Source organism: Tenrec ecaudatus, chromosome 15 (assembly GCF_050624435.1).
Source record: "Tenrec ecaudatus isolate mTenEca1 chromosome 15, mTenEca1.hap1, whole genome shotgun sequence".
Classification (NCBI taxonomy): Eukaryota; Metazoa; Chordata; class Mammalia; order Afrosoricida; family Tenrecidae; genus Tenrec; species Tenrec ecaudatus.
This window is the reverse complement of record NC_134544.1, coordinates 4,608,451-4,678,999: the sequence shown is the minus strand read 5'-3', so window position 1 is coordinate 4,678,999 and position 70,549 is coordinate 4,608,451. Positions and strand designations below refer to the sequence as shown.

The window sequence follows — 70,549 nt, the reverse complement described above, 5'->3', positions numbered from 1 at the left end:
ACCACGTGTAAGTCACTCCACAGTGGCCTGGGAGCCCTCATCACACAAACATGATGGAAGGTGCTGCCCCTGACAGAATTCGTACTTTCAACCTTTGGAGACTCACTCTTTGGATCAGGGGAAGGAAAATAGGGACCCTCCCCTCCAGAGTGGTGGCCACAGGTAAGCACTCCCTAGCAGGGGCAGTAGGCATGACTTGGAATCGGCTCCACAGCAACTGAACAACAGAAGGTGGGTAGAGGAGGAGACTCTGGGTGTATTTGCATACTCCTAAGGAACATAGTGTTGCAAGTTAGACTGCTAACCACAAGGTCAGCAGTTCAAAACCACCAGCCAGCTCTCGGGGAGAAAGACAGTTTCTGTCATGTGAATTCTGATCACGGGGACCTCAATGAGTGCACATCTAGAAACGTGCCCATACGATCTTCAATGGCTGAACTTTTAGAAGTAGGCCATTGTGCCTTTGTCCAAAGTGCCTCTGGGTGGGCCCGAACCCACCACTTTTCAGTTAGTAGCCAAACATATTGACAGTTTACAACACGCAGGGACCCCAATGTTGAACTAGGAGTCACAAGATGACTCAGGGCCAACCACAAGGCAGATGACACCACTACCTCATTAGGCACCATGCTAATGTCACTGAACACAAAGGTACGGGTTCAGAAGCCCACCCGTTTAGCCAAATTCTACTGCAGAGATGGGGACCCACAGCTCATCTGGATGAACAGCTCTGGGCTCAGGACTCCGCCAACAGTGGGGCACCTACAACTTTCCTTCTGTGGTTTCTTGGACCCCATCCGTTCAGATGTCCCACTCCTCCGGGAGACAGAAGATGAGCACCGACACGAGGAGGAGCCACATGCAGTTCTCTCCTTCCCTCCCTTCTTGGGGTGATCAGGGAAGTGAGAGGGCTGGGAGCAGAGTTGAAGAAGCTTTCCTTTGGGCTCTCAAACTTCTTCCACAGATGCTGCTGCTGTTCAGTACTCTCTGTGACCCCCCTGATTGAGCGTGAAATGATCCCCTGGGGCTCCCAGTCTGTCTTCCATGGTGGGGGCAGGGGGTGGAGATCACCGAGGTCTGCTCTCCCATGGAGCCACCAGTGCGCTCAAAGGACTGACCTGAAGTGAGTGGCTGAGCACTCTGCTGTTGTGCACCCTAAGTTATTCCTTTGACATCCCCCCCCTGCTGTGGCGCTGAGCTGACTCGCAGCAACCATGGGGGCAGAGGAGACCTGCCCCTCAGGGGCCTGAGACTGCAGCTCTTAAAGGGAGCAGTTCATCTTCCTTCCATGGACCTGCTGGTGGGCTTGAACCGCTGTGCTTGTGGTTAGCAGCCAAGTGCTTAACCATGGTGGCACCACCAGGGTCCCTTAATTCTCCATGTCATGCCTTTGAGTCTTAATCCAACCCTTGCTAAGAGCACTGGGTCCCTGCTCCCAGGATTGACTTCTCTCCCTCCCAGTTGCTACCTCGCAGACCCTGGCCACCACAACCCCCTGCTGGGGCTTCCCGCTCTCCATGCCTCATTCCTGCTCATCCGAACTGGGACAGAGTGACAAGAGGCCAGCCTCTCATTTATGAAATGTGCTTCTTTTCCCAAACACTTGGACCCTGGAAACATCCTGGTTTTATTTATTCTATCCAAGTTCTGTAAGGTCCTTTGATTCACATTGACCAAAGAATAGTAGCCTTAGGCCAAGGCAAAGGCTGAAATGAGGACATCGGATAACGGGGCTATCAACCCCATGCTTTGGGACTGTCCTTCACGATCCAAGGCACCCATTTGCTTTTCAGAGACTGAAAAGGAATTACCTCGGTGACCCTGCAGAGACACAAGAGTGTGGAGTAACTTGTCCGAGTGAGAAAACAAGCACTGATGGCGTGAGAAATAAAAGCCATTAATTATCGCGCTGGTGTGATGGCTATGCTTTGGGCTGCAATACCGGAGGGCAGTTCAAAACCGCCAGCAGCTCTGAAGGAAAAAGATGGGGCTTTCTACTCATGTAAATAGTTACAGTCTCAGAAACCCACAGGGGGTTCACTGTGCATCAGTATTGACTCAAAAGCAGTGAGTTTGGTTTTATTTTAGTTGGAATTCACGTGCTACTCAATAATTCAGATGGGCTGTTGTGGTGAACTAATAACAGATCGCGTTCACATGTTCGTGAAGTGAACTTCACTTTCATTGAGGATTTGGTGGGCCTCAGATACTACATTTTATCACCAATCCAGGAGCAAACAAGAGGCTTGGGGTAATTAGTTTATTGTGCCAACCTGGCCGATAAACACATGTGGGGTTAATTGAAGGGCAGAGAGATAAATGGCTCAGTGAGCCTCACCTTTCTAGTTCTCCGGTCTCTTGCTTTCTGATGGTCAGGTCAGAATGCAGCTGCCTTAGCCAGTTCCCTGCTTTAGCTGGCAAGGCTCACTTCCTGCAAGACATCCTTGAGGAGAAGCCACATGGACCTACCCGGATGCTGGAGTGCTGGAGTCCTGGGTGCTGGCACTGAAATGCTTACACATTCACTGACTCAGCTTTCCTCCTGCAGTCAGCATCATTGCATCTGTTTTGTGAGATGGAGGAAGACTTTGTGGATTGGTGTTGGACATATGGGTTAATGGGTTAATGTTGAACGTGTGGGCTTGGGCAGCACTGTGTTGGGATGTTTTCTTGATGCGCACTTAACCTTTATATAAAACTCTCTCTTATACATGAGTTTCTGTGGATTTGTTTCTTTAAAGTACCGAGACTAACACAAGGCTCAAATATCCAATCAGCTCTTCTCTTGAGCGACATCCTCATCCCACAGTTAGACTGACCACGCAGCTGTGCCACAAAGCAGCAGCAAACAACATTCATAGGGATGACAAAAGCCCTAGCTCCGTGTCAGCTGAGACTGTGCACGCGTTAGAACACTGGACTCACTCACGGCCATCAAGTGGATCCCGACTCTTGGTGACCCTGGTGGACTAGGGGAGTCAGTTTGAGGAGTGTTCAAACACTAACATTCATTATGAAGTTGGATGTTTTCCAACAAGCTCATCTAAATTCCCACCATTCGGCTTTAAGGTAACACAGCCTGATCATCTTGGGAGGCAGGCTGGGCCCACGGCTGAGGTCTGTGAGGCGCGAGCAAGTCTTATAATGAGAGGGGCGGGAAGTGAGAGCGTCACAACAGAGCCCATTGGTCTATCCATTACCCAAGATGGCTTCAAAAATCAGAACACAATCACAATGGGCCCCCAGGAGGCTCGCGGGCACTCACACCTCAGTGGAATTGGACAGCTCTTCCCAGTCAAGATGGGGAGTGAAGGCTGTGCTCAGGGGACCAAAACTAAGGACTGGGTCACTGGCTGCATGACTTGGCCTTCTTTTTCATCCATCACCAGAGCTGCCCAGAGTCATTCTCCTGCCACCAAGGAAAAAGTGACCACAGGCCACCAGATGCATGGGGAAGGAGGGCATGGAAGGCAGTGATGACATCTGATTGGCTGGCTGGCCTGGTCAATGAATACTTGAACAATTAATATGTTAATAGTCTAAAGAGCAGACCACACACACTTCCTAAATCCAGAGTCATACTGGCAGTCTCGCTGGTACTCAGGGCAGCCTTGACTCTGGCCCCACGTATCCTGGATGGGCATGGAAGGACTGGACTAGGAAGGAGCTGGAGGAAGGTCATCGCTATTAAGGAATCACTTTCTTTTACAATATCCTTGAGCACTGATGGCTGATTTGGTCCCTGAGATTATGGATGCATGTACATCTTCATACTGCAAATGGTTTCCAAACATTTAGATAGCCCCAAACTTGACAATTATTAAAGATTGATCAGGACGTCACTATTCGATGTCAGTCTACAAAAATGGTATGTCTTTGCTAAGGAGCAGAAGTCTTTTATACCTATATTAAAATAATTATCAGTGTTTATCATTCCCATGTTTTCAGTGTTTTTACTATGAATCCATTATATATATGTATATATTTTTTTCACTGCTATCATGCTGATAGGACAGTCAACTGTCTCTCTGAGTGTTTCAGAGATTTTAAATCTTTATGGGACTAGACAGCCTTATCTTTCCACCACAGAGGGACTGGTGGGAGCTTAGAGTTAGCCGAGCTTAGAGTTACTGCCGAGCTTAGAGTTAGCCGCTGAGTGCAGAGCTCACCATGTCACCAGGGCTTCTATGATAGATAGATAGATAGATAGATAGATAGATAGATAGATAGATAGATAGATAGATAGATAGATAGAAATCATTTTGAAAATGTTTATACTTTATGCATTGATCCATCTCCATACTGGTAGCTCTAGGTCATTCACATTAGCTGTTCTATAGTATTACACTCTGTGAAATTATCACAATTTCTTTATTCATGTTCCTATTTGACACACACACACCCAGGACATATTTTGCTGCTACAAACAATAGAGCTGTTCTCAGGCATCTCCATTTGTGTACACAAGCAAGAGTCTCCCTATAGTACACACTCAGAGGAGGAATGGCGAGGTGGTATGAGAATGTCAAATAAAGATGCAGGAAGAAGAAAGAGAAGAAGCAGAGAAAGAGAGTATCAGTCAAGGAACCTCTAAAGGGGCTGGAATCCAGGTCAAGAACTATAACCCTGAAGCCAGCAGGAGATCCACTGGGGGTCAGCCCTATGGAAGAGCCCGAGATGACAGGCCTGGAAGGGTCCACCAACAGAACCAGTGGTGACAGGTAGCAGGGCAAGAGGAGCCTGTCCTCCAAATGCTAAGCAAAGGCCTGCACCGCAAAGAACCACTGAGAGAGCCTCCTGCACTGACCAAGGGAGACTTTGCTGCAGGCTTCATGATCCTGGTCCCAAGTTGTACCCTGTTCCTTAATTAACCGTTGGACTCTAAGTGTCGTCTGTGAGTTCGGTGTGCCTGTTAACAGTGGATTGTTGAACCAGCAAGAAATTGAGTGTCGTGGGGCAGAGGGGTGGTAGGAGCATGGACCAAAAGCCCTGAGAGTGAAGCTAAGTCTGACCTTCCCTTCATGGGGGTCAGCTTTGTGCTGACAGAGATGCACATAGCCCCCCAGGGAGTAAGACAGGTGCTGCTGCTGCTGCTGCTGCTGCTGCTACGGCCATTTCCAGCCGTGACGTTCCACATCCTGGATGGTACTTAGAAATGTCAGGTTTGGGTCTTTTCTCCCCTGGACGCATGTGAGTGGGGCCTCGGTTTGATTTTGAGCTTTTCTGATGACAAGGTTTGTTTTTTGTTTTTGTTTTTTTGGGTGGGGGGTTGTCCAACCCCGGGGTCCACACAGAGCTCCTCCTCTGTGGCTTGGGGGTTCAGATCCTTTGCCCTCCTCCTATTGAATTTCTGGTCTTCAGTGCCTTGTTTTTAAAAGAATACACACAAACCCGTATAAGTAAGCATTCAGTGATGGTATGTTTGGTAAATTTCGCAATCAGCGGCTTTTCTTCTCCCTTTCGTAATATATGGAAGCTTGTGTTTTAATGTACTCCATTTAATCCACATCTTCCTCCATGGCTTTCTTTTTCAGGGCAAATCTTTCTGAGGTCACTTCTGTTTCTTCCTATGTCCGTGAGATGGAAGTTTTCTTACCCTCTGTACGCATTTGTGCAAAGGTCTGAAAAGAAAGTGCCACATAAATAAATTATTTGGCAACTGATTGTGACCACTTCGCCTCAAGCTCTGTGCTGCTTTACATTACATTACAGAACATAAAAACAAAACTAACGGGGTGTGGGGAGATCATTCTTCTGAAACTAAAGATGAAATGTTTCCTTTTATAAAAACCTACACACCAACTAATAATATTTCATTTCATTTAAAAAATAATAAGTAAAATCAGGAACGTCTTTATACTTGGAAGTCTGTTGGAGGTGGGGTGGGGGATAATAAATAAATCCCTCTGAGGTTAGATACTCTGATATTTTCAGCTCAAATTTGAAGTCTGGCTTGTGTCTTTTGTCTACTGGATGATTTAGGGTCTGTAGTGTGAAACAGTCGTTGCTTGCTGTCTAGTGCACTCCGCCTCACAGTGATTCTAGGATGGAGAAGGACCGCCCATAGGCTATTTGAGGCTTTCGAGAAGAAGGTCTCTAAGTCTGCTCCACACAGACACTGCCGGGCTCAATCGATGACCTTGGGTTCCCCACAAAGAACCACGGCTCCTACTGTGAAGTAGGAAAACTAATTTTAATGCATTGTCTATGGATATCCAACTTTCCAGGTCACCTATTGAATCATTCATCAATCCCCATCTGATTTAGCAATGCCACCCGATCACTAAAATGCATGATTTTGTTTCTGGGGTTCTGAGTCTTATTTGTCTATAAATCAGGGTTTCCCCCTTAAGCTAATTTCACACTCTCTGAATGACTGTAACTATAATAAATCCTGAAAGTCCTACCACTAAGCTCTTCTTCAAGTTGTCTTCAACATTTTTAGCCACGTAGTTTTCCATTAGCTTGCTACATGAAAAAAACAACTCTTCTGCGATTTCGATTGCATTGGCATAGAATTTGCAGATTAATTTAGTGGATATGACGGTGATTAGAGTAAGCTTCTCATATAAGAATATGATCCCTCCCTCCACCTATTTGGGGTTGTCTCCGTGTCCTCCTGAGAAACTGGTATGCTTCTCTGTTAAAGTTCGTCTTTATTGTGTTGGTTCTCAAGTCCCATGGAAATGATTGGTTTTGAAAATAGAAACGTGCTATAATTAGAAAGGGGAACGTTGGGCTTTGAGGGTAACGGCAATGTTTTTGTTGGGCGAGCGAGAGTTCTGCGTGTTTCTGAGTTACATTTCACTATACACTTTTGTTTATGCAATTTCCTGTTTAGTTTACCATTTTTTTAAATTCATCAGTGAACTGGGGAGACTTCCTGTTTTTGCATATTCTGGAACATTTTAAGGCAAACTGGTATTAACTGGTCTTTGAATACAAAGTGAAAAACTAGCTTCAAACTCTTTGAGCTCAGTGATTTCTTTTTAATTTGTGGGGTTCGATTATTGATTCTAGTTTTCTAATGGGTAAAATCTGTTCACAATTTCCCTTTTTTTATTTAATCAATTTTTCTAACATATTTTTCTTTTTAAAAATGTCCATTTGGCTTGCATTTTTTATTTTACTGGCAGAAAGTGGTCCATGATTCTGTTGTATTTTAAATCCCCATCACATGCACATTTTTGTTAGTCTCTAAAATAAAAATGGAGAGGCCACCAAGCTGCATGACAGACGCAAAGCCAAATAACCAGGTAGGTCCTCCATCCAAAACAAGTGAAACCTGATTGCTACTGTGTTGTGTATTCCAGACCCAGTCTCACAGAAGATTGGGGGGTTGGAGCGAGTGATAAAATCCAGCTTCTTTCCATTGGGGGACGTTGTAGATAACTTAAGAATCAAAGCCAAAAGGCCACCCACTGCCATTGAGTGGATGCCAACGCATAACGACGGAGCAGGAGCAGCTGGCTATATTTGTATTTTCCCCCGGTAGCTGGGGGAGGTCTCCAGGAGCACCTCTGTCTCTCCAGCTGTCGTTTGCACTGTGGTGTCAATGCAGGTGGAAGCACAGCATCTTCAGAGGTCAAAGTGAGCCATCAGTGGTGGGGTTTTCTTTGTTAACCTTTCTTGCAACGCAGCTAAGACCCATCACTCATGATTGTGTCTCTCCTGTTCCACATTGCAGAGTCGCCAGGTTGGAAGGTGATTCTGCAAAGGATGGACATGCTGATTCAGCCTCATTAAGGTTTGCAGATGAATAAAATAGCTCTTCTTCCAATCAATCTTGGGCAAGTTTCTTCCCACTTAGAGAGATCTTTCCAGCCAGGGAATTTCAGAGATGTTCTGTTTCCAAACACCAAAGCACCATCTTCCCAGCACCCAGGTAGCTCTGAAATGCCCACCCCCAGGTACTGCTTTTCGAATGGACAAGAGAGGTCATCTCTGGCAGCCAGGAAAGATGTGCAATTGCATTCACTCCAACATACTCATTCTGGGCCCACGAGTATGGACCACCCACTATGTAAAGGATTATTGCACCAGCTGATGAGTGTGATTTCTTTCCCTCACAAGTCAACACATCCTCTTTGGGGGCTTGGTGTAGCATACTAGCTTAGTCAGCGAGATCCTCATCACACGGGCATTCTAGAGGCGATGCTCAAAGTGAAGTGCCAAGCCAGAACCAGGACACAGCTTCCTCCACTCTCCCTCCCGAGCCCACGCAGCCTCAATGCCATCATGATGCTGTCAACTTTTAAAAATGGAATGCCTTCAGCTGCGTCCTGCCTTTACAGTCACATGTCCAGTGCCTTCCTCTAGAGCAGCGGTCACGTCCAGTGCCTTCCTCTAGAGCAGCGGTCACGTCCAGTGCCTTCCTCTAGAGCAGCGGTCACGTCCAGTGCCTTCCTCTAGAGCAGCGGTCACGTCCAGTGCCTTCCTCGAGAGCAGCGGTCACGTCCAGTGCCTTCCTCTAGAGCAGCGGTCATGTCCAGTGCCTTCCTCGAGAGCAGCGGTCACGTCCAGTGCCTTCCTCGAGAGCAGCGGTCACGTCCAGTGCCTTCCTCGAGAGCAGCGGTCACGTCCAGTGCCTTCCTCGAGAGCAGCGGTCACGTCCAGTGCCTTCCTCTAGAACAGCAGTTCTCCACCTTCCTGATGCCACAGTCCTTAATACAGCTCCTCATGTGGTGGTGACCCCCAACCATAAAATTAGTTTTGTTGCTACTTCATCACTGTAATTTTGCTACTGTTATGAATCGGGCAACCCCTGTGAATGGGTCGTTTGACCTCAAAGGGGTCTGGACCCACAGGTTGAGAACCGCTGCACGCGGAGTTTACTTGCTGAGAGGAAAGGGAAAATTAAACTGCAGCATTCGATACCATCTGCAGCTGGTTGTTACATAGAACCGGATTTCCAATCCCAGAGTGGGCATAAATGCCTTCCTTTCAGACAGAACAACGTCTCTAAGATTTCCATACCGGGGAAAAAATGAAAAGCAGAGCTGGGAGCCCATTCTCAGCTCTGGGAGGTGTTGATTTCCTCACTGAATACTACACAGCAACTTTAATTTGGGCTCTGAAGTTGTAGGCATGTCTTCACCTTGAATTGACATTGAAGAAGGAAACAGAGGAACTCTGGCTGAATCAGTCGCAGAGAAGTTGGTCTAGAGTGTGATAGAACACATGCTGCCATGAGACAAAGAATAGCTTTTACTTGCTGGGTAGTAAGAGCATCATTTGTGTTTGTCACTGCAAGCTGCCACCTCCTCCCTTCAGTCAACCCCCTGGCACATTTAATGCAGGGGTGACCTCGGTGGTTTCCCAGCGAGCCCTCACAGGCCCAGACTCTGCCTCCGTTGTTCATGCGTAAGGTCACTCAACATCTTAAAACATGTAGGAGGGAGCTTCAAAAAGTTCCCGGAGATGTCGATTTGGAAGTTGGTGGGCTGAGTGAAGGCAGCAGTCACAGGAGGACAAAGGCTGTAAGAGACCACCGTCCGAAAACGAAAACATCAAGGAAAAGATTGTCCATGCCCAAAGAAATAGCTCAGGTATCAGGCATCAAAGAGCAAAAATAGCATATCATTGTGAATGAGGGGGAGTGCAGATAGGGGACCCAAAGCCCATCTGTAGGCAACTGGACATTCCCTTACGGAAGTGTCCTGGGGAGGAAACAAGCCAGTCAGGGTAGCAGCGATGAAATACAACTTTCCTCTAGTTCCTGAATGCTTCCTCCCCACCCCCCATGCCCTGCCTCTATCATGATCCCAGTTCTACCTTACAAATTCAGCTAAACTGGAGGATGTACTCTGGTACAGATAGGAACTGGAAATACAGGGAATCTAGGATGGATGATCCCTTCAGGACCAGTGGTGAGAACAGCGATAATGGGAGGGTGGAGGGAAGGTGGGGTAGAAAGGGGGAACCAATTACAAGGATCTGCATATAACCTCCTCCCTGGGGGGCAGACAACAGAAGAGTGGGTGAGGGGAGACATCAGATGGTGTAAGACATGACAAAATAATAATAATTTATAAATTATCAAGGGTTCATGAGGGAGTGGGGACCAGGGAGAGAGAGTAAAAAATGAACTGATCTAAGGGGCTCAAGTAGAAAGCAAATATTTTGAGAATGACGATGGCAACAAATGTACAAATGTGCTTGATACAATGGATGGACGTGTGGATTGTGATAAGAGTTGTACGAGCCCCCAATAAAATGATTTTTTAAAAGAAAGAAATAGAGGTCGATGGTGGGGGGGGAGGGGAGAGGAAGAACAAATACATAACTAAAAGTGTAATTCAGAGGTCGCAGACTAGCTCTATGAACTTTATGAGTGCCGCCTGAGGAGAGTCCATGCGGTTAAGCAAGAATCAGTCGCACACATACACAGGCGTTGGCCGCTTGGTCTTGGCACCTACAATATTCACTTCCAGCCCCTCTGCCCAGCTGGGCAGCACATCCCAAAGTCCATGTAGAAGAGATCTTCTCAGCCATGTCTACTGCTCTCTCGGACTCCCAACTCTAGGGGGTATCTAGCAGGAAGGAAGGGCAATGTCCCCAGACACGAGGAGTGATGCAACCCGTGCACAACAATAAAACCACTCTCTCAGAGCAGATTCAGACCCCTAATGCCCCACCCCACCCCCGCCCCCTGCCTAGTGTGCAGGGACTGACTCCACGAGGCTTTCAAGCCTGGGGCCTTTCCAATTCAGGTCATGAGGTTCATCTTCTGAGGGAGCCACTGAGCAGGACTGAACCACCAACCTTTTGGCTCATCATCCGTCAAGCACTTCACTGTTACAAATCACCTGCCGTGTGGATTATCTCTGAGGCCCCTTCACTTGGCTCCCTTCCCCAAGGCGCATGCTCCTCCTGCCCAGCCGCTGTCCTCCACCGCTAGCCCTCTTCTGTCTTCTACTTTTTTTTGCTTCTTAGCTGCTGCCCCTGCCACCCCTAGCCTGCTCCTCACCACCCAGTCCCCAGGCCAAGAAGTGGGTTGCCCCTTCCAGCCTAACGGTCCAATCAGAAAGGAGAGGGCAAGCTTGGGAGGGGCCTTAGCTGTGTCCATTCCAGTCATGCTGGCCTGAGCCCCAGCGTAAGGGGCCAGGTTGACCCTGTGGTGGGCTAGTCAGCCCAGAGAGGTCCCCACTCTACCTGACCCCTAACCTCCTTGGGCCCCTCTGTGTGTGTGTTCTAAATGAATGAATGAAAACCAGCTTCGGTGAGCTGCCACTTTTCCATGGGAAAGGTACAAACATCAACGGGTTGCTGCAGGGCAGGTAAGAGAAAGAAAGGTCGCCATCCTGACCAGGTCTCTGCGTGGCATGGAGTGCAACAGCCAGCGTGGCTTGCAAGAGGCCCGTGATGGGTGTGGTTGGTTGGGAACTGACTTCCTGGGTATGTCTATGAGCTGGGACAGTGCTAAGGTGTTGGCTGTGATCATGAACCAGGAAGGTCACCAGGCCTGGGAAAGCCTCTGCTGTCGACCCAGGCCATCTTTGCGCCAGTCCATCCTGGGGGTCCTCAGGGCTTTGCTTGTGCCTCCTACCCTGCCGTCCTTGGATGCCCCCCCCCTACACACACACACAAACACACACACACACACACACACACACACCTATGAGGCTCTAGTTGCTTTAACAAAGAGTTCTTCCCTAAAGGTAGTGGGTCACATTTGCCTGTCTCTCGTCTAATTTCTAGGAAACGTGAGTCAGCTGTGAGTGGCCGACGGGGAGGGACCCAGGATCCTCACAGGCAAGTCCCGACACCAACAACATCAGCATAACTTGGGGGCCTGCTAAAAATGCAAAGTCCATGGGTCCATTCATGCCTGGCACTCGCAGTCAGAAACTCCAGGGATTGGGGCCCAGTGATCTTTGGACAAGTGCTCCAAGTGCGTCTGCTGCCAGCTCGAATTTGAACACTTGCCTCATCAAGCCTCTACTCAATCATGAATCTAACACCTCTCCTGACAATTGCCCGGGCCCAGCGTGGTTGGGAGAAATGGGTTCTGACGAAGAAGGGCAGGTCTAGAACGTGGAACAACCCCGGGAGGGAGGTGTATGAGAAGGAAATGGGCATGGGCACCAAGCTCCAGGGCCATCAAGTGGGCACTGGGCCCCCAAGGGAAGGAGAGGGAGCAGCAAGAGGAGGGAAACACCAAAGACAAATGCCACCTGGGTAGAAACTTGAAGCTCCCGGCGCTGGACCCTGACAGCAAGGGTCAGCACGGACAGAAAAGCTGGGTTATACAGCGACAGTGTTCTCACAGCTTCTAGCTTATCTCAGATCAAGCAGCCCTGCCGCCCAGATCAGTCATTCACAGCAGCAGGCATGTATTGACCAACTCAGGTTCTGGGACACAAAATCCAGCCCTGCTGTGTCCAGTGACTTAGACAGAATCCCTGACTGGAAGGCTGCATTAGGCTGGGTTCTCTTGTGCTGCCCTAACAGAAGTACCACAGGGGAAGGAGTTCAACAGGCATACATCGATTCTCTGACTATCGGGGAGTCGACAGGTCTGAATGGAGGCACCAGCTCCAAGGGCAGCTCATTCCCTCACTGCGTCTTCCAGTTCCAGGAGGGTCCCAGCACAGGAACCCTGGAGCCAAAGGATGAGTTTCACCCGTCTTCTCGGTGGTAGGAGATCCCTCTTTTACCAATTTTCAAGACTGGCTCAAAATGCACCCTTACCCAGCAGACTGCATCCTCCCTTATTAAGATAATTGCCACAAATCCTGCTTCATTAATATTATAGAGGTTAGAATTTACAACAGGATGATGACATCAATCCAACAGGAAGATGACATCAATACAATAGGATGATGACATCAGTGAACTTGACACATATTTGCAGGAACACAACTCAGCTCCTAGCACACCTCAAAATTGTGCTCAGACACCTAGCTGTCAGAAAACGACACAGTACAAGCCGGAATACGAAGTGTGGATCTCTGCTGCCTAACATGACTTAGGCTGACGGTTGCCTGCCTCTCTCCCAGTGCCCTGAGGCCACATCCCTGTCAGGAGTGCGAACAGCAGGGTCTGAAGCACGTTTCCTGACTGCACCAGCCTCCTCCGGGGCTTGTTAGAAACACGGACTGTCCACTCCCACCCCAGCCCCACTGACAAATGTGCATGCTAACAAGGTCTGCGGGTGAGTCCTAAACACATGTTCATGTAAGAAGCCGAGGAGGTCAGTGGGGCGGAACTCCTGACTCCTTCCCAGCACGCCCTCTCCATTTGTTCCGTCTTTGAAACCATCAAGTCTAACAACATGGCAATGCTGCTACTCAGAGCAGCACCTCAGGGAGCTCTCTGGACCCTTCTTTCTCCTGCAGCATAACCCTGCAGCCAACCAATCCCTTTGGATTCACAGCACCCACACACAGGATGGAGCAGAATTGACCCCAGAGATGATCCAGAACTCTAATTGCATACATCAGACTGCCACTCTTTCTCCAGTGGGGCACCTGGTGGCCTTGGACTGTTGACTTTTCAATTAGCAGCCAAACCAGTAAGGCACTGAGCTATAGGGCTCCTTTACTTGGCTTGTCATTGTTGTTGTTGTTGTTGTTAGGTGCCATCAGGTCAGCTCCAACTTAGAGCAGCCCTGTGTGAAGCCTCTGCTGGACAGAACCAAACAAGATCCGGGCTTGCATTCTCCCCCACTTGTTCTTATGTCTGAGCCCACTGCTGTAGCCACTGTGTCGGTCCATCCATCGTTTGGGGGATTGCTCACTCCTGATAGCATGTCCACAGTATGTGAGGCAAGGCTGGTAAACACGCAAGGGCAGCCTTGCCTCTAAGGTCTATTCTGGCTATACTTTTTCTAAGTCAGGTTTGTTCAATATCCTTTACCAACATCATAACCCAAATGTGTGCTTTTCCTTCAGTCTCCCTTATTCAATGACTAACTTTCATATGCACATGAGATCGATCGAAAACGCCATGGCTTGGATCAGGCTAACCTTGGTTCTCAAATTAACACTCTTGCTTCTCAGGCCGCTAAAGTCTGCTTCGTGGCATAGACCAGTATTCCCAGTGCTGCGTTGGAGAAACACTTCACTTGGTGTTCCATCACTTCCTGGAGGCCTGTTTTGTGCAAATGATTTCAGTGCAGCTTGAACTTCTTCCTTCGGCACCACTGGTTCTTGATCATATGCTGCCTCTTGGAATAGTTGAATGCTGACCAATTCTTTTTGGGTACAGTGACTCTATATATCCTTTCCACCTGCTTTTGATGGTTCCTGCATCATTCAATATTTTGCCCATAGAATCTTTCAATATTGTAACTCCAGGCTTCAATTCTTTTCTTAAGTTCTTTCAGTGTAAGATATGCTGATCAAGTTCTTCCCTTTTGGTTTTCTAACTCGAGGAATTTGTACATTTCGTTATAATATTCCATTTTCTCTTCTTCAGCTGTCCTTTGATATTTACAATTCAGCTCTCTGACTTCATTACTTTTTTCCATTTGCCTTGGCTCCTCTAAGACTGAGAGCAAGTTTCAGCATCTCTCCTGACATTCACTTTGACCTCTTCTCTCTTCTATCTTTTCAATACCTTTTTTCTACATGAATGATGCTCTTGATGTCTTCCTGCAGCTTAACACATCCTCTGTCATTAGTGTTCATTGCAGCAAATCTACTCTTGGGATGTTCTCAAAATTTGGGTGGGAGATATTTGTGGTAGCTACATGATTTCATGCCATCTGGAAGACAGATGAAAGTGTAGGGTGGCATTCAACCTGCCAATCAGGTCACAGCCTGATGGTGCCTCCTTGTGGGCGTGGCCTTCTCCTAAGGAGGGCCCTGGGAACCGCCCCTCTCTCTCAGCCTTCACCTTGCTGCTGGCTGACCTTGGTTACTGCCAGGACCCTGGAGATGCCTCCACTGCCATTAGATTCGTGGGACTTTGCACCCACCAGCCTGTGATCTCCCTGCATTCTGCATCATTGCACGTGGCTTTGTGAGTCAGAAGAGGGACTTATGGACTAGTATCAGACTTACGGACTGGGCTGGGATGATTTCTTGATATGCAAGGCTCCACATATGGAAGGCTCCACAGTCTGCTACATTTAGCAGAATCCCCCTACTGTTGAGTCCATTCCACTTTCTGTCAACGCCTTTTCTTTTTCATTAAATACTTTCATTCGGGGCTTGTACATCTCTTATCACAATCCATACATTCATCCATTATGTCAAGCACCTTTGTACATATGTTGCCATCACCATTCTCAAAAAGCATTTTCTACTTGAGCCCTTGATATCAGCTTCTTATTTTCCCTTTCCCACCCCCCTCCCTCCCTCACGAACCCTTGATAAGTTATAGATTATTATTTTCATATCTTAAATCGTCCGCTGTCACCCTTCATTCACTTTTTCTGTTGTTTAGGCCCTTGGGAGGAAGTTATATGTTGATCCTTGTGATGGAGTCCCCCTTTCTCCCCACACCTTTCCCTTATCATCCTGGTATCTTTGTTGGCCCTAAGGGGTTTATCTATCCTGGATTACCTGTGTTTTGGGCTCTTATCTGTAGCAGTGTGCATGCTCTGGCCTGATCTGTTTTGTAAGGTAGAATTGAGGTCATGATAGTGGGGAGGGAGCATTAAAGAACTAGAGGGAAGTTACTGTTTCATAGGTGCTGTACTGCACCCTGACTGGCTCGTCTCCTCCCCAAGACCCTTGGGTAAGGGGATGTCCAGTGCCTACAGATGGGCTTTGGGTCTCCACTCCACACTCCCCCTCATTCACAATGATATGATTTTTTTTGTTCTTTGATGCTTGACACCTGATCCTTTGGACATTTCGTGTTCACACAGGCTGGTGTGCTTCTTCTATGTAGGCTTTGTTGCTTCTCAGCTAGATGGCCATTTGTTTACCTTCAAGCTTTTAAGACCCCAGACACTATATCTCTTTTGATAGCTGGGCACCATCAGCTTTCTTCACCACATTTGCTTATGCACCCCCTTTGTCTTCAACAATCATGTCGAGAAGGTAAGCAGCACAGAATGCTGGATTAGTAGAACAAAGTGTTCTTATGTTGAGGGAGTACTTGAGTCGAGGCCCAAGGTCCATCTGCTACCTTAATTCTTAACATATAGATATAAGTACATAGATCTAATTTCCCATCGATATATATAAATATATTTACATATGTACATGCCTGTATTTAGACCTCTATAAACGTCCTTTGCCTCCTAGTTCTTTCCTCTATTTCCTTTTACTTTCCTCTTGTCCCACCATCATTCAGGTTTACTAATTCCTTGCTGTTACGAAGCCTCTTGTCACATTGACCATCCCCAGCAGGAATGGGGTAGCCAGTCGGCAAGGTCGGCACAGGCCTACTTGTCCATTGAATGCCAAACCCACTGTCATCAAGGCGATTATAACACGGAGAGGCCTCCCCACCATCTGCAGGGTTTCTGAGGCTGTAAGTGTAAACTTGGGTTTCACCGCAAGGATGCGGTGAAAACATAAAACTGCTCAGAGCACTAAATACGCACAAGTACACCCACGCTGACCTTCTCTATTGAGTGATCTGCCTTGACCACCAACGATGGGAGGGTGTGTGTCAATTAAAGATGATAGAGATTTTATTGCAGGCTTTGTGATATAGCTACATCGGTATTTAATAGTAAAATTAATGTAACCTTGAAGTAAAAGAGGTTTTATTGCATTCCAGTAGCATTAATGCAATTGCAATTAAAATGTATTTATAATCCCATGACTTCAACAAATCAAAGTGCCTGTATTTGTCCATTTGTCTTTCTAGGCCTTCCTCTAAAAATATATTATTGCAGCACAGGGTAAAATACATCACAGTTAAAAGGACTTGACGTTTTAAACAAATACAGAAGGCTCCCAATGCTGACAAAACGGAGGGTTTTATCAACCTGATGCTCCAAGACCTTTCTCCACCATTTTGACCCTTCGGATGTTCGACCTTCAGTGGCCACACGAAGAATGTTCCTGAGAACGACTCCAACGGGAAGTGTCATGAGAGAAATACTGTCCTTGGATCCGTTCTCTGTACCACATGATATTGCAATATTTCACTCCTTGCTATTTCACTTCTCATCCTGACCGTGTTTCCATGTAAATGTCACAAGAGACAGCTGATGAGTTGGGCTTTTGTCCCTATCCAATTTTTCTTTCAATAAATACAGAGTATCTTCTGACGACAACCACTATTGTATGAGGTTTTCAAATGAACACTTCTAGTCATTCTGACTCACAGTGACCCTGTGGGACAAAACAGAACTGTCCCATCGGGTTCCCAAGGATACAAATAAATTCTAGGGAAGTAGTTCCTGCAGGATGGCTAGTAAGTTCAAACCTTTCTGCTTGCAGTCGAGTGTTTAACCACTACACTATACGCTGTTTTCCCTGTCGGTCTGGTGATGGTGGCTCTTGGTGGTGTTGTTGGGTACTGTCAAGTGGGCCCGCGGGTTCTGACTAGCAGAAATCCTATGTACAGCAGAGTGAAACACTGTGCCATCTTGCACCATCCTCACGATGGGACCTAAGTGAGAGCCCACTGCCCAGCCAGTGTCAATCAGATTGTCGAGCCTCTCCCTCTGCGGACCGACCCGCAGTTTAATCAGCTTTGTCCTTCTCCAGATAACCTACTCAAATTCCATGAGACAACGTCTCACCATCCTCGACAGTAAGGAGCATTCTGGCTACAGTTCTTCCAAGAAAAACTGGCTAGTTCTTCTGGCAGTCCATGGCATATTCTACCAGCACCATAATTTAAATGCGTCAATCTTTCTGTGGTCTTCATTATTCATTTTCCAGCTTTCAGATGCATACGCTAGTTTTAAAATTACAGCTTAGGTCAGGCCCACCTTAGCCCTGAAAGGGATCTCTTTGCTACTGAACACTTCCCAAGGGAGGCCTTTCACAGCTGGGTTGCCCGATCCAATCCATCCTTTGATGTCTTCACTGAAACTACCTCGGGCACTGGTTGTGAAGCCAAGGGAAGAAGTTCTTGACGACTCCAGTCCCTCCTCCCTTGACAGATGTGGCTTCTTGGTTCCGTTGTGCGGATGTCTGTTTCCTTTTTGTTGAAGTGTAACCCACATTTTGACGTCTGTGGTGTTTTTATCTTTATCAGCAACCCCTTCGAGTCCTCCTGGACTTCGGCCAGGGAGGTTGTGCCCTCCGCATGCATAGTCCAAGGCCAACGGGTCGTACTCAATCTTCCTCAGGCAGTCTAGCTTCTCAGGTCATTGAGTCAGCATGCCGACACACACCATTCCTGATCTCACACCACGCACTGTCCCCTCACCCTGCTACAATGACTGGACCTTGAACTACGTATCAGTTCTACATGAGCACAATGAAGTGTTTTGGAATCTCCATCCTCACAGTGTTATCTATACTTTGTTATGATCCTCACAGTCCAATCCCTTGGCAGAGTCAATAAAAAACAATTTAACATCTTTCAGCCAAGGGATATCAACAATGGTATCTGTTGTAGTTACATAATTTCATGTCAAGTTGATCAATAGGTTATAGGAGTGGAGTCTAACCTGTCAATCAGGTCACAGCCTGATTGATGCCTCCTTGTGGGCGTGGCCTTATGAGAATTCTGGGGCTTCCTTCTGATCTTCCTCCCTGGAGGCGGGACACTCACTCTTTCCGCCTCACTTTCCTGTGGACAAACCAGATGGAATCACACAGATGGCAGCCAAAGCCCTGGAAATGCTTTCTCCACCACTGGATCTACCAGACTTTTCACCCACTGGCCTGTGATTTTCTTGCATCCCGTGTCATGGCATGTGCTACATAAGTCCAACGAGGAATTAATGGGCTAGTATCAGACATATGGACTAATATTGAGCTTACAAACTTGGGCTGGGCTGAGATGTTTTATTGATGCATAATTACTTCTTGATATAAAGCTCTCTTACACATATATGAGTGTCTCTGGATGTTTCTCTAGTCAACCTGGCCTAACACAATATCCCTCACTTGATAGCTCCTTCTGATCAGATTGGAATTTCTGGCAGTTCCCTCAGTATGCTCTACTGTAAATTTTTTTGGATGTTCTTCAGCAAAAATTCCACTTGTGATGGTTTTTGATGATTTTCACTTTTCTTTTGGAGTACAAAGAAAGTTGCCCAGGGAGATGTCTTCCACATTTCTTGGCATGAGCAAGTGAACTTTCTAGCATTGCATCTACTGAAACACAGAGCCTTGTTTTCCCCCATGCCTTCAGTGAAGCTTGGACTTCTTTCAATATCATTATTTTTACATAAATCATTTTAGGGGGCTCTTACAGTTTTTATAACAATCCATACATCAATTGTATGGAGCAAATTTTTCCCTGTGTTGCCATCATCATTTACAAAACATTTTCTTTCCACTTGAGCCTTTGGTATCAGCTTCTCTTTTGTCCTTGCCTCCCTCCTTCCTCCTTTGCATGTGTGGTCTGGCTGCCACTCTCCAGGGCTGCAAATTCAGTGCTGTCCTCTGTAGTGCAATCTCTGGGGAGCGGGTCCACGTCACTGGGATTGGGGCAGGCCTGTGGACCTGTTAGTTCGCTGCTTTGTGCTGGTATGTTGCCCTCAGGCTTGGTGCACCAGGTTGAGGTCTGGTCCCTCTCGCCCTTTCCCGTGGAGACATACCAACAATACCCTACCCCGGGATGGGTTAGTACCCTGTTCGCCCACTATCCATGTCCTTTTTTTCCCCCCTCCCTTTTAGCTGGCTGCCACGTACATCCCTGCATTAGGTCTGACCCCTGCCACAGTGCCCGGGTCTCGCCCCGGACTTTATGCATTTAGTGGCTTTCCCCCTACGTTCCTTGTGCTTTTTAAGTTTACCTCAGCGGACTCATGTTGTACTTGTCCTTTTGTTTGGCTTACTTCGCTTACTATGATGTCGGCCAACTCTTGCCATGCAACGATGCGCTTCATGTGTTTAATTCCTTCCGACATGGTTGAACACTGATGGACTCTGTGGGCACAGGGACTCTGTGTACTCCTCACTGCTTCTTTTGATGCCTCCTGTAGCGTGCTCTTTTTCTTTTTTTTTTTTTTGGCCCATAAGTCTTTCCAGCTTGCAGCCATGGCTTGAATGTTTTCCTCAGTTCTTCCAGCATGAGAAAGGGCCAGTGTGTTTATTTAAAACACTCTTGGCTTTCCGACTCCAGGCCTGGCACCTTTCATTCTACTGGGTCTTCTCATGGCGCCCTTTGAAAAGGTTCATTCAGCTCTTTCATCTCTTAGTTTGGGGTCCATTTGCTTGAGCTACTCTGTGTTCAACACCAACTTTCAGAATCTCTTCTGACATTCACTTTAATCTTTTCGTCCATGTCTTTCAATGACTGTTTGCCTTCTCCAAAGGAGACTTCGTGATCTAGTGCTTACATGTTGGGCTGCTAAATGCAAGGTCAGCAGTTCAAAACCACTAGTTGCTATAGGGAAGAAAGGCAGGTCTTTCTATTCCTATAAAGAGTTACAGTCTCAGAAGCACAGAAGGGAAGTTCGACTCTGCTCTGCTGGGTTGCTGTGTGTCAGAATTGGCTTGACAGCCATGAGTTTGGTTTTGGTTTGGTTGGGTTTTTTTTGGGGGGGTGTTTGTTTTGCTTTGCTTTGTTCTTGTCATGTATGGTACTCCACCGTCATTTGGCCTTTCTTCATTAGTGTTCAATGCCTCCAATGTATTCTTGAGAGGATCTGGAAATCCAGGTGAGATACATGAACACTCAGGGCTATACTTCGGCTCTGGTGCACTTGCTCTCATTTTCCTCAGCTTCAGCTGGGACCTGCCTGTAAGCAGCCGATGGTCGTTCTGCAGCCAGCCCCTGGAGTGTTTGGCGGAATATTAGCTTCTCCGTTTTCTTTTCACATATGTAACTGGTTTGACTTCTGTGCATCCTATGTGGTTCACAGGTACACTCACTATGTTGTTGGGGGAAAATATATCTAGTGGGTAGGTCGTTGGTCTCACAAAATCCTATCATGCTCTCTGGCGTCATTTCTATCGCTCGATCCATTATTTCCTAACTACTAATCCTTCTTTCCTGCTTCCAATTTTCACGTTCCTGTTACCAGTAATTACCAAGGTATCTTGGTTGTGTGTTCAATCAATTTAATACTGCAGAACTTGCTAAAAATCTTCCATTTCTTCATCTCAGCATTAGGAATAATGCATACATCTGGAAAAATCATAGCATTAACTGGTCTTTCTTTTTTGTTTGTTTGTTTTGTTCTTGTTTGTTTTTTGCTATTGGAAAATCTATGCTTTTATTTGTCAAGTATTCATCATTAGTATATAAAGGCATGATTAATTTGTTTCTATGTTGATCATTTTGCCTTATAAAGTTCAGTTATTTTAGTGAGAGCCTTTTAGGATTTGTTAGCTTTGCTAGGATTTTCCGGGAGTCCCCGGGTGTTAGAATGGTCAATGTACTCAGCTACTCACTGAAAGGTTGGCTCTTTGAGTATACGCAAGAGGTGCATCAAATGAAAGGCCAGGCAATCTGCTTCTATAGGAATTATAGCCTTTGAAACCCTATGGAACACAGTTCCACTCTGACACATGTAAGGGCTCCAAGAGGTCAAATCTATTCTACAATTTTGTTTGCCTCTTTGGTTTTTTTCAGCATTTTATTAGGGGCTCATATAACTCTTATCACAATACATACATACATCAATTGTGCAAAGCACATTTGTACGTTCGTTACCCTCATCATTCTCAAAACATTTGCTCTCCACCTAAGCCCCTGGCACCAGCTCATTTTCCCCCTCCCTCCCTGCTTCCCCCTCCATCGTGAACCCTTGATAATTTATAAATTATTATTTTGTCATCTCTTGCCCTGTCTGACATCTCCCCTCAGTCACTTTTCTTTTGTCCGTCCCCCAGGGAGGAGGTCACATGTAGATCCTAGTAATCGGGTTCCCCTTTCCAACCCACACTCTCTTCACCCTCCCAGTATCGCCACTCAACCACTGGTTCGGAAGGGATCATCCTCCCTGGATTCCCTGTGTTTCCAGCTCCTGTCTGTATCAGTGTACATCCTCTGGTCTTGTCAGATTTGTAAGATATAATTGGGATCATGATAGTGGGTGGGGAGGAAGCATTTAGGAACTAGCAGAAAGCTGTATTTTTCATCGTTGCTACATCACACCCTGAGTGGCTCATCTCCTCCCTGAGACTCTTCGGTAGGGGGATGTCCAGTGGCCTACAAATGGGCTTTGGGTCTCCACTCCACACTGCCCCCCTCATTCACTATGATTTTTTGTTCTGATGATGCCTGATCCCTGATCCCTTCGACACCTCGTGATTGCACAGGCTGGTGTGCTTCTTCCATGTGGGCTTTGTTGCTTCTGAGCTAGATGGCCGCTTGCTTACCTTCAAGGTTTTAAAACCCCAGATGCTATCTCTTGATAGCCGGGCACCATCAACTTTCTTCACCACATTTGCTTATTCACCCGCTCTGTCTTCAGCGGTTGTGTCGGGAAGATGAGCATCATAGAATGTCAATTTAATAAAAGAAAGTATTCTTGCATTGAGGGAGTACTTGAGTGGAGGCCCAATGTCCATCCGCCACCTCAATACTAAACCTAGAAATATGTGCACCTAGATCCATTTCCTCATCCTCATATATATATTTGCATTTGTATATGCCTTTATTTAGACTTCTATAAATTCCCTTTGTCTCCTAGCTCTTTCCTCTATTTCCTTTGACTTTCCTCTTGCCCCACTATCATGCTCAGTCTTCATTTGCGTTTCAGTAATTCCTCTTGGTTACATTACCCTTGATCACGCCCTACCAGGCCTCCTACACCCTCCTGACCACCAATTTGGATCACTTGTTCCCTTGTCCCTGGGTTGGTTAACACCACTTCCTTTCCCCCACCTCCCCCTCTCCCATGTCCCCCCAGAACTGTTGGGTCCCATTGTTTTCTCCTCCAAATTGTTCATCCAACCTATCTTATTTAGACAGACCTGCGGAGATAATAACATGCACAAAAACAAGACAGAGCAAAACCAAGCAACAATATACAACAAAAGAAGAAGAAAAAGCCAATGACAAAAAAAACACACAAGAAAAGCTTGTAGTTAGTTCAAGAACTGTTTGTTAGCCTTCAGGAGTATTTTCCAGTCGTCTGTTGGGGCACCATGCCCTGGCCCCAAAGTCCACCTTCAGCATTCCCTGGGGACCTCACCGTTCTGTTCCCTTCCTGTTCTGTTGCACCCCCTTCATGCTTTGCCTTGGTGTGGCGGGATCAGATCGGGTGCAATTCCCACACTGCATATCCAGTGTTGTTCCCTGTAGGGCTATGGGTCAGTGAGGGACATCGTGTCTCATAGTGGGGCCGCCATGTGGTCCTCTCTGTAGTCTGGCTGCTCTAATTGGGGAACATCATCCTCAAGGCCTGGTGAGCCAGGATGTGCTCCACTCTCTCCTCCTCCTCCTTCATCTGCTCCCGTGTGCTCCAATCAAATATGTCCCTGTCCCAGAGTTTCAGATTAAATGCTGTCTTTTGAAATAAATTCTTCTGAGGGGAGGGGCAGGTGTCCACTTAGTATTTGGGATTGGGGCCGACCCCTCAGACCTCTCCACTGGTTCCCTACTCCACACCGGCATCTTGCATTCACATCTTGGAGCACTGGGTTCAACTCTGGTCCCTCTTTCCCTGGGGAGATATAAACAGTACCCTCCCCGTGAGTGGGTTAGTGCCCTGTGCCTCCGCTACCCATTTCTTTATTATTTTTCCTTTCCCTACCTCCTTTTTAGTTGTCTACCTTATGTATTCCTGTATTTGGTCTGGTCCCTGCCATATTACCTGGTCTTTCTTACAGATGTGTGGACATTATCCTATCACTACCAGCATTGTTGTTCATGATAAATCTTCAAATGTTCTTTTGATAGCAAATGTGACTCCATTCCTCTTCAATCTGTCATCCCTTGCTTAGCAAAATCATGATTATTTGATTAAAAATGGCCATAGCAGTGCAATTCAGGCCACTAATACCTACAATATCCTTCAAGCATTGCATTCAGTTTTGACAACTTCCAACTTTCTTAGATTCACATTTTGTATGTTCCATACTAATGGATGCTGGCAGGTGTTTTGTCTCATTTTGAGAAGCGCTTCATCAGTCAACAGAGGTCTTGAAAGCTTTATTCAGTTCCACACACTAAGGTGGACTGTAATTTGGAGAAGCCAGCTCTTCCCCAGACTGCCACTCTCAGGGGTTACCTTCTGGCACTGTATCAGGCAATGGCTCACGGCTACTCATAATAGTTTAACTGGCTAATTTCTCCTGGAAATTGATCACTAGGCCCGTCTTCCTAGTCTGTCTGGTGGTGGGTTTTTTATATCCACTAACTTTAAATTCTCCTAATAAAATATGCCATCAAACGATCCCTGCTACAGGCAAGTCAAGATGCCCTACTTTCTTCGTAAGGTTGTTGCATAATTAAGACTTTCACTTTATTCTGCATAGAGCTAACTCTCAGAGGTGGACTAAGCTCTAAAGATGCATGGCCTTAGAAGACCCACCAAAGAACATCAGCCCCCAAGCAGAGTCCTGTGAGGCCACCGTTTGCTTAACAATGGCTCTGAGATAGGAATTTCCCCTCACCACGTGAGAAGGTTTGCATGATACATGATACACAGGTCTGCAGAGAGTTCTGCTCCACGCAGAACACAGGACGGGGAGTTAAGAGCTTGTGCTGAGCCAGGATGTCTCTTCTGGATTTTCCAGATAGCACTAGAGCCAGTAGACGAGGCCAATCCCTTACTTCTCACTAATCCATCATTTCCCTAAGCACTGGCATGCCCCAGGAAAAGTCCCAACTGTTTCACATGCCCCTCTGCATGCACTGACCACCATTTTCAGCACTGGCCAGAGCAGTAACCACCAGTTTCTGTTTGGCAAAAATGTTTGCTGATGGGCTTCCCGCCCCTGTCCACACACACTTGTCCCTCATGTTTTGCTGGCTTGCTTCATGTCAACAGGATGGCACTTGGTCCCTCAACAGCCTTCCCATCTCTGCCTCCCCAGCAGCCAGGAGCTCCCAGATAGCTGTGGGCATGCCAGCTGCAACCCTCAGCCACACCTGGCATCTTCACAGCACCTCCCGACTTCTGTGGAGGTTCTTCTTTAAGAGAATCTCCTCCAGCTTACCCGATTCTCCCTCCGGGAAGACCTGCATGTCTGACCTTCAGCTCAGTCCTTGCTCAGCCAAGATCCACTTCATGTGCCTGGCAGCGAACAGAAAATCTAATGGCTTCCCTCTTACATGCCACACCACTCCACAAATGTTTACGCTGGAGGTTGCCAGAAGGCCCTGACTCAACATCAACCAGCCCCTCCAAACCCTTGGTACCACTTGTCTCTTCAACCTTCCTTCCCTGTGGATTTCCTTGGACTTGGTTCTATTTCACATTTTCTCTCTCTTTAAGCCAGCTGTAAGGCAAATGCTGGAATGCTTACCACAATGTCAGCAGCTCCAACCTCCCGGCCTCTGTGGAAGGAAGATGAAGTTATCCACCCCTGTGAGGAGTCAAGCCTATAAAAGGAGAAACCTGACATGGGTTCCCTGAGTCTGAAGATTCGATGGCAGTGGGTTTGGAGAGTTCTCTTTCTTCCAGGGCTTTCAATCAGCTGATTCTAACTCAACCCTGTTCAAGATTTGCCGGTCTACCTAATATACTGAATCAGAATCTACTTTTCCATGGGATCCCCAAGTGAGTTTCCATGTAAACCTAAGAACCAAGAATCGCCTGAAGGTCTTGTTATCCTGTGGTTCCTGATAACGCCTCTGTGAGGTGGGGGGATGCATCTCCACAGGAGGCCCAAATGCAATGGGCATGTGTGCAGGCCTGCTTTGTCCAGATCCTCTAGTTGATGCTATCTTGTTGCTTGCCTTCCCCTCCCGGGCCCCTTCACCATTGGTCTTCGCCCCGTGGTCGCTTCCAGATGGCTTCTATTGCCTGCATATGAGTCATACCTCTATTTCCTTCTTTTATTGCCTTGTAATTTTTTGCTAGAAACCGGACGTTCTAGGAACTATATTGTAGCAACTCTAAATCATGCCCCCAAAACACACACACTTCATTCTCGCTGTCTGTTTCTCTGGCCTAGATGACTTGGGGGTGGTCTTCACACACACAGGCACACACAGTTGTAAGCCTCGGGCACTGCTCAACGGATTCCAGGCGTGCTGACTACTAGGGCGCTTCTCCTGGATGGCCGCCCAACTGCCCCCAGCTGTTAAACTCCACTAAATTCCAGCTGGCTGCCCTACTGTCCTCCACAGTGCCTGTGCCTAAATTGCTCTGCAAGCCAATCCAGTCATCTGAGGTCAGTGTTTGAACTGTATGCTGTATTCAGGAAGGCACCTCCTTTCACCTTTTACAGCTTCCACTGCTCCTGAGAAACCCCCGCCCCCTTAGCCTCAGCACATCCTAATGAAAGGGAAGACCGCTGCCAAGTACGAAAGGATTCCTGGTGATGTGGTGGGCTGTGCAAGGTCAGTGGTTCGGACCTGCCAGTCAACTCTGCTGGAAAAAGATGAAGCTGCCTGCTGCCGAAAGGACTGAAAGCCTCAGGAAACCCTAAGGAGCAGTTCCAGCCTGCCCCACAGGGTTGATATAGGAGTCAGAATCAACATAAACATTCTGTCCTGATTTTGAATCGGGTTTGATATTACATCTGGAGCTGGTCTGAAAGTACAGCATTTCCCTCTGGGTGTCTGATCAGCACGTTTTTTGCGTATAACTCACACTCGCTCCCTTTTCCAACTGCATCAAGAGTCTGCACCTGTTTCTCATCTTGAATTGATTCCTCTCAATGCACCCTGCTTCGAGGCCCCACGTTGTATTTAAAATAGTGCAGCATAATCGCTCCTCTTGCTTTGCGAACCAAAGGCTTCCTCTCTGACAAAGGGGTATGATTCGGTGAATGCTTTTGTTTCTCAGTGCCTGACAGCTTAATTTCAGTATAGGCAACACTGAGATGGCCAGTCCCCCCCTCCCACTGCCACCACCACCACCACCCTGCCCCAAAGAGCTATTGCTCACAGTAAGCATAGTCTGTATTTATGATACAGAGTTAATAAGAAATATCTCCCCTTCCCTAACTCTCAATTCCTAAATCCACTGAGGAGTAGGACCAGGGAGTGGTGGGGTGAGGGAGTCACAGTGGTGGAGTGGGGTGTTAGGGGCCAGGTGGGTTGAGGAAGCTTTGGGCAAGGCCTGAGGAAGGGGTGGCATCCTTGCAGAGGGTTAGCCTTCCACAGGGTTTGAGTCCCAGAGCATGAGGAGGGCTCACAGGCACGATGCAGGGCTCTGGCGGGATGAGAGGTGTTTCCACGTGACAGAGCTCCTCTTGTGGGTATGTGCGTGGACGTGTGCCCAGGGCCAGGAGACCCCCGCAGAGAGGTGGCAGTGGAGCCCCCAGGGCAGGCCTGTCCATGCAACGATCAGCCTGGCAAGTATGTGTGCTCAGTATGTGGGGTGAGGCAGAGCTATAGAGAGAGGTGACTATTTCATTTACTGCTGCCACACTGTGTGCAGCTTCGTTCCGCACTCTCCTCCAATGAGGACGCTGATGCAGGTCAACAGGCACGGGGCTCACACTACACGCTCATCCTGACTCAGAGCGGTCGGAGGCCAGAGCCAAGCGGCTCCCCAGTTTCCAAGATGACATCATTACAGGTACTGACTGCCTTGCAGCTCTCCCTCAGAGTGGCCAGTGGGTTCGAACCACTGACCTTGCAGTCAGCAGCCCAACTCATGGTCCACTTCCCCCACAAGGCTGCCAAGTGGCCTATAAATGGGAAAGCCTTCGCCGTGCATGCCTAGGTGGGAGAGACTGCACAGGAGATACCAAGAGCCACTTCTGAGAGGAATTTCAGTGGGAGATCAAAGTAAGTTATGGCCAAAATGCAGGCGATGTGAGGTGAACGATGTGCTATGAAACATAAATTTAGAAACAAACCCCCTTACGAACTTCGATGCATGGTGCCCGGTGAGCCCTGGGCGCCTCATTTCTTAGGCTGCAGTGTTGAGTCTCCCCTCCCCAGGCTCCTCCCCGCACGAGGGAAGTGGGCTTCTCGTTGCACCCGCACTCTGCCTTGCTCTCGGAAGTGATTCCACCTTCTTCTGATGACTCCAGCAGCTTCTTTCCTGGTGAATTAGGCCATTTATCTATTTTCACTGGGGCTAGTAAATACTGATGTCACTGTGAATGCTGTGAGCAGAGCGCTTCCTAAGTCTACCGATACATCCGCTTGTATCTCACTACATCCTCTCTTGTGGGGTTCACACCCGTTTAAAAGATCTGATCTGCATGCAGGTTCGGAAACCGCACATGCAGATTAAATGCGTGGGGGGGGGGGGTCTTCAGTACTGAGGGGAGGAGAGGACTACGGGTCTTCACTGCTACTCTGGCATGATTGCTCACAAAGAAGCGCTAATTCTAACGTCTTGAAAGTTAACTGCATCCTCTAAGGCTGCTCTTGATCATGACCCAAAATCACAGTTTCTAATGAGAAATAAGATGGCGCTCAAGGGCTACTAAAGATAAACTTTATTCTCACTTCCTACACCATGACCCAAACCAGCAAGTCACCAAAACTCAGGTGAATGGCCATCGCCAGCTGGTGGTCAGTCCTCTGCCCCAAGCAAGTGGCTGATCCTGGTCACGCTGAGGTACAGGGCCAGGCTGACGACAAAGAACTCCTGCGTCTTCTCCATCCACACCAAGTCCACGTGCACTCGGCCCTCCTCGTCCCCGCAGTCCATGCAGTACCTCTGCCCCGGGGACTCGCAGCTGTCACAGGGGCTGCGCGAGGGGGCCATGGAAACCGGGGAACTCAAGCACCAGAAGGGCTTTCCAGAACCTTCCTGGAGCGTCATGTCCATGATGCAGCAGCTCTAAGGAACAAGCAGAGTGAACTAGCCATCGAGGTCTGAGGGAGGGTGGGCACACTGGTTCCCCAGAGTAATAAAGCTGAGAGTCTGAAAGAAGCATCGGCGCCGACCCACGTCTCCATGGTGATTAGCACAGAGGACAGGGATGCTCAGGGCGCAGGGCTTGCAAGGTGAGCAGTATGAAACCACCAGCCCCTCCTCAGACAAGGCGGAGGGTAAAGAGTCAGTCTCAGAAGCTCTCAGGGGAAACTCTCCCCAGGCCTACAGGGCCCTGAGGAGTCAGCATCGACTCAATGGCAGCATGTTTTAGTTGACTATTATACAAAAGCCAGGTTATTTTAAGAAAAAAAAAAAAGATTACCTCTACACAGCCCTCAAAAGTATTGCTTCTCCAGGCGAGGCCAACTTTTCCAATGAGAGGTATGTGCTGTGTGCTGTTCTCAAAGCTGAGCACGGGGATCTTCAAATATCCGTTTTCAATGTGTCCTGGAGAGATTTAAGATCACATTAAATTACCACAAGGTCTTTCGGCTGAGTGCTCACACAGGGCACCGAGCCTCCCTGGTGGAGGGGAATTCAGGGCTCTGTCAGACCATGTCGGAGTTGGGGGGGGGGGGGGGACAGCGGGTTGGACACCCATGTCACAGTGGCACAGGGCAGTGCTACAAGGTCAAGTTCCTTAGGACTTGAGTCAAGAGCCATGAAGACAACGAACCATAAACAGAAGCTAGAACTAGTCAAGGGTGTGAAATGCTCGGGACATATGGGAGAAGCACCCAAAGAGACGAGGGGTGCAAGTAGGTAAGCCGAGTCCAAGGACATCCGAGAAGGACAACAGCACGCAGGACAGAGGGATGGATGAGGAGGTAGAGCTGGGAAGAAGGAGAGGTGGGGCGATGGATGAAGAGATCATGAGAGGTGGCAGAGATGGGTGGACAGGTAAGTACAAGGAAAGGAGGAGGTAAGGGAAAAGGACAGGGGTGGGCAGCTACATCAGAGAAGGAAAGAGAGGCCAGTGAGTAAATGGAGGGGTGGACAGATGGGTGAAAGGATGGGTGCATGGGCAGGTAATAGATGAGTGGGTGGGTACACCAAGGGAAGGGCAGGTGTGTAGAAAGAGGAAGGGATGGAGGATGAATGGATGGATGGAAGAGTGCATAGGTGGGTAGACAGTGAGGAGAGAGGGAGGAGTTGGGTGCATGGACAGACGCATGCATGGATGAAAAGAAGCATTGCACAGGTTTCCACAGCCCGGGCTCAAAGTCTCTGCCACTTCTCAGCCAGCTGAGAGCTGACTAGCACAGACCTTGCCATGACAAAGGGAGCCTCACAGCAAACAAAGTGCTCACGTCCTGAGTTCGTGGCCCCATGGCGGGCGACACTCAGGACTGATGTACTTCCCTCCTGAAGATGATCTTCACCTGCCCTTTCTGAATGTACCCAGGCCCAAGAGCAAAAAATGGGCTCTCCACCCCCACCCCCCCAGGACATTCCCTCGAGACTCTGGAAAAGGAGAAAAGTGGGCTTCAAGGAATGCTAGTTTAAAATCAGGGAAGGTCTGTGTCAAGGCTGTATGCCCTTACCTACTTATTCAAACTGTATGCCGAGCAAATCATCAGAGAAGCTGGCTTATCGGAAGAAGAATTTGCCATCAGGCTTAGAGGCAAGCGTTTTAGCAACAACCTGCAAAGTGCAGATGATGCAACCCAGAAAACAAAATCCTCACACCTCAACCACTAGGTAGAGCCAGGAGAAGCAAACACTGAAGGTGCCAAGGATCCACAATCGATACTCATGGCAGCAGCAGTGCCACGGTCGTTTCAATGGTCTCTGACGCATGTGAAAACTGGACAACGAAAACGGAGACCAAAGAAACAGCTGTGCATCTGAATTATGCTGGTGAGCAATACGGAAAGCGCCCTGGACTGCCAAAAGAACAAACACGCCGTCTTGGAACAGGGACAGCTAGAGCGCTCCTTAGAGGCAAGGATGGCGAGACCTCATATCGTGAACTTTAGACGTGTCATCAGGAGAGGCCAGTCCACAGAGAAGGACACCATGTTTGGTAAAGCAGAGGGGTAGCAAAAGAGGAAGGCTCTTGGCAAGATGGCTTCACACAGTAACTACAACAATGTGCCCAAATCTAAGAACAACTGTGAGGATGGCACAGATCCGGGCAGTGTTTCCTTCTGGGGTACACAGGGTCGCTGTGAGTCAGAAGGGGCTTAAGACACCTACCCACCTCAGGCTTCGGGACAGTGAAGGAGAAGGAAGCCTGTAACTACTCGGCGAACCTCAGCAGTTTACCTGCCAGGATAAAATACAACCAAACGAAGCTGCCCTGGGAGCCAAAGCCCTGTTCCACAGCGCATGCGAGGCTGTCTCCTAGGAGGCAGAGAGGAGGCCCTGTGGGCAGCCAGCTGCCGTCCCCTTGCTTTGTTCCAAGGACAGAGCAGGCCCTTCTTCATCCTGGCTGCTGAGTAATCAGTGGGGCCGTGTGGCTTCAGGGACAGAGGTGGAAAGAATGCCAAGCCACACTGACCCTACCAGGCAACAGCCAGGCTGCCGGCTCGGTGCTGGGCAGGGGCTTGGGCAGATCTGTGCACCAGGCCAAGGAACCTGGGAATGACTCTGTGATGCCCAATGCAGCTCTGCCCGAGCGGTCAAGAGGCTCTTGGCTGGCCAAAGAGGAGGTGGGTCAGTCTGGAAACCCACAAAGGACCCTGGACACAGTTGCATGGTCTGAGTTAATGAGTGTGCTGCATGCCCCTGCATGAGACAAAGGCTGCTGCCACATTGCTGTTGCCAGAGCGCCTCCTGCTGGAGGCCACGGTGGCAGCTGGCAGGCAAAGTAACTCCTCAGATGGCACATGAGAAAAAACGTTAGCGCTGCTGCCACGTCACTGAGTTGTGCACAGAGAACTGGGGATAGGCCTGTGCACGAGGCACAGGCCAGTCAATACCCTGCATGCGTCTCTGCAGCTCAAGCACTCCGTGCACAGCAGCCTGAGAGACAGGTTCAGGGCTCTCCTTTACAAGAACACTCTGGTGCACAATGCACTCTCTCACGATTGAGATCATGTAGATTTGAATTCTCAGGAAGCACTGCTTTCACATGTTGCCAATGCAGAAAAGCTTTCCAACATCACCCCACTGCACCCACCCACCACAAAAAAAGAGACATTTATATCCAATATAGAAGTGGTTTGATATTTTTTAAATAATTTTTTGACACAGAAAATGTGGAGAGAAGTCGAAGGGAATGATTAGAAACATAGAGGTAAAGGGTGAATGGCTACTTACTTCAGGGCAGGCTAAAGGAGACGTACTTAGGGAGACAAAATGAGAAGTGTCTCTGGAAAGAAGTGAAGTCTCTCGTCTCTGAACTAGAGGAAAAGGCACAAGGAGACTCCGATGCAGTAAGGAAGTGGAGGCATTTCAGAGAGAAACCTCAGGAACAACAGAGGTTCGAGATGAGTTTTGAGCTCAGGGGTGGGGAGTCAAAGGACATGAATATTGGACGACAGACAGTAAGCCGTCTGTAGTGACATGCAGGAGGGAAGGGACAAGAGAGTGACAGAGCATTCGGAGGATGGGGGAACAGGAGAAAGCCAGCATGTGTGGAAGGCAGAAACCTGTTGGAAAAGGCAGTCTCAACTATCTTGCACTGGCAGAGGGGGGCAGGCAGTGGATAGACTGACGTCCAAGGTGGAAACCCTTCAAGACCAGGTGGCGTAGGCACCCCGCATAGGTCCAGCTGTCCTAGGTTCACTGCAGCAGCGAGGACGTGGAGCAGTCGGATCACCTGACAGCTGTGGGTGCAGGTATCATTTTCCCGAGGAACTGCGGAGCATTCAAGCAGCAGCAGCCAGGTGAAGCGGTGCTTTGGGTTGTTAGTTGAAGGAAACACGGGGTTTGGGAATTTATCGGTACGTGTTGCACAAGAAAGAAGGGCTGGCAGCAGGATCCAGGCTGCCCTGAACGTCCAGCCAGAGGAAGTCAGGAAGGAATCTGCCGGCTACGAACAAAAAAGAACGGGGGCAACCAACAACTTGATAGAAGGCAGGAGAACGTGTGGGTTCCAAAAGAGACTCAAAGCTCAAGGGCTTGAGAAGGCTAGTTGCCATGGTGGCCGGTGTCACAGAGTCCATTCTGACCCACGGCAGCCCGACAGATGACAGAACACTGCCGGGTCGGCTCACTGGTGCAGCCCTGCGTGGATGCATTTCCTTGAAGGTCTTCTTCCTCCTCAATGACCCTCTACTTTACCAAGCATGCTGTCTGCCTTCTCCACGGTCTGGTCTCTCCTGATGCCCAAAGGACCAAAGCGCCACCTTGTCCGTCTTCACTACGGAAGAGCATTCTGGCTGTACTTCTTCCAGAGGCATTGTTCATTTCACCGGCAGGCCACTGCGGTCTTCACCAACACCCTAATTCAGACGCATCGGTTCTTCTGCGGTCTGCCTCGTTCCATCCGCAGTCACATGCAGAGGTGGTGAGCAAAAGTGGCACGGCTTGGATGGGGTGCACTGAGGTCTTCAGAGACATCTTGGCCTTGAAGTCCTTAATAGCATCTGCGCGCATGCGGGGGGTGGGGGGGACTGCTTCAGTTGCACATTGTACTTACCCTGCCCAAACTGCTGCTGGTGTGAAGGCAGCAGACAGGTCTAAACAAGTGTTTTTATCTCCACAGCAGCTTTAATATCCCAGGGTAGGAGTAGGGGTTTGGGGGGGGAGGGGATGCATTATCTTATTTCAACATATTTTTTCAAAACACAAACCAAAGGAAGAACTCACACCCATTTTTGAATGGGTAAAAGAATTCGAAACACCACAGATAAAGAACAAACCAAAATGGGAGGTCACACCTCACGCAGAAAGGGAGGAGGAAGGAGGGCTCCCATGAAAACCTCCCATCTGGGCCACCCACAGAGAACGCTACAGGGAGCAAGCAGGGCCAGCAGCATCACACGAGGTCCCAAGCTTGGCTTAGCTCGCTCAGGTGCCACTGTGGAATCCGTCCTCCCGTGCCGCACAAGCCCTGCCTCCTGCCCTGCTCACAGGGAAAGCACCCCTCACCCCTGGTGAACCCGGCATTTATCAACACAATGACTGTAAGGCACTCCCTTTCCTCGGAGCCCTGGTGGTAAGGTGGGTTATGCATTACGGGTTGGGCTGGTAACCACAAGGCCAGCAGTTTGAAACCAGCAGCCACCCCACCGGAGAAAGATGAAGCTGTGTCCTCCTATAAAGAGTTAGGGTCTTGGACGCCCAAAGGGGAAGTTCTACTCTGTTCTACAAGGTTGTCGTGAGTCAAAATTTACTTGATGACAGCAAGCTTCTGTCTTAATTTTAGTCACCAGATATGCAAAATGACATGTGGACCAACACCACCAGTGCAAATGCTACCACACATGCTCTGCTCTAGGGCCTGTGGGTGACCTCCACCCAAAAAAGGATCACCCACCTCTAATGCCACGCACGCCACGCCTCATGATAAATGCCTACAGATGATCACCTGACCCAGGAGCACACGAAGTCATTAATTTTACGGAACAGGAAGGGACACAAGTGTCATCTGTTTATATAACCACAGCAAGAAAAATGAGATAAAGTGAAATATACCCAAAAAAATAAAGACTAAAAAAAGATAAACAATAAAAATTTTAAAGGGGGTATGTCATAAAGAGAGGTTATCTGAGTTCATCAGGTTGTGTGGCCAAGGAGCTGAGCAACTCCACTGGGGAAGAGGAGGAAAAAGCAGTTCAGTTTCTAAGGCCTGTAACTTCTATGGCAGTATTTCCTAATGTATCTCATAGAGGGATTGGTATTTTAATGACAAGCATATTGCAAAAGCTTCGTAGGACTGGGAGAATATCTAAAAGAGAGATGATGGAAATGTCTGTGCATGAGGGCAGCGCACAGTCAGAGGGCAGCACACAGAGGGCAGCGCAGTTAGGGGGCAGCACACAGTCAGGGGGCAGCGCACAGTCAGGGGACAGCACACAGTCAGAGGGTAGCACACAGTCAGGGGACAGCACACAGGGGACAGCACAGTCAGAGGACAGCACACAGAGGGCAGCATAGTCAGGGGACAGCACACAGTTTTGGACAGAACACAGTCAGAGGGCAGCACACAGTCAGAGGGCAGCACACAATCAGGGGACAGCACACAGTCAGAGGGCAGCATATAGTCAGAGAACACCACACAGTCAGAGGGCAGCACACAGGGGACAGCACACAGTCAGAGGGCAGCACACAGTCAGGGAACAGCACACAGAGGGCAGCACACAGAGGGCAGCACACAGAGGGCAGCACACAGTCAGGGGACAGCACACAATCAGAGGGCAGCGCACAGTCAGAGGGCAGCACAGTCAGGGGACAGCACAGTCAGAGGGCAGCAGTCAGGGGACAGCACACAGTCAGAGGGCAGCACACAGTCAGAGGGCAGCACACAGTCAGGGGCAGCACACAGTCAGGGAACTGCACGGCGAGGGGGCAGCACCCAGTGAGGGGGGCAGGCACAGCGCAGGGAACTCCTCTGTCGGGGGGGGTGGGGTGAACTCACTCACTGCCATCGCATCAACCCCGACTCCCAGCAACCTGACAGGACAGGGCAGGAGGGTAGAACTGCCCCCCATGGATTTCAGAGACTGCAACTCCCCACGGGAGTAGAAAGCCCTTACTTTTCTCCCTCAGAGCGGCAGGTGATTTTGAACTGCTGACCTTGGGGTTAGCAGCTTGACACATAAAGTGGAAGGAAACTGAACGAAGAAGGGAGATGTCTCAAACCCCAGCGTCAAACAGGCCGGTGCCTTCTGAATTCCTGTGCAGTTTCATCAGAGCGCAAGCAAGGTAGGGGCAGTCCCTAAGTTCCCAACACCCACTCTACTCACACCCTGCGGCGCGGACTCTTCATCTTGTCATAGATGCTGTGTGTTCGACAAGGAGGCCATGGCCAGCCCACGTGGAACACGGTCAGTGGCGCCATTGTTCCAACAGCCCACGCTCACTCTGGTGTCAGTCACATGTTGGTCCAGTCTCACAATCTCTCTCGCGTTTGCACACGGCTGTTGCACACTGCAGACTGCGGCAGTGTCAGCATCGCTGTAATGCGCTGGGAACCCAGACAAGTGGTGTGGCTCGCTTTGCTGTGACTGTCGCAGCGTTGGGGAGGTCTGGAACGCATCCACCCTATCTCCGTGAAATGACAACACGGTGTCAGAAAGGACAAGGGAGGAGGGTCCAAGGAAGCGCTGAGCATGCAACAAGCTAGAGAGCTGGTGCTCATGGGCGAGGGGCAGGGCCTGTCAGGGACACGTTGGCACCCAACGCCCAGAGCCTCTGTGAGCAGAGGACACAGCACTGGCCAACCTCTATGCTCTTGCCGGTAGCAGACCGACCAAGGCCTGAGTCCGCCTGAGTATTGGTGAGGCAGGACCTGTAGACAGCGCAGATCCAGTCCCAGGACGGAGGAAAGGCCCGCCTGTGTTGAGAGTCAGGCCTTGGGGACAGGGCCGGTCCATCCCAGATGGAGGTATCCCAACACTGTCAAGGCTGTGTCTGCCCTCCAGGGTGTCCGGCCACAGCTTGAGGAGAAAGTCTGAAGGGCAGTGGGGACGGCGACAGGAAGTGAGCACATACTGTTGAGAATGGCACGGACGCACGGGTGGCCACAGACCTTCAGCATGTAGACACGGTGTCTGTGGGGCAATCCGACAGCTGTGCTGTGTCTACCCCGTCATCGGCCGGAGGACCTCTGGGTGCCTCGGCCAGCCCTGGAGGCTCGAGGAGCTCGCCAGGGGCTTTCCTCATTTGATAGTGGTAACATAGGATGTTTTTAAAATGCAGAAGCAAAGGAACTCAAAGGACCTTGTAGCCAAGTCCATGGGACCGAGTTGAGCAAAAAGAACAGAGATGCTCTGTTGAGAGAAAACCAGGTGGCATCGCCGGCTTTGCTGTAGAATCATTGTCCACATTTGGAAATAATTAGGCAAGGAATGTAGAGCATCCTGCTCTGCATGTCTGTCTCTTCCTGTGTCTCGGCGGTTCTGCAGTGTGTGGGGCACTGGGCAGGGGCACTGTCACAGTTCCATGGGTGGGGGTAGAAAGGCATGTGTTTGCTGCGTTCCCCCTGTTGTCCTGTCACGAGACCAGGATGTTTCCTGGCAGGGTCGAAGAGGGGCACAGAGCAGAAGGCCCGTGCAGCAGTCCACAGTCATTGAGAGAACACTCTGTTTCTTGGAATGCGTTGGGGGGGGGGGGGGCAGGGGAGACGGGAATTTTAGCTGCATTGATTTTCTGTAACCTGCGCATCTATCAAACACAGAAATGTCATTAACACTCTGAAACAAAAATCTCATCCGCCTTTGCATGCTTACATGTACACAGCTGACTCCTGAACAACAGGGATTTGAAATGCACGGGACCACTCCACGTGACCCTGGGCACCTCCTCCGTGCATCACGCGTGGCAGTACAGCCTGCGTGGTGCCCGCCACACTGCCCAGCTTGTTCCTGAGGGAGGTCTACAGCCAGGGCCACTGCCATTTCAGGGTAAAGCTCAGAAGGAGGACTGTTGTACAACAAGAGGAGGATCGGTGAGGCCACTCGCCAACAGGTGTGAAAACCTCGCCCTTTTTGTGAAACACCCATCGACCGCACAGTGAGGCTGTAGAACCACGGCCATCGAGTTGTCCCGACTCAGCAGGCCTCTGCAGCGAGCGCCACAGACTCTAAGGGCTTGCGGAGCGGAGCGCCTCATCTTTCTCCGTGGAGCGTCTGATACATTTAAACCGTTGTTCCTGGTCCGACACTGGCCTGACAGCACCACGTGGGTCCTTCCCGTGGAACACAGATACCTAGTGCCTGGGACGTGGTGCTTAGCAACACCCTTGACAGGGAGAAGGTGCTTTTGAATATCGGGGGCAACGAGCTGGACTCCTCACAGCAATGACAGACGGGCACGTCCTCAGTGTGCCGCCTGGCACCTCAGCAGAGCTTCTTGGAAACCAGGGGACATTCTATCCCCATCCTCAAGGTGACTCTAGGAGACCGATGGCAGCAGCGCCCTCTGCTGGGCCTCTGGAAGCAGAGCCACAGAGGACCCGAATCCCAGTGCCTGTTTCCTGCCTTGTGGGCAAAGGTTAGGAAAAGAGGAAGATAAAAGGCTCCTGCCTGTTTCTCAGGCTCTCTCTCCTTCATCTCAGAGAGGCTTCTGCAGGTTCTCGGAAGCACCTGACCATCTAAGGACTTGGTTAAGCATGAACACAGAACTGGTACGGTGCTACCTTGGAGAGGGTCCGGCCCTGACTGCAACACTTTGAACAGACTCAAGTCACACACAACAGAAGATAAACTGCATGCTCTCTCTACTCTTCGTCCCACTCACTTGGGACGTGTTGTCAGGACAGACCAGTGCCTGAAGGAGGACACCATGCTTGGGCAAGTGGAGGAAGGCCCTCCAGAAGATGGATGAGCACAGTGGCTCTAACAAGGACTCAGGCATGACAACAGCGCGAGGACGGCCCAGGACTGGGCGGTGGTTCCTCCTGCTGTGCACGGGGCCGCTGTGAGACAGAACCTATTCGACGGCCCTAAAACAATGGTAACTCTATATTCCACCCACCCACCTGCCTGTCTTATACCAGCACAGAAAGAAAAGATAACCCAACCTGAAGGCCGACGGGCCTGGTCGAGGGTGGGGCTTTCCAATGGCCAGTCATATTCAAGGGGCCTTGGTGAAGCACAGGTGATGTACCTGATGCCAACATGTTTTTATTCCAAACAAAACAGCTAAAGCCTGTCTCTGATCAGTGGCGGCTGCAGACGAGCTCTCCATCAAACTCCCGTCTTAGTCTCCACAGAGGCCCTCACAAACGATGCGGTCAAGCAGGGGCCTTCACTCTGGGGCTCTGGCAGAGCAGCCACTCAGAAGGGGATGAGGACTGTCTCTTGGGATTCTAAAGGGTTTGTCTGGAAAGAGGACAATCACAAGGCTTCTTAGGAAGAAGTTCTAAGAAAAGCGGACACTGCACTGAACGTTGCACAGAAGAGTTCTGAGACGTGTTTCATTTTGCTTTGTTTTTCCATCCTGGGGCAGTGCGCCTGCTCATTTTTAGAAGGGAGCAAGAGCTGTCCTACAAGAATCTCACCAGGAAATCTTACTCCAACTACCCTGTTGCCCTCATCTCATGCCTTCAGATGTCTTCTTGCTCCCAGAACCCAAACACATTGAAAAGGAAGGCAACTTAGCCCCTCAAGGATGCCAGGACTGCCGTTTGACGTGCTGTAATCAGAGCGCGCGGCATTCTTGGTGGAGGAGTCAGAGATGGAAACTCGGCCGTGTGCAGCGTACAGCTGGGATACAGGGTAGGCTGAAAAGCAGGAGCTTCGCACGCCGGTGGGCTGGCTTAATGAAGGTGTCTATGATTCTGTAGCAGTGCTTTCCTTACCCGAATATGCTACCCTGTGGGGAAAAGATGAGGAAACGAAAAGGGAATCGAGGGTTTCTCGCTGTATAGTTCTTAAAAATCAGAAGCTATAAATACACGTGTGTGTGCCCTCACAGTTTCAAGGAGAAACATGACGTTCCAAGCCAGACACCCATCAGGAGGGCTCCGTGGAAGGAGATGAAGAGAACGGAGGCAGGAAGGACAGCAGGGACAACCGCTCGGAATGCACCTGGCTCTGTCGTTTGGTTCAACTTTGGGGACGTGAATGGTGAATGGGAGAGGGGGGAATTACTTTTTTAGGAAGCCCTCTCGGCTCAAACATGCTCAAAGTGGCAGAAAAAAACACTCCAAAACAAAAGTAAAATTTTAGGTGCCTTAACGTGACCTCTCTAGACGGGCACAAACAGAATCGCAGTGAAAAGGGCAGGCTACGAGCACGCGGTGAAGGGTGGCAGCAGGCTGTGATGCCCTGTGAAACTACCCAGTCCCAGGAGGTAGCCACAAGGAGAGAGACACGAGCGTGTCAGCAGAGTAGTTCGCAGACGCCTTAGGGGCCTTCACTTACACAAGTGGGGATCTATTTCTGCACACGACGAAATCAACAGCCCTCTAGCTGGGCCCGCAGAAACCCCTGGAAGCAGTGAAAGCCAAAGACAGCAAGGGGTATCCCGAGGACCCCGGGCTCTGTGGGGAAAAGTGGCGCCGGCTCCAGGTTTGGGGAGGGGACAGGCAAGGTGAGCCTGCGGCACCCTGTCAGGTTGTTGGGACACAAGCTGACCATGTAAGATGACTGGGGACCAGAAAACACAGAAGCCAGTGGCCAAAGACAAGCCAGTGTGAGCATCAAAATGACTAAGAATAATCACTAAGTAGAACAAAATGCAGCAAATCCAGTTTTAGTCTAGAAGACATATGAAGAATGAAAACAAAACCAGCCGACCCTGTTGCTAGCAAGTCAGTTCTGAGACCGGGCCTGAGAGGCCCGAGCAGCACTGCCCCACAGGGCTCCCAAAGCCGGGCTCTTGACAGAATCAGACCCTCTACATCGCTCATCCACGGAGATGCTAGGGGGTCCAAGTGACCGGCCTCTCAGATAGCAGCCAAGCGCTTTACCTCTGTGCCACCAGGGCCCGTTTCATTCATACACCAAAAAAAACCCACCATGAACAGAGCTCACTGACACCGAGTGCTTTGGACTCACAGTGATGCTATACAGGGTGTCTCGGACTACACATCTTCCCCAGCAGCGGCTGGTGGGTTTGAACCATCGAACTGCAGGCAGCACTGCAGCACTTGTCCCACAGCACCACAAGGACTCCGTTTCATCCACAACAGGTACCACTCAAATGAGTCATACCGCATCGGTGAGCCTGGAAGGCCACCAGGGCACAGTTCACTGGTGAGTGAGTCAGAAACGGGGAAAAACAAGAGTGGAGAACCATGCCAGGCCAGCGGACCTGGTTCCTTGGGCCTGTGAATGGCATGAGAGAGAGGATGGGCTGCCCGAGGTCACAGCAGAAGTCAGTGCGACACAAAGAGGTTCCAAGTCCAGGATGGGAGAGGGTGCACGGGCTGACAATACTGGTCGCAGGAAGGCTGAAGGGCTTGTTACCACATCAGACAAACAGACGAGGTCCGAACAGAGACTACTACTGGCCATGAAGGTGGTCACTGCACTTTGCTAAGTGGGTGAACTAGCCCAGGAGGAATATCCATCTTCGACATTTACCAATATAACAAGAGGCTCGCATTACACGAGATGAAGCTGGCCAGAGGATCAGAGAGAAGCAGGCAACCATGATTCCAGCTGGATTGCCAACACAAAGAGGTGGGACCCCAGAAGAGTTGAACACACCATCCACGAGCTTGGTCCGGCCAGCGTTTACACACGCTCAACACACTCTTCTCAAGAACACATGGGAACGTTGCTAGACAGCCACTCCTCAGTCAACACTCATCTCGCTAAGTGAGAAAGGAGTCACATTATGCGCAGAAAATGCTTTCTCTGTAATAAGATCAAATTCAGTAAGAGAGGTCCCTACGAAATTCCCAAGTCCCAGAAACTAAATAACACAGCCCTATCTGACCCACAGAACAAAGGAAAAGCCTAAGGGAAATTAGAAAGTATCAAAAACCAGACATGTGATCCGAGTGTGGGGGATGTTGTTGAAGCGTCCTTGAGAGATGTTTATAGGGCTGAATGCCTCTCTACTGGGGGGTGGGGGGTGGGAGAAAGTTCTCAAACCCAGGACTTCAACTTCTCCATTAACACACTAGGAAAAGGACAGGGGATTGTGCCTCTCTGTTCTTATCCTAGTCAGGTCCTGCACCAGCCCCGCTGGCTGGGGTGCCACAGTCTTCAACTCACAAGTCTGATGAGGGGGTGGGAGGAGGTGGGGAGAATAGGACGGAAGGAGTCTGTAGAAAAGAGGAGCAGAGTGTGTCCAAGAGGTGGGAGGGGGGTGGAGACCGAAGAGAAAGACAGAAGTTGGGGAAAAAATCTGGCCTAGATATTGGTGCTGCTGCCTATGGGTCTGCTAACTACAAGGTCTGTGGTTCAAACCCACAAGCTGCTCCTTGGAATAAAACGGAGGCCACCTACTCCTAAAAACAAGTGAAGCCTCGGGCCTCCAATGCAGGGTCACTGTGAGTCAGAAGCCACTTGGGGCAGCGGGTTTGAGACTTGAGTTTCTCAGAATGACACTTGAGTCTAGAGGACAGACACACCCAAGGACCAGTGATGTGGCAAGATTCAAGCTCAGACATCGAAGCAGGCTCCCTGCTCTCTCAATGTGACATAGCAACAAAGATATAACTACCTTCACCTTTCTTGGAAAAGACATTGCGGAACGTGCTGCACAGGTAGGAGACTCGGCCACTGTGTAGTTCCAGGTGGAGCTGGTGGCCGTGCAGGCCGTACTCAGAGGTGTCATCCCCAAAAGAGCTGTGAGACGGTGGCTCATACGGACTACGGAACAAAACGCACACAGAGTGTGTGTTTCAACAGCAAGAGAAGCCAACCCCGCAGGGGCGCTGACAAATCTTTTGAAACCCAGCACCCTTTCCAGGAGCCCCGCCCTACAGGATTCCCACCAACCTCAGGACCAAGGGAGCAGAGTGCCTGCTCCCCAACCCCCCACCCACTTCCATGAGGTCTGTGGGCAGTTTCTGAGCTCCGCTGGGCATCAAGAGGACAGAAGTGCATGGCAGGAACTCTCTGCACAGGCACATAGGCGGGCCAGGCCTGAGTCGCAATGCACCAGGCCCACTCCAGGAGGAAAACCTTACTTTGGGCGCATTGGGAGCTTCTCACAAGATGGTACTCTAAGGGGAAATGCGACCAACAGGGGAGCAGAAGTGACAGTAGCTGCCCACCTAAAGACACCTGAAAGCATCACCACACACAGTGGCCCAAACTGGGCACCTGTGCAGACCGGTCAGCCAGTGGCCCCAGCCTGCCGTGTGCCTTGCTACGGAAGCCCCAGCAAGACAGGAGAACAGGCTCATGTGGGGAGAAGCCTGGAGACACGTGATGGAGCTAGCCTACCTATAAACCATTCTACTGCACACGACAGCTTCCCGGGAAGATACAAGACCGCCTGACTCATGAAGAATCCAGCTCAGTGGTGCTGCCTGTTGGCGGTGTCTGCTGCCTGCAGACAGACATACTGTCTCCCTAACTGTTTTCAGGTGCTGGTGCAGCGTGCAGCTCACACCCTGCCTGGCAGCTGCAGGAATACCAGGGTGCACGCATGCAGCGCTGCGTACGTACGTGGTGGCCGAGCCCAGCGTGATCCGCTCCATGAGCTGGTGGAGATGAAGGCTCATCGTCACAAAAGCCAGCTCCTCCTTCTCCTGAAAGGGCATTGGAAAGAGCACACAATTCAGAGGCAGTGTCCTGTCACAAAGACACGGGGTCTGCTGGCTGCACAGCTGGTGCAGGGCAGCAGAACCAGAACCTGCCTGGATATGGTGGTGCCGAGGGGAGGGTCATCCTGGGCCCACCGGGAGAGCAAAACACAAACACACTATGTCTGGTGGTGATGGAAACGGGCACCGTCAGTCCGGCCGCTTCCTGCTCTTTCCAGAGATAGGCAGTGCTGGTGAGAGGCTCACAGACAGAATCCTTCTGCAATGTTTGACCACCAAACCAATCAAGCCCACCTCGTGGAGTCCACTGTGGCTATGGATGACCCTCCTTTAGGGAAGGGAAGAATTGCCCCCAAGGGTTTCCCAGGCTGCGGTCGTTACAGAAGGGCACTGACCCATCTTTCCTGATGGGTGCCCGGTGGGGTCAAACAAACCATCTTCCCCTTACAGCCAAGCACCTGGCCACTGCTCGAGGAGCGAGAGGAGTGCTCATGCCTGAGCCCAAGGGACCGCCTGCCCTAACACCATGAGTGTGGGGTCAGAGGCACATGGTGTAAGGCAGGTGGGATGGCTAGCAGGGAAAGTGGACACCCCAGGAGAGGAGAGGGGTAACAAGAACAGAAGCCTCCAGGCACTCTGGGCCCTGGGTGTGTGGTCAGAAAGATGAGGTGGTAAGATTGGCAAAGGGAAGTCTCAGGGTGGGGATGTGTGTGCATAAGGCCAGGCCGTACCTTCCAGAGGCCCACCAGGAGGCCGGGGCGCAGGTGAACGACCCGGACGAGGTTGTCGCAGCCCATCAGGGCAGCCTCAGTCAGGTTGCTGAGACAGTACTTGGCGATTACAGAACGCCACCGGGGTCTGCGCATGTCCCTGAGGAGGAAAGAAGGCGGGGGGAGCTCTGGAGTGGCAGTTTCTGAAGAGCGTGTCCGTCAGGAGCCTGGCTGCGGGGCCAGTACAGAGGGGACACGGGAGTGGCTCACAGCACCCACACAGAAAGAACTGAGTAGATGGGTCCACACTTCTCACCACCTGTGCTCACTGCCCTCCTCGGGCCGGCACAGCATGACAATAAAGGGGAGTCTGTTTGTGCTCTGGCCCAGGATGCAGGATGTGTGCAAACAGGCATGGGCCAGCAGTCTGGCAATTGAGACTTAGTAACCCCCCACGATGAGATCTCCTCAGAGGTTCGGCCTACTTCCAATATACGGAGGCACTGTGGAAAAGCTGGCGGGCTTTTTTGCAGGGTCTGCAACCTGAATCTGGCTCCTCATCTGACCTCTGGTTCTGTGCACGTGAGCCAGTGCAGTGGCCTGCCATATTGCCTGCCAATCCTGGGAGTTGTCAGCAGCCGACCTTGGATTCGTTCACCTCTGCAGCCAGAAGCCAGAAGCCATCCGACATGCTGACCTGGTGTTCATCAGTCCTTGCAGCCACGTTAGTCAGCGGAAACCTCTGGTTTGAAACCTGACCCATGGACTTGGGACTTGCCCACCACTACTAGTCCATGGGCCAGCTCCTTGAGATAAACCTCTCTGTATAGCAACATAAAGAGCCCTGGTGTCATAGGGGTTATGCATTGGGCTGCTAACAAGATTGGCAATTCAAGGTCACCAGAGGTTCCTCAGAAAAAGAATGAGACTGTTTCCCCCCCACAAGGTCTCTGAAACCCAGAGGGACAGGTCTATGCTGTCCTATGGGGTTGCTAGGAGTCAGAACCAACTCAACAGCAGTGGACATGTTTGCTGTCAGCGGATAGGTATCTGATCAATCTGTGAAGCACAACGTGAGTTGGGGGGAAGGGCAGGCAGGAAGGCGCCCTGGTCACACTGTGGTTAAACCTCCTGACTGCTGACAAGAATGCCGACAGTTCAAACCCACCAGTCCTAGACACCTCAGGGGCAGTCCAACTGCTCCTCCAGGGAGGCTCTGAGTGGGAAGTGACCGGCGGCTGTGGGCGCAGGATAGCATTTCTGAGCTACAACACATCCACACGTCAGGTTTGCTTGTCCACCGGGTGGGTTGAAGTGATGCTTACCGGTGCGAGGCACGGGGTGGATAGAGGTTCGTGAAAACTGGAGTCACGCTGCACAGTTCCATGGAGGACAGCGTGGCCAGAGGTGGCCAGCTTTGGCTGTGCCACACAAGGGTAAGTGACGAGTCCCTTATGGAAAGGTCCACGCACTCCTTGACGTGCTCTTGGCTGCTTCTGTCCCTCAGAATAATCACCCAGTCCAAGCCCAACGCCCTGGGGAGGCAATTAAGAGGACAAAGTCAAAGACATTTGCCTCAGTGGGAGGCAGGGGAGATGCCACCAATCATCTCTAACCCACCAGTGCCCCTCCCACCACCCAGCGATTCCCCACTCACGGCGACCTTACAGCACAGAGCACATTAAAGGACAGGAGCAGAGCACCTCGATTTTCTTCCTCGTAGCAGCTGGTATCTTGGAAGCTCTGTCCTGGTGTGTGGTACATTGTACCACCAGGGCACCGTCAATGCTGAAAGCCAAGTCCCTTCTCCTGCCTGCTGACAAGCCCTCACTCCACTCTGAGTACCAGCGGCACATCGGCCCAACTGGAGGCCCAGGTTCCACTCAAGAGGGGCGACCCTGGGAGCCCTCTCACTCCGCTGGACTGGGTCATGTTGAGCCTTCTGTTTCACAGACAAGTCTCAGACTGTGTACACAGGACAGAACGACAGGACACACAGGACAAAGCCCCACCTCAGACTGTGCACCCAGGACAGGACACGGAAGGATAAACCTCCTTCAATGCATGCACACCGACGGGCAGTCCAACTGTCAACTGTCTGCTCGGATCCCAGTAGGATGGCTCACCTGAACGCCTCCTTGACCCTGGCGGGGAGGCCCTTGTAAGGGTTCACGGGCCGCAGCAGCCGGGTCAGGGTGGCTTTCCCAGACGACACGCGCTGGGACAGGCACGCTTTCTTCCAGTGTCCAGCTGGCTGCTCTCCCAGCGACGTGGGGTCCAGGGTCAGGGCTGTCCTCTGCAGTGAGCTGGCTCCCCAGTGCAGGCACTCCCGAGGGACAGTCGCCGAGTAGATCCTGACCCAAATGAGACTGGGGAGGGGGCAGGGTGAGTCACAGACACAGTCCTGCGCCAGAGTCTTGGTGGTGCCATGGTTACAGCGCTCACGACAAAGGGGCCATTAGATCCCACCCGCTGCGCAACTCCCTAAAGATGGTAAGCCTTGGAGAGGCCACGGCAGCTCCACTCAGTCCAAGGGTCCCTCTGAGTCGAGGTTCACGCGTCAGCAGGGGTCCCCCCACCCAGGTGCACATGGCTGTGGGTCTGAGGATCCGGGTACCAGTAACGAAACCTCCCCACGATGTCCTGGGATTTGCTTAATTCCACATTGCTTAGACCAGCGGTTCTTAACCTGGAGGACTCGACTCCTTTGGGAGTCGAACGACCCTTCACAGGGGTCGTCCGATTCATAACAGTAGCAAAATGACAGTGATGAAGTAGCAATGAAAACAACATACGGTTGGGGTGGTGTGGTGGTAACCACAACATAAGGAACTGTATTAAAGGGCTGAGGCATTAGGAAAGTTGAAAACCACTGGCTTAGACACAACCAGCACAAGGGCAGGATGCTCTTTTATCCTGGCAGGTTCCCTGGTTGACAAGGGGTCTCTGAGGGGTCAGGACCCCCATCCCTTCCCCAGGACAGAGAGCAAGGCCCAGTTCTGAGTTCATGGCATGACAGAAGGAGAGGGCCCCGCCTGTTTCCCAAGGAGGCCAAAGGGCCTATTAACACAGGAGGGCAGGGAATGGGGTGGGGGAAACCCAGTGTGGGGAGACACCTTAGTGGTCTGGGCAGCTGGAGACAGGCAGCAGTTGGTGCAAGTCCTCTCAGCCGACAGACCTATAACCTGACAGCCACGCTGTGTCATCCTTTTCAAAAAGTGCCAAGAACGCTCCTTTCCACCAGCAGACCAGTGCTGGAAAAGGAACAGGAGCTGAGGCCAGTCCACCGTGTGCACAGCAGAGCCGCCCGAGAGCAGGAGGCACCTCAGTGCACCTCCGAGGTCTGACAGCATGCCTGCCAAAGCATAGGGGCGTGGAAAATAGGAAGGCCCTCAACAAGATGGACTGACACAGTGGCTGCAACCAGGGGCTCCTGCCTGGCAACAGTTGAGGGTGGCTCGGGGCCAGGCGGTGTTTCCTTCTGTCATGCGTTGGGCCACTATGGGTCAGAACCGACCCGATGGCACCTAGCAGAAACAACCTGTCTGTCTAAAACACTCTTCAAATTCTTTCTTTGACATTTTCAACCCTGGTGACATGCCAGGTAAGCACTGGGCTGCCAACCCCAACGTTGTCGGTTCAAATCCACCAACCACTCCTTGGGAGAAAGTTGAAGCCGACAGCTTCAGAAACCCCGAATCAGGTCACCGTAAGTCAGAAGTGACTCGGCGGAAGAGGGGGTGGTTTAAAAGCTCTGACTGGTCTTCATGATTGACACTAGTGTCATCAAGAATCAACAGAGGTCGGCTGGCCCCCTTACTTGTCACTGGCCAGGTGGTAGAAGCGCCTGTTCACACAGCCGATGCACAGCAGGTTCCCAGCATCCAGGTACGACAGGATCTTCAGCAAGATCTCTGAAGGCATGCTGCAGGAGGAGAGAAGAGTCAGAGAAGTGGGCGACTGTCCACCCGACACACTGCACTGCCAAACCACTGGCCAGGAGAGGAGCCAATGGGGACAGAGTGGTTGCATCTGCACTGCCAACAGCAAGGTCATCCGTTCAACACATAGGAAACCCAGAGGGGCCATTCTACCGTGTCCTAAAGAGTCACTGTCAGTCAGAAGCAACTCAATGACAGTCATGTGAGGGCTTTCTGGTTTGGTTTGTTTTGGGCTTTTTTGGGGGGTGGGGGTTGGTCACTAGGAGAATACTATAAGTATCATGGACTGCCAAAAGAACATGCAACTCTGTCTTGGGAGAAGTACAGCCAGAATGTTCCTTAGAAGAGGGGCAGAGAACCAGAGGAAGGCCCTTGAAGCAATGACGGACGCCATGGCTTCAACCAGGAGGTTGTGCGAGGATGGTGCAGGAAGGGGCAAGCTTTCTTTCTGCTGAGCATAGGGTCCCTACAGGGCAGCACCAACTCAAAGGCATCTAACTACAGCCACCACCACAGGAATGTCCTGGTTGCTCCATCCCCGTGGCGGGCCCTAGGAAAGGAGCCCAGGGGACTGAGGATGGCTCACGCTCACAGGAGGAGAGACGGCCCTCTCCAGGCTGTGTTACTCTTAGGTGAGACACGGGGCACTCAAGAAGAACATGAAGTGCATCCTTAGCTGTGGGCAAGAGACACTCAGAACCCCTCCCCCACAAAAAAATACCCAGAAGACATGCCTCCCACCTACCTGCCTCTACCCTCCTCAGTCCTCCCACATTCGCTAGCTCCCCCAGGGGCTTCGAGGAGACGGCTGGCAGGCTGGTTTTGATGTTCACTGTGGGGCCTACCTAAGTGCAGCACTGGCACTGTGTGCTCAGAGCGTCCGTCTTCCCCCTGGATCCTGGGACTCTGGGAAGCACACCCAGAAGCAGCTGAGTGAGAGCAGGGCCAGAGGGCAAGGCCATCCCGTCAGGAGCCCACCTGGCAGCCTGGGATCAAGCACAACCCTGGCCGATCTAAAGGGCTCCCCAAGTTCTTGACTGATGACGATGGTGGTGAGCTGTGAGCCATTGCTCGGCATCACCCGTCCCAGGGACCAGTCAGCACTAGCCTCTGGAAGCACTGAGGATGACCAGAAGGCCCTCAAAGGGGCGCTCACTCACGGGTCTGTCCCCAGGGCCAAAGGCCTTGCCCAAGAGCGTTCTGACCACAGCGACCCTGCAGGACAGAGCAAGGACACCCCGAGGAGTCTCACAGGCTGTCCACCGTCACAGAGACTAATGGATGGGTCTTTCTCTCACAGAGCTGGGGGGTTCGAACCATCTACCCTTCAGACCACAGTGGAGTGCCTTAATTACTGTACCTCCCGAGCACATCCTTAAAGGATCCCCAGAGGACTGCCCACATCTGGGCCCTGCATCAGGTCCCGCAGGGCAGGGCAGAGTGGCTCGCAGTGTCCCCAGGCTGTCATCATCACAGAACTGAGGGCCAGTCTTCCACTGACCGCACCAGGGAGCTAGCTAGCAGGCCTCCTCCGTTAACATCACCAAAACCAAAACCCTGTGCCATTGAAACAATTCCAACTCATAGCCACCCCACACGGGGTTTCTGAGGCTGCAAACTTCCACAGCGGCACTCGGTCACCTCGTCTTCCTCCTGGGGAGCAGCTAGTGGGTTTGAACTGCCAACCTGGCAGTTAGCTGTCCAACACTTTACCAGGACCCCCACCATAAACGTGAGAATCATGCAAACCCACACGCTGATAAACAGGAAGGATTCCAGGGGCTTGGTGTGAGGGTCCCAGCGTAGAACTCCAAATCCTGAGAGCTCCAAGGCTCCAAGCACGGGAGTTTTGGGGAGCACTTATGAAAGGAGGGAATAGGTTTAGAGGACTCGTTAACAAAGGGAAATGTAAATTTAGTGTCACTTTGAGACGTTCAGTTCAGACACTGACAGCGGTGACAGGCAATGACTCATGTCAAACTCTGGTGTCGCCGGCTCTTCCTACGCCCTTCTATTCTGAGTGCACCCAGAATAGCAACCGGGTACATACAGCACCATGACCTTCCCTGAGGACCCACTGTTACAGCCCCGACGTGGCGGGTCGTAGACTCACCCCTCGAGGGGCACAGGACATCCCGGGGTGACTCCTGGACAGTCCTCCAGATACCTGGCACACTGCAGCTGGTCGGCACTGGGCTGGACACCTGGCTCCCTTCGGAAAATAAGCACAGAGCTACAGTTACAGGACTGCCCAGTGAGAGAGCCGTACGCCCCCCTCCCAAAGGTCATAAGCTTTGAAGATTGGGAAACCTCACCTCTGCTGAGAGGAAAGGGGGGGAGGAAGGACAGAATGCAATGAAGATGGGAGAAAAGAAGAGGAAAGGGGAGAGGTGGAGGGAGCCAGGGAGAAGGAGAGGAAGGAAGAGAGGAGGGGAGGGCAGTGGGCAGGGAGGGAGGGATCAAAGGAGGGAGAGGAGAGCCCGGAAGCAGGCTGGATGTGCTGTGCCTGCAGCTGCCCCTGCGCCATACGGCACTCTGTTCCTGGTGGCCCCGTCTCAGAGGTGCCATGAGCCCTTCATGAGGCCTGTTCAGTAAGGCGCCAGGAAGGTAGGACGGGCGGCAGCCTGCACGTACATGCAGCGTAGGGAAGCCGCGCTGTGGGCGAGGCGCAGGCCTGAGGGGATGTCCACCCAGAGCCCACGACACAGACCCGGCCTCAGGAGCCAGGTAGGCTGCCCAGGCTTTGACACTATGCTGCCCCAGCGAATGCCCCATGTTCCCGGGAGTAAGCAGCCTTGGCCACTTGGGCACTGGGCTTCTCACTGCAAGGCTGGTGGTTCAAACCTACAGGCCAATTCCCCAGGAGAAAGACAAGCCTGTCTACTCCCAAGAAAGGTACGATAGCCTCAGAAACCCAAAATAGGGTCGAGATGAGTTGGAATCCATCGATGGTAGTGGGGTTTTCATGAGAATCTATTTCAATATATGAGCGGGCTTCAGACTACCCGGGGACAAAATGGAATTAAAAGAACATGGAATCTTCCCATGAACTTTCTGAAGTCCCTTTATCAGAAACCAGGGACTTCCTGATGTCAGAGGGGACAACTCACCAAGGCAGGCAGTGGGGCTGAGACTGGCTCTCACAGAACAAGACGCATGTCGACTGGAGGAATGGGGTCCAGAAATAAACCCTGACAGAGCAGATCTTGAACATACTTTTCCTAAGTGTCCTCTCTCTCCCCTGCCCTCTCCTCCCTCTCTCCTGCTTCAAGGATGGCTCACCCTTACAGCCAGGGGTGGTAATGAAAAGTGGCCAACACACTCCCTTGGTGTTACACCCTCTCTATGTGCGTAGTCCCACCTTGAAGAGCTTTCACACAGCCACAACCCAGAGGGTGGAGGTTCACATCGACCCACAGCAGTACCACGAAGAAAGGCCTGGGGATATGCCTACCCAGACACCAGTAGAGCTCAGCCCCACTCCTCGCTCACTGGCTGGTGTCCACGCAGATAGGCTCCTCGCTCTCACCCTGGGGCTGCCCACTCAGGCATGGTTCCAAAATGCAGTAGAACAGGAAGGCCGTGTGTGGGAGTAATCTTTTTTTTGTCAAGTCCCAAAGACCAAGATTTCTCTCCAATGTAAGTCCCTACTCCATAAGCAAAGGGTCATGCCTGTGTTTGAATAAAACTTAGTGTTTAGTTGGTTCAATTCTACTGGCATTTCTTAACTTCCTAGTCTGTGCGGGGTAATACACTGAGTGTTTCAAACTTATGCAAGCCCCCTTTAGCTGCAATGTGAAGGGTACTTATGGTGACAAACATGCTTTCACATTTTAAAAACATGAAAGTCACCCTCCAGTCACCTTTCCCATCCAGTCGAAGCACTGCCTGGGAAGGATGTGAGAAGAGGGGAGGAAGGAAGGGAAGGGAGGGAGGGAGGAGAGGGGGGAGGGGGGAGAGGGAGAAGGGGGGAGAGAGAGAGAGGGAGAGAGAGAGAGAGAGAACAAGAAACATTGAGACTGGCCCTCAGGGCGTCCTCTTGCAGCTCAGGACTAATTACAGGTTCAGATCAGAGTGTTCCAAGGGCTGAGTAAATGAGAACTCTGAGCACCTGGTGCAGCAGGAGCCAGGACTAGTACTGTTTTGTGTGGAGGAGTCTCCTGTCCAGCTTTCCTGTCCTTTGACTAATGGAAGTGTTCTTTTAAAAGAGAAACAAACAAACGAAAAATGAAGTTCCATTCTGTGCTTTGCATTCCCACAATTTAGAAAGGGCTCGGACTCCCTCACCTACAGACTCCAGCTCTAACTCAACTGAGTGGCTGGCAGGTTATAACCTAGGGACCCCCTGCCCTGACTCTCCTGTCAAACCTGTTTCTATCACTACCTTATCCTGTGGTTCTGCTGGCGTTTGTGGGGAGGCAAATAACCAGGCCTTTCTTCGTGGTACTGCTGCGGGTCGATGTGAACCTCCACCCTCTGGGTTGTGGCTGTGTGAAAGCTCTTCGTGGTGGGACTACGCACATAGAGCGGATGTAACACCAAGGGAGTGTGTTGGCCACTTTTCATTACCACCCCTGGCTGTAAGGGTGAGTCATCTTTGAAGCAGGAGAAAGTTAAACTTTGTACAGGAAAAAAAAAAACTTAAATGGTACGTAATAAAGTTGGAAAAAATTGGAGTCAAATCAATCAGATGAAATGAAAAACTACCTGGCCTCAAAAACAAAACAAAAAAACATACTGCTGGCTCTGGGGACTATCCCCACCATGTAAGCAGAGACGGACCATGGCTGCAGAGAGAGCTTAGACTAGAGGAACAGATAAGGCGGTATGTTCCATTGCTGGTCCCCTAGGCGTTTGACTTCTTTGCTGAAGGCCCTGTCACGCTCCTAAGTTGGGCTCAGAACTCTCTGAGAAAGCAGCGCAAGCCCTCTGAGCCCTACTCCTACCCCCAGCCCCTTCTTGGAAGATGCCTTTCGCTGTGCAGGTGGAGAAACCCTCCCGCAGGGCGAGCCCCAGACCCAGCCCTTGGAGTGGAACAGTTAGAGAGCTCTAAGTAGGGACCCCCAGTTTGCGCGATGTAGACTTGGACTGAGTCCAAGTCCCGTCCCCCCAGCCCAGTCCTGGACAAAGAGGACAGAAACTACAACATCACTTGTCAGAGAGTTCCCTGGGGCAGATAGTACCGCCCCGCGGTGGAGTCACGGAGCCCACCATCGCACCAGCGTGCACAGCAACCGTTGGCCCTCCAAGGCAGGTGACGTCGGGCGCGCGTGGATCCCCCAGGAGCCCCACCCCCATCTCGCTGCGCGCGCGGGGAGTTATCGAACGAACGAGGCCCCCCAGATGAACGCGGGCCGCGGGCGCGGCGGGAGGGTGCCCTCGAGCCCCCCGGGCGCTCACCCACCGCGCCCTGACTGTCACCTGAGCCCGACGGCGTCCGCGGAAGGCCGCAGGCCCGAGCCAAGCTGGAGCTCCCACTCGGCCCATCCGCGCCCGGTCGCCATGGTGATCGCTTTGCCGGCTGGCTGGTGCCGACTCGGAGGCGGGGCTGACGCTGACCCCGCCCCGCTTGCGTCCGCCGCGTTGCTCTCCGCCTTTGGGGGCGGACTTTTCTCGAACTCATCTCGATCTGGGACGGGCGGGCGCGACGCCGCGAGCATCCCCGCGGACGGTTCCCGCGCGCCGCAAGACATGGACGCAGTAACAAGACCCTGCGACAGTCACTCGGCTATGCTGTCTGGGATGGCTAGCTTGATTTGCGTAAAGCTTTGATTACGCGCGAAGTCAAGAGCGAGATTTCTCCTTAGCGCGGCACCACCTTCCGGCAGCGTCCAATGCGTAAGCGCGAACGCCCGCTCGAAGGCCCATAGGAGTGTCTGAAGGCCGGTGCCACCGCGCGGCCCCAGTGCATTTTGGGCGATGTAGTCCCTTGTATTTCCCGCAGCGGTTACTGCACTGGGAGGTCGTGGACTAGAACTACTATTCCCAGAATTCCAATCGGATCCCAGCCTGCTTTGCGAATGCAAGGTGGGGAGGGTGGGAGAGTCTGCATGTAAGGAAGCGGGATAGTTTCAGTTCAAGTACAAAGGGGGCACAGGAGAAAAGAGTGGGCCCTCGGCGCCTCTTCCCGTGGGGAGCGGGCGTGTTTGCGGGCACACCGGCTGAGGTCGGGGTGGATGTGTCCGCGGGGCGTGCAGTGGGCGGCGAGGCTCTTCGGGTTGTGGTCCGCTGCATCCCCGAGGCCATGATTTGCGCTCTTCTACGAGCCGTACAGCACGCGGAAAGGCGGCACCGCGCGGCGGGGGTGCGGGTCTTGCTGCCCCGCGCGGCGCCTAGCACCGCCTTTCTCCACGCCGGGCCCGGCGGGAGGTGCTCGCCGCCGGAGTGTCCAAAACCCGCCTGGACGCCCCGCGTCCTTGCGGTCACCCCGAGAACCATCTGGACGCAGGGATGGAGCCCCCGCAGGGCGAAGGAGGACAACAGCAAGCAGGTGTCTGTGCACAGAAGCCCTGGAGGGGAGCCTGCGGTCTCCACGACCCAGAAAGGTGAAAGGAAACGCCCCCCGGGCTAGAGGAGGGCGGAGCCGGTGCACTCAAGTTAAAGCCTCACCCAGACCCCTGGCTGCAGGTTCCAACGCAGACCTGAACTGGGTTTGGTTTAACTTGGTGCGTTGAAACTTTCCCGATACGTGGTCATCCTGGTGGAAAAGAAGTTCCATAAAATGTAACCGTTTGTCGCATGTTCTGCTTAGTAAGGGTCTTCCCACCCAGATTCGAACCCTTCTTTTGCTTACTGTGTATGAGGCATACTTCCCCAAGGCCACACAACTGGAAAATAAACCTGGATGCCCAGGCGGCAGGTACTCACTCCCATCTGCTTGTTAAGTGGGCATTCAGTTCCTGGGCAGGTGCTGGTGCTCACGCTGATGGTGGGTCAGAGGACTGCCACCACAACTTCTCACTTGATTAGGAAGGAGATAGACAAAAAGGGAGGTGGGGGGACACGGTGCTGCAAAGTACCAGTACTCTTGTGGTTGGGTATCCTCCTGTCCATCCTTGCTTGCCAAGCCCACCGGATAGCCTAGGCTGTAATCTTTAGGGGCCTTGTGGCACGGTTGTTATCAGTACTGCAAGGTCTGCAGTTCAAAACCACTCCCCAGGAGAAAGATGGGGCATTCTACTCCCAAAAGAGTTAGTCTCAGAAGTTCTACCCTGTCCTGTGGGGACTCTGTGAGTCGCTATGTGTTGCATCTTTACGAAGCAGATCCTCAGGCATTTGCTCCTGGGGAGCTGCAGGTGGATTCAAACCACTGACCTCTCAGTGAGCCAAGCACGTAACCACTGCTCCTGGGACAAGTGCCAGAGTGCATCTGGGTAGAATAAACGAAGAAGTGACTGGATCATTATCATGTGGAACAGGCGTGTGTTTCCACTCAGTCTCAGAGTTCCACTGAGTCTTGCAGTTCTTGTGCCCAGATGCCGAGGTCGATTGGTTGAAGATGTGCCATCAGCATTCCCCAAAGTGTGGAGGGCAAGAAGGGCGGGGCTTGTTAGGAGGAGAGGGTTTCTGTTCGATCTGATTGTTCGGCATATGCGGGACTCAGTCACTGTCACCTTCATCTTCTCTGCAGTGAAGGAAGCTGGACGAGACCTCACCTACTTCCTGGTGGTGCTTGCTGGAATCGGCATTACAGGTTGGCAGCGCAGCCCCATGGTGCCTAGTTTCCCCCTCACCCTGCCTCATCTCCATTTCCTATGATTTCCAGGTGGTTTGCTCTACGTCATTTTCAGCGAGCTTTTTTCTTCGACCAGCCCTAACCAGATATATGGGAAAGCCTTAGAGAGATGCCGGTCCCATCCCGAGGTTAGTTCTCAAGAGTGAGCTACACAGGTGCCGGTGCTGCGAGACCCCATCAGGGAGGAGGCGGGCAGCGTTCCAGGTCGCTCCCAACACTGGTGAGAGCCCCCCACCAGTACCTATAGTATTGAGGCAGTTTGCTCTCAGACCTTCAGGCCAGCGTGTGTTTGTCCCTGCTAGCAGTTGTTGGTAGACTTTAAACATACTGAATATAAAATGCCAAACTCAGGGCCACGTTCAGTTCAGGATCATATGGCCACTGTTGGTGTGTCCTGGAAGCAGGGTGGACACCAGGCACAAGGCTTAGGGCTCTGGCAAGGTGCCATTGCTCAGTCCCCACACCACCACTGGGCAGGGCCATGTCCCCACCTCCTCCAATCCACAGTAGGGGAACTCTCTAGGGAGCAGGCAGGCCAGAACTTAAAAATTCACATTTTGCCAATTCTGAACCTTCTACTCTTGCACTACCCCCTTGCCCATGCTGTGCCCTGCAAGGACACATATGAAGCCCCACATTTAGAGGCTCTTGTGCAGATGGCAGGGCTCGTGAGACCATTTGGCATGTTAAAGCTCACCGGCGGAGGATATCACTCGCTCAATTCTCATTGGGAGCGTGTCAGTGAAATGTGAACCTGGCGCCCTGGTTGATGCAGAGGAGCCCTGTGGGTGCTGCAGGTTCAGCTAACAAGGGCCTCAGTTCAACCCCACCAGTTCCCCCCACACACACACACCCCATGAAGATGGACAGCCTCACAAACCTTCCAGAGTAAAGTCAACTGTCCCTGGGAGACAGGATCCACTGGGGGTGGGGGGGGTCACATAACACTCAAACCCACACACGTCTTAGCCCCCAGTGGGATGCTCTGCCCTGTCATTAAGCAACGAAAGCCACTGTCGGTGGCATCTTCTAATAGCTACCACTTGTCATTGGATGATGGGGTGGTGAGGGGCCCAGGTGCAGAAGTAGTCTGATCAGCCAGGAGTCAAGACAGTCCCCATCACAGCATCGCAGTGGTCAGGGAGCCAAACTGCCCAGCATCCCAGGAGTCTAGGGGGCAGCAAGGGAGCCCTGTGGAGCACTTCTGCTCTCTCACGTGGGGCTACCACTTCACTATTACGGGTGGCCCCACTCAAAGGGAGTGGTAACACTGCCCATGACCTAAAGGAGTCCCATCCCCCTCCTCCAGGTGACGGGTGTATTGGGGGAGCCCATCAAAGGCTATGGGGAGACAACCCGCCGAGGGCGGCGGCAGCACGTCAGGTAGGCCTAGGGTGGGCAGGGAGGCTGGGCCCCTTCCCTTCTGCCTGGAGGTGCTGAGCGAGGCCTCGCCTGTTCTCCCTGCAGCTACATCAAGTACACCCAGGATGGGCTGCAGCACATGCGCCTCAAGTTCTACATCGAGGGCTCGGAGCCAGGCAAGCAGGGCACCGTGCACCTGGAAGTGAAAGAGGTGGGGGCCGAGGCAGGGGAGATCCTGGGCACCTGGAAGGAGCGGGCTCGGGGCTCCCCAGGGCACTGTCTCCCACCCTGAGCAGGACACCGCTGCCTGCGGCCCCTTCCTTTCAGAACCCAGAGAGTGGCCAGTATGAGTTCCACTACATCCTCGTGGAGGTGGACTCCTACCCGAGACGCGTGATCATCGTGGAAGACCATCGCGCCTGAGCTCGGGCAGATCGTGGCCCTGTGCGGGGCACACGAGGAACAGGTGAACAGTCACGCGGAGACCACGGAGCACAGCTGCGTCAGGCCTAGCTGCCCGGCTCCCCGTGTGGTGAGGGGCAGCCCCAGACAGGGCCTGCTTCCCAGGCTGGCACCACCCACACTGAGCAGCCTGGCCTTGCCGCTTAATTGCCATAGGTTAAGAATAAAGTGCACTTCCCGCTCTGTCTGCGCCAGGTAACTGCGGGTGTGGCACCTGAGCCAAGCCAAGGGACCCTCGGGCCCAGGCCGTGCCTGTCATACTCGGCTGGAGGGGCCTGCACACACCACACTGCCCCCGGCCACATACACACCTTCCAGGTATGCTGGCCTCCTGGGGTCTGACTGGCCCCCATGTCTGAGGATGGATCTGCCCCCGGGGCTGGACGCTGGGTCTTCACTCATACAGGCTGTCAGAACGCACTTGGCAGAGCCCCCGTGCGGACAAGTGCGGCTGTACCCTCGGCCGTCTCTGCCATCAGAAGACTCCGTGCAGTTCTCTCGGCAGCACCCGCCTTATCCTCCTGAAGGGCCAGCACGTAAAAGCTCCGGTCAGGGCAGCAGCCTAGCTGCCAGGGGCTCTCCTGGGCCAGTTGGGTGCAGAGCAGGGCTCCACTTGGAAGGTTGTGGCACCGGCCTGCCGAACGCCCAGGGGTGGTTTGGACAGGTTTTCCCAGAGGCCCCAGGGCCAAAGGGGACCTGGTGGTGATGCGGGTTTAGGAGAATGTTGGGCACAGATGTGCTTCAGAGGAATCATTTTCCATCCCAACTACACATCTGCTTCATTCCCAACCTGCCCTTGTGTTCCCAGTGCTGGCCAGGAACAGTGAGAATACGCACAGCCCTCCCCCAGGAGGTGCCCGCCCTGCCCTGGGGAAGGGCCTCGGGGGAGGAGGACCTGTGAATTAGGAATGGATTCACGTTTGAGATTTGTGTTCAGTGAAGGTGTCTGTGACCTTGTCGCTGCACTTTCTGACTTAGTGGAGTTTTCTAATGTACTGGAAGGCCTGGAGCCAGCCCTCTGTGTTTCATCTGGGGCCCCAGCCTCAAATCTCCCACAGAGGGCTGTCAGGCCACAAGGTCCCAGCAGTCTACCCGCCTAATTCAGTTCCTTTGTCTTAGTTTGAAGTTTCTCACCCTGGGGAGCTACAGAAAATACTACAGCGAAGGGCCTTCCTCTACTTTTCGCAGCCAGCTGGGGTATTCAAGCGTACAGGCCCCACCTGTGGTACCCACACACCTAGGAGCATGTTAAACATGCTGCTTGGGTGTCCCTGCCACCAGTCTGGGTGGGGGGACGGGTGTGTTATGGTGCAGGCACACTTGAGGGGACAATATGTGACACTAGTAGACACAGTAGTCAACCCACTGGCCACATTAGGAGCCCTGAGATGAACTTTTTCCAACAAGATGAGTAAGTGGACCATCCCATAGGGCAGGCTTTCTACACACGACGTGTCCAATTCACTGAATCTACAAGATCAACAACTGACAAATACCGGCCTGTCTTGTCCATGGTCACGCATCTCAGACACAGTGATAGAGACAGTCATAGAGACCTCTTCCCATGCTGGAGCCTCAACAGGTTGGATGGTTTGGGGGCAGAAATACAGCAACCTACTTACAGATTCCCTCATCTGTCTGGTGAGAAAATGCACAGTAGCATTGAACAACGAGTATGTTTAGCATGGGCAGCAAGCATGGCTGAGACAACTGGAATTCCTTCACCTCCTTAAGTCCAAAGCCCCAATGTTAGCAGGCCCTGCCTTTGTGGCTCTGGGGAAGGCCATCCTTGTCTCCATTCTCACCCTGCAACTTCCCATCTTGTCTCTGGGATGTGTGTGAGGCCTCTCGGGATCCCTCAGGTCATCGTTTGCCATATTACGGTCACATTCACAGCCTCCAGGGACCAGGTCATGGGCGTAGAGGATAATGCCCACAGGCTCATGTCTAGGACTGATTCGTCGCCAAGGGAGTCTGCAATCCATTCTGGTCCACGAGGCCCTTGAATTTGGGTTTTCAAGTGATCGAATTCAGCATATCCCCACTTATGGGGATGTGTCTCGTGGGCAATTCCCTAAAAGCTTCCACTTTCATGGACCTTTCAAGTAGGTGAAGGATTACTGAAGTAAAAGAATCTGAGAAGTGAAACGAGCCTGGTCAGTGAGTACTGAGCTGTTTTTTTAGATTTTGTTAATACATCTGGCTTAGAAAATCTGAGCAACATTTGGAATTCCCACAAATTGGATAGAAGCCAGTGTGCATATATTTATATGCTGAGTATTAAGATGGCAGATGAACTTGGAGCCTCAGGGCCTTAAGACAAGAACACTTTGTTCTCGTAAGCTGGCATTCTTTGATGCCTTCCTGACATGATTGCTGAAGGCGGAATGGGTGCAGAAGCAAATGTGAAGAGTGAAGTTAAATAGCTAGCTAGCAGGGAAGCAAATGGGATCCGGTATCAAAAGATCTAAAACAACTATATTCAAACGAGGGGGTTGGAGTGGAGATGCAAAGCCCATCTGTAGACAATTGTATGTCCCCTGTAGAAGGGTCATGAAGGAAGGGATGATTCAACCAAGGTGATGAAGCACTTCATTCTTCCAGTTCCTGAATGCTTCCCACCACTGCCATGACCCAGTTCTACCTTACAAATCTGGATAGACCAGAGAACAAACTGGTACAGATAAAAAGCTCTCGACGCGTGACAACAGCGGGGGTAATGATAACATGAGGGGAGGGGGACCTATCACAAGGTTGGATATATAACCCTCCGCTCCAGAAGGGGACGAATAACAGAAATGTGGGTACAGGGAAACAACAGTGTAAGATACAAAATCAAAGGATTCACGGGAGTTTATACCAAAGGCTCAAGTAGAAGATATTTTTGAGACGATGGCAACTTAAGTGCAAATATGCTTGATTCAGTTGATGAAATAAGATCAGTAAGAGCCCCTAATAAAATATATTTTTAATTGCAGGAAAAGTCAGTTAAAAGGTTGTTTTGCCACACAGTCTTAATTGCTCAATTATAAGTTGCAGGGGGGTTTTCTCATCAGTTTTTCAAAATTATTTTGTGTCCTTATATTAGTGATAATCTGTATTTTAATCAGCATTTCTAGCCTATCATTTTCTAGTAATGATTTGCTAGATGAGTGTGTTGGAGACCCTATTTTAATTGCTAATGGAGGCATACAGAGTGCTCCCCATAGTTCCTTGCACAGCCTGTCAGCGAAGGTGCTTTCAGTTGTGAGAAAAAGCCCAAATCTAACTGGCTTATTCAAGGGCAGCTCCTGGCTCACAGCACTGAAAAGACATGGAGGTAACGGTCAAGCTCCACCGCCCAAGTCTCAACAGCAGCCATGGTTTTCCACCTCTCCCCTCTGCCTCCGGGGAGTCAGCTCCATCTCAACCTCGCCCTCCTTTTCCTAGAGACCCTGCCCCCCCCCCCTGTGTGTGCAAAGAGAAAAGGACATCTTTCTTCCAACCTGCAAAGCTTCCTTACTGAACAAGTGTAGGTCATGTGACCCCTGAATTGCCAGGTTGAGCATAAGCACTACACAGGACAGAGTGTCACTTCTTGTTATGAGCTAGCCTCTGCATAAGTGGTGGCTCCCTGAGTTCAGACATCCTGGCTACGAGTGAGGGGGGGGTCACATGAGTGTTAGGGGGGGCAGACATTACTGTGTTCCCAGCAAGGTGTTGTCGATAAATGCGGTGTGTTGGGATCTACAGTCCTTTATCCTACTTCTACCTGGGCTACCAAAGGAAGACGGGGTGCGGGGATGGGGGTAAGGGCTGCCTAAAAATTAATGGTGTTTGTGAAGACTACCTATTAGATGGATGACCAAAAGGAGGAACAGATCTGTCTTGGCAGAAGAATGGAAAGACTTCATCACAAGTGCTTTAAACCCATTATTGGGAAAGACCAGTCCCAGAGAAGGAACAGGTAGAGGATCAGCAAAAAAGGAGGAAAGGCCTCAATGAAATGGATTGGTAACAGTGGCTGCAGCAAGGCGGACACACAGCAGCGACAATAAGGATGGCTCAGGACCAGGCAGTGGTCCGTTGTGCATAGGAGTGCTGAGCCAGGGCCAGCTGCAGAATCCCATCATAGGAGTAAAATGCACCACAATCCAAAAAAGCTTAAGTCACAGGGATATTTTATCACCTAGAATTTCTTTTCATCTGCAAGTAGCCAAAAGCCAAGCTCATTGCTGACTCACAGAGATCCTACAAGACAGTGTAGGTAGGACTAACTCAGGAGGATTCCTAAGGCGGGAGTAGAAAGCTTGGTCCTTCCACCCCACCCCAGAGCCCTGGTGGCTTTGAACTGCTGACCCTAAAGTTAGCAGCTCAGCGCATAATGCCACCAGGGCTCCTGAGAGTCTTAAAGAGACATTTTTCTCAGATAACAAGAGTTGAAAGGTACACAAAGACAATTTCAGTCTTTGCAGGGTGGCAAGCTGACTGCAAAGGGCATGGAGTTTTCTTTGGGGACATGGAAATTGACTGCAGTAATCCTTGCCACTGTCTGTGGCAGGAAAAAAAACTATAGAATTGTACACTTTAAACGTGTGAATACTAGGATGTTTAGATTATATCTCAAAGTTGTTATAAGAATGAAAGAGTATGTGGCGGGGCTTCAACATGCGTTAGGAAGAAATCCACCATATTTGCATTGCATTTTCCACAACCTGTGCACCCCTCCACACATTCTGCCCAGCCCAGCTGGGAGTTTCCTCATCCTTCCATCCTTCGTGGACATGCTCTGGGTTCCGAGGAAGGAGCCTGGACCAGGAGTTCTCCCCGTGCTGGAGCCTGGCCAGGGAAAAGGGGATGAGCCGCCCCTTCTGCAGCTATTAGTGCTCTACAGCTGCATAACTAATGATCTCAGACCCAGCAGCCTAATGGTGCACAACAGGGGTTATCACCTGAAACCTGTTCAGGCAAACAAGGGTTAAAGGTGGCCGGCTGTGAGAGAAATTGCCTACCAGTTCACTCACTGCGCTGAGTTATGTGGGCTCACAGCGACCCCCATAGGGCAGGGCAGAAAGCTCTCTTGGGTTTCTGAGAGTGCAGCTCTTGATAGGAGCAGGAAGGCTCATCTTTCTCCCTTGAAACAGCTGGTAGTTTCAAACTGCCCACCTTGTGGTTAACAGCCAATGCATGCTCATTACCGTCATGTAGGCATTAACAGTGTTGCTATGCACAGGGCATCACTGTTTCAGGAATTGTAAGAGTTTATAACAAAACAAAGATTCCTGCCACGCCTTAAAAAACATACACTAGCCTTTCAGTATTCGATATCTGTATTTTTACCAAGAGAAAAGATATAAAAGAAAGGACTATGCACTTCATACTCCTGGTTGAGAAGATATGATTGTAACGATTGATGTTGTTACGTTCATCTGCAGCCTTTTGACATGGGGGAGATGGTGAGCCACCCTGGAGGAGCACTGGAAGAGGGTAGGAATAAACAGGAAGAAAAGACCTCACTCCAGTCCATATCAGAATCGTCAGCAACTCAGAAAGGAACACGGTGCCAGCTGCCTTTACACGGACGTCACCGGTTCATCTCATACGCACCGTGCTAAGGAGGACAATCTAGACCAGTGGTGCTCAACCTTGCTACTGCCACGACCCTTCAATACAGTGCCTCATGTTGTGGTGACCTCCTCCCCCCAACCATAACATTATTTTCGTTGCTACTCCGTAACTGTAATTTTGCTACTGTTATGAATCAGGCGACCTCTATGAAAGAGTCGTTGGACCTCCAAGGGGATCGTGATCCACAGGTTGAGAACCGCTGGTCTAGACTCAGTCTTTTGGGCAGTGACCTAAACTGACCTTTGAAGGCACCAAACAAAGCAAAGACAAAGCCCCAGCCTTGGAGTTAATGCTAAAAGAGTGACCCTAGAGACCAGAGCTGCCCCCAAACGTTTCCAAGGCAGTGATGTGTGTGGACGCGGGCTGCCCCACGTCCCCCGCCCCCGCTGCACACCTGCTGCTTGGAAGCCCTGTCTTGGGTCTGCAGAGCAACCAGGAGCAGCTGTGCGTCCTGCGCTCAGAACCCATGCTTCAACCCTGCAAGGCCAGTAGAGGGCGCCTGGCACCCGTGCAATATGTCACCCACCCCTTCACGCATTGGATTACTGGCTCTAAAAAGGCACTGGCAACACAAGTGTTTCTTCGTATGGTATTGCTTTCAGGTGCCCTCGAGTTGCTTCTGACCCCTAGCGCCCATGTGCTCAAGAAGGAAACAGTGCTCCATCCTGCACCATCCGCACCATGGTGCTTGTGTCGATCCATCTCCTTGAGGGCCTCCTCCTTTTACCAAACAGGATGCCCTTCTCCAGGGGCTGGTCTCTCCTGACAGCATGTCCAAAGTATTATTTTGCATAGCATTCCTTTAAACCCCAAGATCCCCTAAAAGGTCCAATTAAATGTAAAGAATTCTTTGTTTCCAGAGCAAACTGGAAGCACAGGTGATGGAGATACGCATGGTGGAGAGGGCCCAGCTGTGCGCAGAAGGGGTGGGTCCCACAGGTGGAGGCAGAATCGGCTCTTCGGGGGTGGGGAGAGGGCACGTCAGGCACTTAACCCATCAGTCACCTCTAACAGTATCACTCAAGGAATATGAACGATATGTAGAAGAAAGCACACACTAGGTTACTTTTTTGTTAAGGTTAAACTCTTAATGCGTTGATTACTTGAGATTTAAGACTCATCCACCACACCCCCAAAAGGACTCATCCTGTTCACTGTTGGATTCAGAGAGAGGAAAGAGCAGGGCAGTTACCAACACCTGGATGCTTAAGTCTAAAGTGACCCGCCACTCAGACACCACCTGCCACCCTTCACCCGCAGAAGAAATTTAATTTTAAAACCCTTTCCAACGTTGTTTTTAATTTAAGATGGGGTTGTGATTGTGGTATGTTGTAAATCCTAACCTCTGTGACATTAACAAGTCAAGATTAAACGCAGGTCGTGTTAAGAAGGAGGCATCCACCGCACAGGATTTGGCTGTAAAGAGTTACAGGGCGGGAAACCCACAGGGGCAGGTGACATGGGCAGGTCTACCCTGTCTTTGAGAGGCACCATGAGCTCCCATGACTCCATGGCAGGGAGTCGGGTTTGCTTTCATCTAAGTACAAAGACCTTGCAGTTAGCAGCAGGTAGGATGGGGGGGGGGGAGCACCGGGGCTCCTCTAATTAGACTGATTGAGATCATTAACCCATACCTTCCAGGCTGTAATAAAGAGCACAGCCCAGTACTTGCTATATGTTCTCTGTGCTTTTAATGTTCACGTGCATTCTCTCTGCCATGGCGATTCTGACTCCTGGCCACCCTACAGAACAGGATCGAATTCTCCCTGTGGGTCTCTGAGGCTGTAAACCTTGACAGGAGTAGAGGGCCTCGTCTTTCTTCCTCAGAGCTGCTGGTGGTTTCAAACTGCTGACCTTGTGGTTAGCAGCCCAAGGGTAACCCACTACACCACCAGGGCTCTGCAACATGTACTACTCTGCTATAATTCAATTGAGTTTTAGAAATCAATTGTAGTATACAGCTACCTTCAGTTTATCACAAGACTAAATCTATGCCAACAATAATAATATCTGACATTTGAATCACGATGAACCGTTTCAGGCGCTGTCAAAATCTAATGAAATTGACTGACAGTAAGTAATCAGAAAGACCATCCCCCTCTACTCTGAAAAATGGAAGGTTTGTCTGTGCAGACGGTTGGTGGGCATGGCTGCTCAGCAAAAGGTCAGAGGTTGGAGTCCAGGCAAAGGGGCCTCAGCAGTATGGCCTGGCAGCCTGCCTTTGAAACCTCAGCCGTTGACAGCCTTCTGGAACACACACCTTGGGGGTCAGGAGCCAGGCGGGCACAAGGGTAACTTGGTGTGTTGTATGATAGTAAGGGCAGAAGGAAAATCAAGCCCTTGGAAGTGAAGTTAGTGAAAGAAGGGGGGGATTCTAAAATCATATTTGAAACACTTTCAAATTTTTGTAGGAGCCCTGGTGGTGTAGTGGTGAAGCCCTGGGCTGGGGTCTGCATGGTTGGCAGTTCAAAACCACCAGCAGCTCCCCAGGAGAAAGACTGGGCTTTCTACTCTGATAAAACAGTTACAGTCTCGGAAACCCAGGGGGTGGGGGGTGGCTGTGAGTCAGCACTGACTCGATGGCAGCCAGTGAGCTTGTGAGGGAAAGTGACTCAAGGATAGAAAAACCTACATGGAGGACAAGGCGGCAGACGGTGACCTCATTGGGTCTGTTTTTCATTTGTAGTCCACACTCAGTCAGAAGGAACTGCTTGCTTGCTTTAGGTCTGGAGGGTGCTTTGAATTTCCAGAGACTAGAAGCTGCCACACTGCCTCTCCCATATGAGAGACTAGCAAGGACTTTGTCTTTCATTGGCGACTGGGCACTGCTTCTAGAACATTCCCTTGGGGCACCCGGAGTAGTAGAGTCTCATGCAGAGGTAGGCACAGGGATCATGCCAACAGGCCTCAAGCCGTGGGGCGATCAATCGTGTTTGCTTTTCCAACACGCACCTGTATGCTAATCTTCTGGGGGCGGTGAAAGCTCATAGAGCAAAAAACATTTATCAGGGTAGAGGGAACCCCAACCAGAACGGGTCTGCTCAGAACTAGCACCTTCCAAGGGAGGGATCCGAAGACCTGTCTGCCGTCCACACACCCAGCTGCTTCTCCAAAACATTGTCTTTCTGATTTCCATTCAAACATTTCCAGGATGAGAGGTACTAAATATTTGCCTAATTGTCGGGCTGCTGATTGCAAGGTCAGCAGTTCGAATGCACCAGCTGCTCTGTGGGAGAAAGGCGAGGCATTCTGCTCCCGCAAAGAGTTACCGTCCCAGAACCCCACAGGGGCAGCTCTACCCTGTCCTCAGAGTCAGCATCCACCCAACAGCCCCAGTTACCTGCCTTCCACGTTCCCGCCCCCGGCAACCCGCACTCAGCCTCTGAAGCTGCTCTGTTACCAAAAACGCAAACAAACAAAGTTTGAAGTACCGCTCCACAAAGTAAAAAGCGCAGGGGAGCAGAGGGCTTGAACTTGCGAGACCTGCATCTGAGGTTGCTCCTGTATTGGCACCCCTCCACCCAGAAGGAAAGGACTGTGCTGCCAGCTGGGGGGTGGGGTACTCGCACTCCTGTGGGGAGTGGCCCAGCACAGAGCTAGCTCTTTGGCGTTTACCAACATGCAGGTCTCGCTGTCGCTTCCAGGGACCGTGCTTTTCAGAAGCCAGCACAACTGTTTTCCTGTCAGGTCAACAGGACAGAAGCTCTGCCTTGTCTTGGTGTTTCCCTCTCTTCCATCCGGTGAGATTGTCACCTCTCCTCCTGGACTGACCCCACTGCCACCGAGTCCATTCTGACTTATGGCGACCCTCTACAGTTTCCAAAGCGACCAGTCTTTATGGGAGCAGACAGCCTCGTCTTCCTCCCGCAGAGAGGTTGATGGGCTTCAACTACCAACCTTGTGGTTGGCAGCCCAGTGCTTACCCAACAGCTCCACTCTTCCGTGAGTGATGCAATTGTAAAGTCTTGACTTAGGCCTGTTTATTTGGCCATTCAACGGATCTGACCATGACATGGCACAGAAGAAATCCATGTAGAGTCGTCTGACTTCGCAAATGTCACAGGCCAAGCAGTGGGCAAAACAGAGTCAAAAGAGAGCCATTCCAAAGGAGGGCATTGGCTCCTGCCACCAGTTTTGCTAAAAGCCATGCTTGGTGAAGAACTGGTAAGTCTATCAAACAGTGAGTGGCTAGGAGTCATTTTTGTTAGTGAAAGTACAGCCTGCTGGATTCGGCTTGAGTCTCAGTTATGCCACGATGGCACATTGGCATGAGGACGTCCCAGGTACGGGACGACACATGCATGTGTGCTAGTGGCTCCCTTGTCTTGCTGATCCACTCATCAGATGTCACTTGAAGACCTGAGACACGTGCGAAATCATACGAGTCTGCATGGATTAATGCTGAGCTGTGTCACCGTCCCAACGGGCTCTTGGAGAGTAAATCAAAAGAACAACAGGATTTTCCTTTTTTATTATTATTCCCTGTTTGCAACAGTTTGAAAGGCTTAAGCACTGAAAACTCTCACATGAGAGGTTTGTAAAAGATAAATGAGTTGCTCTGAGTTCCAGACACACAGGTAGACAAGCAAGACTGCGCTGGGAAGGTTAAGATCTGGGAACAAACCCCACAAGTGCTCCTGAGCTTGCTCAACGTGTAGGTGAAACGCACTGGGGAGATAGACTAGTATGTTTGAAAAACTAGTGGTTAAGTGAAATAGATTCGACCTTGAACTCTGGGGGAGCAGGTGGAGACGCTGCAAACTAGACATGCTTCTCAGGGGAGCTTCTGGGTGTGGGCAAGGCTTCTAGGGTTTTCTCTCAAGACTGCCCTCTGGACCTCGAGTGGCCGTTTGTGTGGGACCAAGGCTGGGTCATCATCTTCTGTAGCGATCCATCCCAGGAAAGCCTACGGGGCACTAGCCACTGGTCAACATGGACTCGGCAGCACCTTGCAGGAGGCGCTGCTCATAATTGTAATACTGTAAACTCTCGACGAGCAAGAGAGCATTTTGGAAAGGAGAAGGGGTAGGAAGAGGGAGCAGGGGAGAGAAGGGGCTTACGGTCCAGTGAGGAAAGAGCCTGAGATCTAAGTGAGGTGAGAGGCTCCCGATGGGAAAAGTGCACGGGATGAGCCTGTTTCCCAGCAGAGGAGGGGACCTCCCCGAGGAAGGGGAAGGAGGAAATGAGGGAAACTCCAGAGTTTCATGATGTCTCATAGGCCCGTGGTCGTCATTGTCCCCACAACCTTTTCAAAAAGATTCGCTCAAAGCAGAGCTTTACTGATAACGAGGGTATGTAAGAGTACGTCAGAAAATGTTGCTACAACATCACAGGAAACTTTGTGAAACAAAAATATCAAAATGCAAATCTATTGTTTCCGGACACATTCCCCCCACTCTGACCCCACCCCCACCCCAGGCCAGCACACTCCTGAGGGTTGGGGTTCCCTCTCGCTAGCCCTTCCCTGCAGTTGCCAGCGCTCTTTGAGGTGCCCCACAGTGGTAGTGTTTGCTGTCTCCAAGGGACTCGGATTGTGTTTCTGTACAGGGTTCTTCGAGTTTGGGGAACCAGACGTCTTAAGGGATGGGTAAGATCGGGCCCACAGGGTGCATGGGGTAAACTTCCCCCATGGAATCCTCACAGGACAGCCCTTGGTACCCTCAATGAATGAGCAGCTGCTTTGTCCTGACAGAAAACAAGCCGGCAACTTTCCTGGCCTCTTTCTCACCAATGCAAGTTTCCGTCTTCTAAAAGCTTCTTCGTGATCACCCCTTCATCCTTCTGTGTCTTTTGAGAACATCTCTCCTGCTGGCCCTTTGGGGATCCCAAAACACAGTCACCTTAACCTGCTGCGCCGGCCTCTCTGCCTCACAGTTGTCTTCCACGCCGTCCCAGCCGTCTGTAGAATGCTTGGTCCGTCCGCAAGCTGCTGTTCCATGTGGGGACAGCATCCCATAGACTGGCTGCAAATCTTCTCTGATTTAGGAAGATGTCGACATGAGTTCTGCTCCAAATGTGATATTAGTCTTGATCTCAAAATCACAGGGCACAAAGCTTTCCTCCCTCCCCCTTTCCTTTATTTCTTTTTTCAGGCCCTCGAACGAGACCCACGAGTATAACATTGAGGGAACTTGTGTGCGGCTACCCACAGACACAGAGACATATTAATCACCTTTTGTGCCGAGACCACTTCCAAGCCTGGGCCTTGACAAAGTCAGTGCATGGAGGAGGAGCATTCAAGAAGGCTCCACCAAGGAAGTCTCTCCCGTGGACCCTTTGGAATTATTGGCCTGATATCATTATTGATCATTGTAGCTGCTCTCTAGTTCCTGATCATTTTGATCACTTCCCCTTTTAGGAAACAACTGATGTCAACTGAGGAATATCCCCCAGAAGTTGAGGTTACTCCCCTTCCTATGGCTTTGAAAGATCCATGTCCTGACTGCGTGCAAAGTGTGTTGTTTAAAAAACCTAGAAACTGGAAGCCAGAAGCCCCCCTTGAGGAATTTATGTTAAATCTTGAGCAGGCTGAGCTATTGCGACCGAAACCCACAGAAACCTCAGAGGCTCGTTTGGAAGCCTTTGTGCAAAACCCTAAAAAAGTTTATCATCCTCTTCTTTTCGCCCTCCTTACATTGGTTACTGCATAGTGGGTAGAATATGGTATCCCCCTCCAGGAAATAACCCAAAGAGAAATAGAGTTCCTGGCCCTGATTTACCTTATACAGGGACTTGTAATGAAAATGGCATAGAATAGTTAACAAAGAAGGTGGACAAGTTCCTTTTAGCAGTTTCAGTTTTATGGAAAGGTTAGCAAGAGGAGGGCTCCCGTGGTGTTTGAAGTCCACTGAAGCAAAGCTACCTATTGTGAGGCAACTCACACCTTGGTACAGAAAGACTTTAGGGAGTTTAATTTATGGGAAGTTAGTGGAAAAGAAAAAACAAGAAATGAAGGCCCTAGTGGAACAGCTTAAAAAGGAACAGAAAAACAGCCAAAGCCTTTCCAAGTAATTTTTGTGTTTGATAATAAAATGCATCAATGCTTTATTAATTTCATAGTTAGAACAATGCGCCCTAGTTGGATAAAGTGTGTTTAGTTATTGTTAGAAGGTTTATGTCTATCACCCTTGTGGTTGAAACAGTTTTAGTTTCAAGATGTACTAATTTTTTAAAAATATTTTATTATTGGCTCATACAACTCTTATCACAATCCATACATACAGCAAGTGTGTAAAGCACATCCGAAGGTGTACTAATTTTTAACCAAGAGTAAAGATATGTGATTATGTAATTTGTTACGGTTTTGTGGCCTGAGAATTTCCTGATGTATGACCTCAGACCATGAGCTTTAAGCCAAGAAAAAAAAAATATATATATATATATATAAAGTTGAAGCTTTGCATGAATAAAATCGGAACAGTCACCCGCAAACTTTGAGTCGTGTGGCTTCTGTCTCCCATTCACTGACGCCGTGACCCACCTTGAGGGACGCCTGAACCTTGCTGC

At 50.9% G+C, this 70,549-nt stretch overlaps 2 protein-coding genes across 3 annotated transcripts; one reads left to right on the top strand and one right to left on the bottom strand.

Moving 5' to 3' along the window:
• Positions 1-28,544: 28,544 nt before the first annotated feature.
• Positions 28,545-53,708, bottom strand: FBXO15 (F-box protein 15). Of its 2 annotated transcripts, none has more exons than XM_075532621.1 (10): positions 53,299-53,708; positions 49,991-50,089; positions 47,757-47,861; positions 46,063-46,305; positions 45,262-45,471; positions 43,958-44,096; positions 43,129-43,211; positions 42,182-42,324; positions 29,265-29,389; positions 28,545-28,906 (listed from the first exon to the last, which is right to left on the bottom strand). In XM_075532621.1, the coding sequence occupies exons 1-10, from the start codon at positions 53,568-53,570 to the stop codon at positions 28,637-28,639; spliced, it is 1,689 nt and encodes a 562-aa protein (XP_075388736.1). In that variant the 5' UTR covers positions 53,571-53,708; the 3' UTR covers positions 28,545-28,636. The 2 variants fall into 2 exon arrangements, with proteins under 2 accessions (XP_075388736.1, XP_075388735.1); XM_075532620.1 differs by having other exon boundaries at positions 42,176-42,324; positions 53,299-53,706.
• Positions 53,511-57,619, top strand: TIMM21 (translocase of inner mitochondrial membrane 21). Its single transcript, XM_075532622.1, has 6 exons — positions 53,511-54,422; positions 55,508-55,570; positions 55,643-55,740; positions 56,922-56,995; positions 57,080-57,185; positions 57,302-57,619. The coding sequence occupies exons 1-6, from the start codon at positions 54,122-54,124 to the stop codon at positions 57,395-57,397; spliced, it is 738 nt and encodes a 245-aa protein (XP_075388737.1). The 5' UTR covers positions 53,511-54,121; the 3' UTR covers positions 57,398-57,619.
• The last annotated feature ends 12,930 nt before the right edge of the window (positions 57,620-70,549 follow it).

Bases quoted from the DNA above. Each gene is read 5' to 3' on its own strand.
- FBXO15 (XM_075532620.1), bottom strand. From the start codon at position 53,570: ATGTCTTGCGGCGCGCGGGAACCGTCCGCGGGGATGCTCGCGGCGTCG. The intron at 43,212-43,957 runs GTACGGCCTGGC...ATGCCCTTTCAG, and splicing joins TCCTGGTGGGCCTCTGGAAG to GAGAAGGAGGAGCTGGCTTT. The intron at 42,325-43,128 runs GTACGTACGCAG...TTTGTTCCGTAG, and splicing joins ACGCTGGGCTCGGCCACCAC to TCCGTATGAGCCACCGTCTC.
- TIMM21 (XM_075532622.1), top strand. From the start codon at position 54,122: ATGATTTGCGCTCTTCTACGAGCCGTACAGCACGCGGAAAGGCGGCAC. The intron at 54,423-55,507 runs GTGAAAGGAAAC...TCTTCTCTGCAG, and splicing joins GGTCTCCACGACCCAGAAAG to TGAAGGAAGCTGGACGAGAC. The intron at 55,571-55,642 runs GTTGGCAGCGCA...TATGATTTCCAG, and splicing joins TGCTGGAATCGGCATTACAG to GTGGTTTGCTCTACGTCATT.